This window comes from Schistocerca nitens, chromosome 1, assembly GCF_023898315.1.
Source record: "Schistocerca nitens isolate TAMUIC-IGC-003100 chromosome 1, iqSchNite1.1, whole genome shotgun sequence".
Classification (NCBI taxonomy): Eukaryota; Metazoa; Arthropoda; class Insecta; order Orthoptera; family Acrididae; genus Schistocerca; species Schistocerca nitens.
In genome coordinates, this window is record NC_064614.1 from 886,346,529 (window position 1) to 886,418,617 (window position 72,089).

Sequence of the window (72,089 nt, forward strand, 5' to 3'; positions counted from 1 at the left end):
CGTGAAAAGATCTCGGGGCAACGAAAGATGCCTTTGTTTCAATGACTGTCACCCCAATTCGCGTATGATATCCGTGACACCTTCTCCCCTATTCCGCGATAATACAAAACGAGCTGCCCTTCTTTAAATTTTTTCGATGTCCTCCGACAGTCCTATCTTGTAAGGATGCCATACCGCGCAGCAATACTGCAGCACAGGCGCAGAGCGTAGTGCAGTCAGTTTCTTCAGTAGATTTGTTTTGAATCTACAAAAAATTAGTCTTGGGTTCGTCTTGCCCACAACTTTAACTATGTATTTGTTCCAATTTAAGTTGTTCATAAGTGTAATACTTAGGGATTTATGTCAATTAACAGCCTTTAAATTTGGGTGACTTATCGTGTAACCAAAATTTAAAGGATTCCTTCTAGCATTCAAGGGGATGATCTCACACTTTTCGTTATTTAGAGTTAATTGCCAGCCTTTGCACCATACACATATGTGTCTAGATCAATTTGCAGTTCATTTTGATCTTTTTATGACTTTACTACACAGTAAACAACAATATCATCAGCAAGCAGTTTAAGATAACTGCTCATATAGTTTCCTAAATCTCCTTTACAAAGATCAAATGGCCTATAACACTTTCTTGTGAGACGTCAGATATCACCTCTGTTTTACTCGATGACTTTTCGTCAATTTCTACGAACTGACAGACAGGGAATCACAAATCCACTCGCACATTTGAGACGGTACTCCATAGGCACCCACTCTGATTAGAAGTCGATTGTGAGGAACGGTGTAAAAAGCCTTCTGGAAATCCAGAAATACGAAATCAATTCGGGGTCCCCTGTCGATAGGACTCATTATATCTTGTGAATAAAGAGCTAGTTCTGTTTCGAAAGAACAACATTTTCTGATTCCGTGCCCACTACATGTCAATAGATTGTTTTCTTCAAAGTAACTGACAATGTCGGATACAGGATGTATTCCAAAATCCTACTACACATTCCATTCACGTCAACGATACGGGTGTGCAATTCAGAGGATTATTCCTATTTTCTTTCTTGTGTGTTGGTATGACCTGTGCAACTTTCCACTCTTTGGGTACGGGTCCATCGTGGAGCGAGCGGTTGTATATGATTGGAGCTATTATACAAATGTCTTCATACTGTTAAACTGCTCCGTTGATTCATGTTTTGTCTGGGTGCGTAGTTGTATCAGCTCGAGAATTTCATTTTGATTATCGCGGAGAAGTCATCTGTAACGATCCCTTTGTAACCACGATTTTATTCTGTCATATCTTCTGCTGGAGCCTTTAAAAATGTCATAAAGTTTGAAGTTTCATCGTTATTGGATCCTCTTGTCCGAAGACCCTGTCTCGCCAGTGCCTTTAATCTGCTGAATATTTTCCATAGCGCGCTTCGATTATCCTCCATTTATTTCAACTGAAATGACGATACAGACTGAATGGCGTTATCAGTTTCAACGTTTTTTTTAATGCTGTGCTGCAACTAATGTGAAAAGAAATTGTTGCTTAACCGCTCTGCTCCATGTTTCCAGTTTCAGAATCCATCAGCCCAAGCTGTTTTGGTTTTATGGCCTGCCAGTCAAATGTGGTTATTAAACTTCGCTCACACACGTTAGTACAAATGTGAAAAACTCATTTATTACCTTTGCTTCGCCCAAAGAAGCTGAAGAATTCACTGCAGCTGACACAAAAAATCAAGGTACAATGTTACGTTCCTAAAAATAACGGAAAAAGGTCGAGATAAATTCACTTGGTAATAAGATAATCAGAGTATCAAAGAAAAGGAAAATGTTTAATGATATTCTTATGCTAAAAGTCCATAGTAAAATCGAGTAGCCAGGGTCAAGAGAGTCACTATCTGACGAAAAATGATTTCACTAACTATAAAACTGGCACGCGATATGTGAGATATTAAGTGCTTAATAATCTAAAAAATTGCTTTTACTGATCGTCTATGATAAGCGCTCAGAATAAGTATCCTATTTCCGCTAAATTAAAAATATACAAAAACAAAGCAGAGCTTTTCTCTGCACCGCTTCTCTTCGTTTCCTTTTTAGGATACTTGTCTCGAACATATACTTTCATAAATGCACGTGTTCGCACATTGACACATTGAGAGAACGTTAGCGGAGCAACTGCCCCAATCAGAACGGCTGCTATACCTCCCGATGATTAATAGAGATCCCCATGCCTTGAGTAAGCTGTTCTATTTGGGACCATAGCGTTTCCAATCGGGCGGCAGCAACTACACCAGTATTTTAGGTTACCATCAAACCTGTACGATGATTCTGCCCCACTTTGGAATAGTTGGAATGTGGTTTGGGAGAGCAGCGCTCCCAAAAGCAAAAGAGAACTCGCACTAAAATATAAGTACATGGTTGTAACTTCAGTTAGCACAGATGCTCAGTCAAAGTTCTGTCAGTGTACACTGCATTCCCACTAATTTAGAGTGCATGTTTTAACCACTCAGAATTCTGTCTGTGGGTCAAAGTAATCTCTATACTCAGACTAACCACCGGACCGGAGCTGAAACGAACATGAATGGTAAATTAAGCTTTATTAAGCTACTTCGCTACACCGATGAGACGTAGTCATGTTGTCAGCTGTTACTGTTTCGAAATCTAAAATATTTACTTCGTCTTCTTTGGTGAAAGAATTTCGGAAAACCGTGTCTAGTACCTCTTGTTTAGTAGCACTTTTATCGGTAATATTACCATTGCTGTTCCGCAATGTAGGTATTCATTGCGTCTTAGAGCATCTGTATACACACCAGTAAAATATCATTGGAATTTTAGATGGGTTTCGAGACAGTTTCGTTACGGAAATTATTAAAAACATCTCGCAATAAAGTTAGTGCTAAATTTTGAGTTTCTGGAAAACATAGCCAAATTTCGCGATTTTTAAATTAGACACGCTTTTTTGGTTGTTTCTGCAATAATGATCTAACCCGTATCCTTTACCATGGTGTGTCAGTTCAGCTTCTTATTAATTTATGCGCTATTTATCTCTCAGTTACCGTCGAGGCTATTTCTTACTCGCCATTACCGGGCTATGCTTACATAGTCAGTGTGGAATGAGCAGGCATTGTCTCTTAGGGCGGCGTCAACCGAATTTTTATCTTCTTTTTAAAACAGCTATATTTTGCGTTCATTTTTGGTCAGTCATATGTTACACTACTCAGTCTTGCTAAAATAACCTTGTGGTCACTAATCCCCGTATACACCGTGATACTCTCTATTTGGTCAGGACTATATGTCACTAAGTTCATACTAACTCACAGGAACCATCTACTACAGTTTTATTACAAGAGCAACTACTAATAATAGCAAGAAACACGCCGCTACCAACTGTGTTTATCCTTTCTGACCTTTGTTAAAATTTCGGCCGAAGTTGTCCCCGTATTTAGCCACCTTCCAGTCCCGATAAAGATTTGAACTTCAGTGCATTCTATTAGCGCTTGGACGTCTGGTTCCTTCACAGCACAGTTATGATAATGCATAACTAATACTTATTGCTCCTAGGTCTACCATCGTCCTATGTTTGTTCCATAATCTTAGAGACTGAAGCCCTTTTTGTAGTTTTCCAAGATCGTTTCTCCCGAAAACCGCCGAGTCCATTCCACACAGTCACGAGTATTCGTGTAGCCGCCGCCTATGTGTAACGGACCCTTCACCTAATAAGCGGAACGCAAAACCCCACCATCCTACGGCCTATGTCGAGGTGTCTGCCGCCTACACCGCCGCAGAACTGTCTAAGCCTCTCATTCAGACCCTTCATTTGGCCTTGTACCAATGGTTCGCTATCGTTCCTGTCGACTACGCTAAAGATGATGAGTTCTGCCTTCATCTCGAAACCAAGAGTGGTTGTCTTTACCACACTATGGTCACCAAAAACCAGAGAGAAACTCTTCCAATCCAGAGCGACGCACACCATTAGTATCGACATGAGCCACCATCTCCAAATGGCTGCACCCTTCACTCTTCACGTAAAGCAGAAGCAGCCGATCCACATCTGGAATGTCTCCTCCCGGTATGCATATTGGACTTCTTCCCCTCCTTGGCTGCCATGTCTCTAAAGCGCCTCACATTGGAGCTACCAACTACCAGTAATGCCTGAATCTTGCACCTCGAGAGGCTTCCTCTGAAATAGGACCAGTGACTACATGTACCTTTGTCAGCCACAGACAGCAACTTAAACCTGTCAAATGAACCAGGGAGGCCTTCCATTGCCCCAGCCTGCCTGCCACACCTTGAAACGAGTGTGAGGAGAAAACTTCAGTACAGGGAGTAGGCAGCGCGGTTGAAGTAGTGGACGGATTGGGGGATGCATCGACATGTTGGATGTCCCTTGGATCCCTCGTGTGGCCTCCACACTGGTGCCTATTTCTCTAGGGGGCGGCCTAAAGCTGTATCACCGAACCCAGCAACGCCTGGAGTTGTGAGCGAAGGATCAGCAACGCAGCTCGCATCCGAATACAGCATCCATAGTCCTTTCGCGTTCTAAAGGTAGCGGAATTCTACACTAAACAGTTATAAAAATGTGGACTGCACCTCGTAAATACACAAACACGCAATCAACTTAGAATATAAACTACAAAACTCTCCGTTACATCAAAATAAATCGCTTGTAGTTACGATTCGTAAAACAATTCAGAAACGATGGCTGTGCTCTCCTGCACTCATACGGGCCTGGAAACTGGCTTGCGTGGTTGCACTTAAATGCAAATAAAATCCACATTGAAGCATGTAGTTCACTATTCGCCAGTTTTACTCTTGTTGCATGCCGCCTACATTCTGTTGCGTTTTTAATGACCAACAGTGTAACATCTTCCAGAATTAGGTTAAACAGCGAGGGGGATACCCTGTTCGTTTGTCGAACACCTGTACGTATCGCAAAAAGCTCGAAGAATCGATCTATGAATGTTGTTTTAAAACTGTGCTACATAGAGTTTCTCGTCACGCTATACATACCAGAGAGACACCCAAAAAGAAGCGAAAAAATTTACAAATCTGGAAAACGTGTTTGCGGAGAATAAAACGACTTAATCCACGAGAATAACGTAATCATTCTGGCAGAGGAGATGTTATGTTACTAAGGGAGTCATGGCGCAACCTTGTCCTGGGCAGGGGGGGGGGGGGGGGGGGTGTCCACCAGGGGCCGAACGGCACAATAAACCTGAAAGAGTGGATCGGTGTGGGATGGCGGAGGGGTGAAGTGGACTGCGGTAGTCGTCGTGGGGTTGTGGACCACTGCGGCTGCGGCGGGGACGGAGCCTCTCCGTCGTTTCTGGAACCCTGGTTAACATACAATACAATCCACAAAGCGAATTTTCGATTACTGTGTTGATCAGTTGATAACAGTTTAACACACTCCTTTGAACTCTTTCACTACAGAGTAAAAATTGAGTCAGGATCTTTGACAAGTAGGTGAAATATATAACGTTTAGATGGAGATTCTTTACTGATTTTGCGTCGAAACACTGAACACGTTCAAATTGAAACGACGAAAGCTTTAATGAAATAAGAAACGGGGTATGAAATTTTCTGCATCAGAATGTAGTATTTTCAAAATACACGCATCAAAACAGTTTTGCATCACCTCGGTTCCGAGAGTTCCTCATCCTGTACAGAAAACTGGAATAGAGATCAACATAAACATCATTTCCACCCTTTTTACTGCTATGATAACCACACATTGCATGTTGTACCACCATACAGCGAGACCTTCAGAGGTGGTGGTCGACATTGCTCTACACACCAGTACCTCTAATACCCAGTAGCACGTCCTCTTGCATTGATGCATGCCTGTATTCGTCGTGGCATACCTTCCCCAAGCTCTTCGAGGCACTGTTGGTCAAGATTATCCCACTCCTCAACGGCGATTCGGCGTAGTGGCGTGGTGGTTAGTGGGTCATTTCGACCATAAATAGCCGTTTTCAATCTATACCATGCATGTTCGCTAGGGTTCATGTCTGGCGAACATGCTGGCCACTCTAGTCGAGTGATGTTATCCTGAAGGAAGTCATTCACAAGATGTGCGCGATGGGGTCGTGAATTGTCCTCCATGAAGACGAATGTCTCGCTAATATGCTGCCGATATGGTTGCACTATCGGTCGGAGGATGGCATTCACGTATCGTATAGCCGTTACGGCATACGTCGGCCCCACATAATGCCAACCCAAGACAGCAGGGAACCTGCACCCTGTTCAACTCGATGGACACTGTGTCTAAGGAGTTCAGCCTGACCGGGCTGTCTCCAAACACGTCTCCGACAATTGTCTGGTTGAAGGCATATGCGACACTCATCGGTGAAGAGAACGTGACCAATCCTGAGCGATCCATTCGGCATGTTGTTGGAACCATGTGTACCGTGATGCATGGTGTCGTGGTTGCAAAGATGAACCTCGCCATGGACGTCGGGAGTGAAGTTGCGCATCATGCAGCCTATTGCGCACAGTTTGAGTCGTAACACGATGTCCTGTTGCTGCACGAAAAGCATTATTCAACATGGTGGCGTTGCTGTCGGGGTTCCTCCGAGCCATAATCCGTAAGTAGCGGTCATCCGCTACAGTAGTAACCCTGGGGCGGCCTAAGCGAAGAATGTCATCGACAGTTCCTGTCTCTCTGTATCTCCTCCATGTCTGATAAACATCGCTTTGGTTCACTCAGAGACGCCGCACGACTGCTACGGTTGCAGGTTCGAATCCTGCCTCGTGCATGGATGTGTGTGATGTCCTTAGGTTAGTTAGGTTTATGTAGTTCTAAGTTCTAGGGGACTGATGACCACAGATGTTAAGTCCCATAGTGCTCAGAACCATTTGAACCAATCACTCCGAGACGCCCGGACACTTCCCTTGTTGAGGGCCCTTCCTGTCACAAAGTAGCAATGCGGACGTGATGGAACCGCGGTACTGACCGTCTAGGCATGGTTGAACTACAGACAACGCGAGCCGTGTAACTCCTTCCTGGTGGAATGACTGAAACTGATCGGCTGTCGGACCCCCTCCGTCTAATAGGCGCTGCTCATGCATGGTTGTTTATAGCTTTGGGCGGGTTTTGTGACATAGCTGAATAGTCAAAGGGACTGTGTCTGTGATACAATATCCACAGTCAGCATCTATCCTTCAGGAGTTCTGGGAACCTGGGTAATTCAAAACTTTTTTTGATGTGTGTAGTAGCACTAAACCCTCGTGGGACGAGATTATGGATAGGACGAGATCAGAATAGAAACAGTTTTCTCATTCTGGAAGAGCAAGGTAGTAATTCCCGTGCAACCATTCCCTAAACAGATTAAGATCATTGACAGGACCACTCTCACACAGCTTTTTTCCGTCAATATTTTGATTGGCTTGATACAGCCTCTACGAACTGCTTACTTGTATCAATCTCTTCAACTCACAGTAGCACTTCCACTCTACATTCTTAATCATGTGTTAGATGTATTCCACGGTATATCTTCCCCTACAGGCTTTACCCTCTACGCTGAAGTTACACCATGATGTCTTAACTCATGTCCTGAAATCGTGTCTCGTCTTCTTGTTAGCGTTGCGTACGAAAGGTCTGCGTTCGAAAAGTCTTCTGATTCGTTATCAGGCCATCAAATTTTCGGTATGCTTCGGCAACTTCACAACAAATGTTTCTGTTCCCTTCTTTTCCGGTTTTCTCATTGTTCATTATTCACTAATGCGTATGCTGTACTCCAAACTTACGAGCACATTCTCAAAACTTTCTTCCTCAAATTAAGGCCAATGTTTGATACTAGTATACTTTGCCCTCCTTGTCTGTGCTAGTCTGCTTTTTATGTCTTCCTTGCTTCTTCAATCGTTTCTTGTTTCTTTCAAAGTAGCAACGTTGGTACTTTCGTCTTTCTTCAGTCCATGCTCAACTCATAATAAGCGCTCATTTGACCTTCCATACCACTCAGTATGTCATGTAACTCTTCCCCACTTTCACTGATGGCAGCAGCAGCATCAGAAGATTTTATCATTGATATCCTTTCGCCCTGAATTTGAATCCCACTCCTAAACCTACATTTTATATATGCCATTTCATCTTCGACGTACAGATTGAACAGCAAAGGTGAAAGAATGCATCCCTGTCTTAGTACCTTTTTACTGCGAGCACTTCGTTCTTAATCATCCGTTTTTGTTGTTCACGTTTGGTTCTTGTACTTATTGTATACAACCCATTTCCCCTATAGCTTATTCCTATTTTTTCTCTGAATTTCAAACAAGTTGCACCGTTTTACATTGTCAATCGCATTTTCTAAGTTCATAAACCCAATAAACGTTTCTTCATTTTTTGAAGTCTTGATTCCACTATTGAGTGCAACGCCAGAACTGTATTTCCAGTGTCTTTACCTTTCAGAAAGCCAAACTGATGTTTACCTAACAGCACCTTGATTCTCTTTTCCACTCTTCTGTAAATTAATCTCGTTAGTAACTTGGATGAGACTTTAAGCTGATTGTACGATAGTCCACGCACTTACCTGCTGTTGCTCGTTTTGAGACTGTGCAGTGACAAACTGACGAGAGTCTGACACCATTAGTCTCATTGATTTTGCACATCAATCTCAGTAACTGTTTCTTTGCCGCTTCTCTCAATGATTACAGAAATTCCGACGGAATGTTATCTGTCCTTTCTGCCTTATTTAATCGCATGTCGCCATATAATTCCACTTCTATTTCTTTTTCTATAACACCCTGGAGAATTCCCCCCCCCCTCCCCCCGCCCCTCATGGACGCCTGAAATGTACTCTTTCCACCAATCAGCTCTCCTCTATGCGTTGAGCATTCGGATCCCCACTACATCTTTTGATGTGTACGCCCTTGCTTTTAAGAAGGCGGTTTCTACTTTTCTATATGTTGAATCATTGCTTCCGACGACCGCTTCTTTTTCGATTTATTCACATTTCTTTCTACATCCATGACGCCTTGGCTTCTCAGCAGTTCCCATTTACTTCATTTCCTTTAAGATGTTTCTACTTCCTTCATCGGTTAGTTTCTTCGCAATTACATCCTTGTGCCTTGTTGTATCCAAGCTGTTTCTTTGTCTCTAATAGCTGCCTGGTCGACGAGGCTTTAAAACCTAAATTTCTTCCTTTTTGTAGGATGTTAAACGAATATTTTCAGGTATAAATATCATGTTTTACTAATTTGCAACACAATGCCCGAATAACATCAGCTGCCGGCCGGTGTGGCCGTGCGGTTAAAGGCGCTTCAGTCTGGAACCGCGTGACCGCTACGGTCGCAGGTTCGAATCCTGCCTCGGGCATGGATGTGTGTGATGTCCTTAGGTTAGTTAGGTTTAATTCTAAGTTCTAGGCGACTGATGACCTCAGAAGTTAAGTCGCATAGTGCTCAGAGCCAATAACATCAGCTGGCCACACAGATGGTGTAAGAAGGTAACAGAGAAACGACAAAACTGTGTTTTTGATCCACGAAGTGTATTGAAACCTTATATTGTCAGGTAATAATACAGCTTCTAACTACTGAAATGTATCAGATTATTCATTTTGACAAACCACTAGTATCCAACAGCCAGTTGTAAAACTTCATAGCTGGGAACAGTGTAATGAAACTACCTCACAGACAACAGTTATGTGCCAAAACGGTAGACGAACCGGGAATTTCCTCTTTCGCAATCTTACTGTTACCGAAACGTGTGTTAGTAAAAGGCTTTTCGGACAGTAACTTCGAAACGCAGACGTCCAGTTTGGAAATATGGCCAGCTGAAATGATTTTTATTTGGGAGGTTCAAATTTGTCTTTAGTGAGGCAAAGGCCAAAAAAATGACAAAAAAGAACGCTTAATAAATTACTGAATTTCTGTCTATGAGCTATTACAGTTTCTCTTGCAGATAAAATACAGGATGTCCCAAAAAATATATACACTTTCTGAAAATGTATACACTATTTGTGGGTAATTATTCAGAAGGCAGTGAAAAACATAACACTTTCTTTTGTTCCAGGATTGTAAACATGGTGTTATTGTAGGCTCAACGGAAATGCGTGCTAAAGTGTTACTGGAAAACAGAGAGTGTGAGTGAGGTATGATAATGTTGGAGGGCTTAATTTGGAACACCATTATCATCAGGGGTAACAATTAAAAGAATCTGAGATAAGTTTGATATCAGAGTAACAGTACAAGATTTGAAGAAGGGACATTGCCGAAGAAAGATGTTCGGCAGACAGTGAAAGGGTCGATGCAGTAATCCAGACATTCACACAATCTCGAATAAATCTGCAAGGCAGTGCTCTCGTGAGATTGGGACTTGCACATGCAGTGCTCATAGAATTCAGTGGGCTTAGACATTGAAGTCTTTCATTCCAAAATTTTTCCATGCTCTTAGTGAGGATGATCCCAATAGATGAAGTGAATTTTGTGTGTGGTTCCTTAACAGATGCGAAGAAGAGCAACATTTCCACGATCTAATTCTTTGGTCAGATGAAGTGACCTTAAACTTAATGGAACAATAGCTACCATAATTGTGTGTACTGGGCCAGTCAGAACCCATACACAACAGAGGAAAGACATGATAATCTACCAGGAGTATGAGTCTAGTGTGGTCTGTCTTCTGGAAGGTTAATTGGGCTGTAATACTTTGAAAACACTGTCACAGGTGACTCTTACTTAGAAATGTTACATATGATAACTCCTGGTCTTAACGACTTTTTGAAAATGAAGGTTATTGCTTTCAGCAGGGTGGTGCACCACATCACTTTCACATTGATGTGACGGTATTTGGCAGTTGTACAAAAAAAATGGCTCTGAGCACTATGGGACTTAACATCTTAGGTCATCAGTCCCCTAGAACTTAGAACTACTTAAACCTAACTAACCTAAGAACATCACACACATCCATGCCCGAGGCAGGATTCGAACCTGCGACCGTAACAGTCCCACAGGCAGTTGTACATTCCCTACAAGGTGGATAGGACAAAGAGGGGGTGTGGAGTTTCCATCTTCATCCCCTGATTTAACTCCTCTAGACTTGTGTCTGTGGGGTATTCCGACGAACACAGTTTACACTGCAAGACCATAAACACTGGATGATCTTAGAGAGCAAGTTGAGGAGGCCTGTGATGCTATTCCATTGGGAACAATACAGTTGGCATCTTCATCCCCCGATTTAACTCCTCTAGACTTGTGTCTGTGGGGTATTCCGACGAACACAGTTTACACTGCAAGACCATAAACACTGGATGATCTTAGAGAGCAAGTTGAGGCGCCTGTGATGCTATTCCATTGGGAACAATACAGTTGGCATCTTCATCCCCCGATTTAACTCCTCTAGACTTGTGTCTGTGGGGTATTCCGACGAACACAGTTTACACTGCAAGACCATAAACACTGGATGATCTTAGAGAGCAAGTTGAGGAGGCCTGTGATGCTATTCCATTGGGAACAATACAGTTGGCATCTTCATCCCCTGATTTAACTCCTCTAGAATTGTGTCTGTGGGGTATTCCGACGAACACAGTTTACACTGCAAGACCATAAACACTGGATGATCTTAGAGAGCAAGTTGAGGAGGCCTGTGATGCTATTCCATTGGGAACAATACAATTGGCATCTTCATCCCCCGATTTAACTCCTCTAGACTTGTGTCTGTGGGGTATTCCGACGAACACAGTTTACACTGCAAGACCATAAACACTGGATGATCTTAGAGAGCAAGTTGAGGAGGCCTGTGATGCTATTCCATTGGGAACAATACAGTTGGCATCTTCATCCCCCGATTTAACTCCTCTAGACTTGTGTCTGTGGTGTATTCTGACGAACACAGTTTACACTGCAAGACCATAAACACTGGATGATCTTAGAGAGCAAGTTGAGGAGGCCTGTGATGCTATTCCATTGGGAACAATACAGTTGGCATCTTCATCCCCTGATTTAACTCCTCTAGACTTGTGTCTGTGGGGTATTCCGACGAACACAGTTTACACTGCAAGACCATAAACACTGGATGATCTTAGAGAGCAAGTTGAGGAGGCCCGTGATGCTATTCCATTGGGAACAATATAGTTGGCATCTTCATCCCCCGATTTAACTCCTCTAGACTTGTGTCTGTGGGGTATTCCGACGAACACAGTTTACACTGCAAGACCATAAACACTGGATGATCTTAGAGAGCAAGTTGAGGAGGCCTGTGATGCTATTCCATTGGGAACAATACAGTTGGCATCTTCATCCCCCGATTTAACTCCTCTAGACTTGTGTCTGTGGGGTATTCCGACGAACACAGTTTACACTGCAAGACCATAAACACTGGATGATCTTAGAGAGCAAGTTGAGGCGCCTGTGATGCTATTCCATTGGGAACAATACAGTTAGCATCTTCATCCCCCGATTTAACTCCTCTAGACTTGTGTCTGTGGGGTATTCCGACGAACACAGTTTACACTGCAAGACCATAAACACTGGATGATCTTAGAGAGCAAGTTGAGGAGGCCTGTGATGCTATTCCATTGGGAACAATATAGTTGGCATCTTCATCCCCTGATTTAACTCCTCTAGAATTGTGTCTGTGGGGTATTCCGACGAACACAGTTTACACTGCAAGACCATAAACACTGGATGATCTTAGAGAGCAAGTTGAGGAGGCCTGTGATGCTATTCCATTGGGAACAATACAATTGGCATCTTCATCCCCCGATTTAACTCCTCTAGACTTGTGTCTGTGGGGTATTCCGACGAACACAGTTTACACTGCAAGACCATAAACACTGGATGATCTTAGAGAGCAAGTTGAGGAGGCCTGTGATGCTATTCCATTGGGAACAATACAGTTGGCATCTTCATCCCCCGATTTAACTCCTCTAGACTTGTGTCTGTGGGGTATTCTGACGAACACAGTTTACACTGCAAGACCATAAACACTGGATGATCTTAGAGAGCAAGTTGAGGAGGCCTGTGATGCTATTCCATTGGGAACAATATAGTTGGCATCTTCATCCCCTGATTTAACTCCTCTAGACTTGTGTCTGTGGGGTATTCCGACGAACACAGTTTACACTGCAAGACCATAAACACTGGATGATCTTAGAGAGCAAGTTGAGGAGGCCCGTGATGCTATTCCATTGGGAACAATATAGTTGGCATCTTCATCCCCCGATTTAACTCCTCTAGACTTGTGTCTGTGGGGTATTCCGACGAACACAGTTTACACTGCAAGACCATAAACACTGGATGATCTTAGAGAGCAAGTTGAGGAGGCCTGTGATGCTATTCCATTGGGAACAATACAGTTGGCATCTTCATCCCCCGATTTAACTCCTCTAGACTTGTGTCTGTGGGGTATTCTGACGAACACAGTTTACACTGCAAGACCATAAACACTGGATGATCTTAGAGAGCAAGTTGAGGAGGCCTGTGATGCTATTCCATTGGGAACAATATAGTTGGCATCTTCATCCCCCGCTTTAACTCCTCTAGACTTGTGTCTGCGGGGTATTCCGACGAACACAGTTTACACTGCAAGACCATAAACACTGGATGATCTTAGAGAGCAAGTTGAGGAGGCCTGTGATGCTATTCCATTGGGAACAATATAGTTGGCATGTCACTCTGTTCTGTCATTGTCGATGGTGTATTTCGGCTGAAGGAGGCCATTTGCGCGTTAGAAAGCCTCAATATTTGGTCGCTGATATTTCTCTCCTGCGAGTTTCAACGTGCTTGATTTATTTCCACTGACGTTATATGATCGGCACCGTGTGATCCTTTTTTGTGCGACGTCGTCTGGGAATCATCGATAGCTCTACTACCCAGGGGACGATGTGCCAACAGGGCGAGAGCGTGCATATTCTGAACAGGACGTGGCAGCGGTGTGACGACTGTAAGCGCTTAGCAGTGTTCCTACCGATACGTTAATGAGCTTGTAACCCGCGCAGCTCTTCCGTAAATAGAGATAAACAAATATGTGCGCTTTGTATTCGTGTCATACATATTTTATGCAACGTGAATGTAGAAAAAATTCGTTGATCTACATTTTTAATTGCCAATCCAGTACACAAAAACGAACTTTTCGTTCATCCTCTGGTCCCACGTGGTATTGCTATTTTGCCATCTGCTTTTTCAGCATAAAAATTTACAGAAACTTGCAGTCAGATATGTCTTTATCTTTTTCACCTTATTTATTTTTGACGGTATTAGTTTGCTGCTGGATTGTCCTACAGCTGCCTCCACAATCCACCGCCCACTGCCGACAGGCTGCACCTCAAGTTATGTAAAGGGTGTAGTTTTATGCTCATAAACCAAATTCTCTGCTAGTGCAAATAGTGAATGTAGTACTATATAATTGAAACCTACAGATAAATAAGTGTAAACTCACTCTCCAGGTGGGCTTCTTATACTTGCTGCAACGAATATTTTACCGACAGACGTCACCTGACGTCATGTAAAGGATGTATTCGTACCCTTTTAAAACGAATACTGTGATGCCAACAGTGCAAATAATGGATTCAGTACTAAAATCAACGAAATCTCCAGCTAAATAAGTATAAATTCATTCTCATGATATGTCTGCTACAGTGAATACTAAACCGAGAGCATTGAATCTTGCGTTGCATATACTACAAAATAAGTACTTAACACCATCCAACATCCCTTAAACATACATTCAGCTAGGAAGTTGCACACACTGTTGTTGAGTAGAAGACTTCACCAATAACGTAATGATGTTAGGACAAGCAACGACATTACAACCAATATTGAACGAACATTCTAGGATTGATAGACGTTTTTCGTGTGAGGTACAAGTGTATGATAGGAGGACTGAGATGTAATCCTGTTATAAACGAGCAAATATTAAAAAAAACACACAATAGCAACGACTCTGTTACGCTACAAGTGCATCAATAGTACCACATATCTGTTGAAAAAAAATAAAAACCGTCGGCTTCCACCACAACAGTGCTTGAGTTTTCACCTCTATGTGTGGATACAGACTAAGCTACTTAGAACCAGTATCACCTCCCCTCCTACCTCCCTTTCTCCATCCCGCTCCTATCTCTGTAGGTGATAGGAGCGGGATGGAGAAAGGGAGGTAGGAGGGGAGGTGATACTGGTTCTAAGTAGCTTAGTCTGTATCCACACATAGAGGTGAAAACTCAAGCACTGTTGTGGTGGAAGCCATCGGTTTTTTTTTTTTTTTTCAACAGATGTGTGGTACTATTGATGCACTTGTAGCGTAACGTGTGGATACAGACTAAGCTACTTAGATCCAGTATCACCTCCCCTCCTATCTCCCTTTCTCCATCCCGCTCCTATCTCTGTAGGTAGGGATGTTGGTTTCCCAGCCGGCTGCTATGGCCGAGCGGTTCTAGGCACTTCAGTCCGGAACGGCGCTGCTGCTACGGTCGCAGTTTCGAATCCTGCCTTAGGCATTGACGTGTGTGATGTCCTTGCGAGGTGCCGGGGTGGAGAAGAGTTTGTACCTCTTTAATTCAGACGAATTTTGCATGAGAACGAGACATGCACTCGACCCTCTCCTTATCTACCAGCTAATTAATTACGCGCGCAACGGTAACGGAAGGAAATGATGGTGGACCCTGCTAGTTGGTACAATAAGGAGTCCACACTCACAATAATTTAATAAAAATCGTAATCTACTCAAAAAAGAACTTTATCATAATAAACAACAACAAATGGGATTCTGCCCATATCTACCAAATGATATGTGGATTAAATATTATGAGATTTATTGTATATCAGAGCATAAATGCTCAAGATTGTCGACACACACATTAGATTAAAGGATAGGGTATAGTGAAATATTATGAGAATAAGGGTTGGTTCGAAAACAAGGGGCTCCTACACTCTCTGTGATACAATAGATTGACGATAATGACTGGAGGTCCTAATGAATCAAATATTAATCTCCCGACTATATAGCAGTATCACAATTAGTAATGAGAGCTCAAATGGGATCACATGGAGTCACAAGCAAGGTGGACTTGTAGGACAGCGAGAGCGCATGCTGCTGAGGGATTCAGTATACAATTGAGAAGGTCCTACAATGTCGGAGCCGCAAGATACTGTACCTGTACTGAAATCTGCAGCACGTCGTCGGTAGGCAGCGTCCTGATGATGTAGGCGCCGACTTCTGCCGTGCAGCAACTCTGTGTCAACCCCTGGCCGCTAAGGCTGTCTGAGAATTCTAAGTTCTTCCGAAAATGAGCGACCAAGTCGCAAGACCGTCTGACTCTGACGAAGATCAGATTCCCAATCCCCCTCTGTGATGCGATGCAAGCAGCGAAGCCAGCATTGCTCTACTCCCTACTCTCCTCGAAAACTGCGAATCAGCATTCAGTTCTGATTCCAAAATTCCCCCACACTGTCTCATAACATCATTCGCGCCAATAGCGACCGTTCCCTCCAATTTCGAGCAGGACTTTATGACGTTAACTAGCCTCAGTTTAAGTTGACCAATCATGCCTCTGCTATTCAGCTGAGTTCACTGAACTTTCCGTTTGACCGGCTACGAAAACAACCTGCCTAGACCACCGGCCATCCGGTGCCTGACAGTCGCACTCAGCAGGGCACAGTTCACAAGTTTTCTCCGAATGAAGAGGACAATGTAGTCAGTCGGTGCCAGGAATCTTCGTTCCGGACGCGCCGAAATGGTAAACACATAAACTGCGGCAACACTCAGACGTCTCGCAGGTCGTTTCGCCCTCCATACAATAGGCGAAACTACACCGACGTCAGTCGTTCCGCCAGGCGCTTAAACCTATTGTACGAACCCCACAGAATTCAGGGAAGTGCAGCCCCCAACCGGAAATGCTGTGTGCCATGTCCTCCGATTCTAGCCTCGCACAGGCCACCCATGCAACTAACCGAACATATATAGGAATAAGGTGAAGAGTATTCTTGAGCTCTCAGTACAAATACTCTGATTACAATAACCCTATTCGGTCTGTTACTACCGTGCAACGACATAGAACATTGATAAAATTGATGAAAATGAGAGGCGACATGCAAAAGAGGGCATGGAACCTCTCATCCTTAGGTTAGTTAGGTTTAAGTACTTCTAAGTCTAGGGGACTGATGACCTCAGATATTAAGTCCCATAGTGCTTCATGCTTCATCTAACCTGTTGGTGATGTTACACAAAGAGCTCCATCCACTTCAAGTGCTCTGCTTTGGTCGGTGTTGGGTTGCAGTCTGCTGCTGGACTCTCCTGGTAGGTAATGAGTCTGCTTTCCCAGACCTGTTCTAGCCTCTCACTAATGGAACAAAAAAAGATCCATCTGCTGGCTATGCTCTGCTTTGGTTGGTGTTGGGTTGAAATGATGTACTGTGCCAGATGTGCAGAAATCAAACGTTTTTCTAAGAAATGCCAAATGCGGCAACAACAGCGAAATACTTGACTGTTCGTCACGGATGGGGCAAAGACCACTCTCTGTACAAGAACGGCCAACAGCATGCTACGGCCCTCAGCTACATCTCGGAGTGGTAAGAAGCGGCTCCAGGGACTGCACTCGCCTCAGGAGCGGGTGCCACAATGAGCTACCATTGAGGTCGCTGCGGGTGGTCACTCTTCAGTACGCTGGCGGCAGCCACACTACTGCCTCCAGCCGTTTCCTCCCAGAGCCTGCACGCTCTCCTAAACAGAGAGCACTCAAAATTAGTGTCCGTGGAAGCTCTGTAAATAAATAGTCATGGATGTAGGTATTATATACATCCTCAGATGAACAAGTATCAATATACAACAGCAGCTTTCGCATGATCGAAAAAAAAGTCATTTTTACACGTAAATGCTACAATTTGCATCAGATCCTGCCTTGTTTTTTCCCAACATCAAAGTGAGTAAAATTACGAACTCGGTCTGCGATTCTGTTGTCGATGGCAGATAAGTGAACTGCCGAGTTTGGAGCTCTACAACAATCATTTTTGTTGTATTTTCCTGAGTTCTACTTATTTTCCATCAATTTTCGCAATTTTAGAAGGTTTTCCGTAATTTCAACGCACTACACCCAAATACGTAAGTTCCAAGCGACTGCACTCGAGGACTTGTAACGTCAACAGAACATCACATTTCGTCAGTCTCGTGATGCTGTCAGTCAATGACATTTCAGCATGCTTCTCAACTTCTGTATCATCGCTGACCCACCCCTTCTATTACTTTGCGAGTGCTGTATACATGCGGACATATCGTGATCCCTTTGACAGTGTCTCCATCACATGACACAATACAGGAGTCACAAAGTATTCTAGCATTCGTAGGTTAAAATCGGAGATTGAAAGATCTCACCAATCCCTTTGATGATTATCACCCCAACAAGCGAATCATCTCCATAGGAGCACTATGTTCTCTATTTTGAATCGAGTTTCCCTTGTTGAATCTAATGGCTAAGGATCCTCAAAAGAAAAAAAGAAAAAAAAACTAGATGGTCTCTCTATGCATCTTGCAACTTTGTCTCTAACCAATCCACCCTGCAACATTGTCTCTAATCTAATTTGTAACTGACCGAAAGTATGAGGGCATTATATCCGCTAAATTCGAAATCTCCGGAGGAACAGAATGAGCTGAGTTCCACGTAATCGATACACTTAGATATTTTGCTTTCAGAAAGAGCATAATACATGCTCCAAACTTGCAAAACCAATTGACGCTAGGTATTTAGACTAGCAATCTCATTCCAATAACGTAACTGCCATTCTGCAAAGACTGTCCCATACGAAACATAAATACGTCACCCATCCCAGTACACACGATCTCTCTAGGTGGATACATACCAAGGAGCTTAGCACTTCTTATTGGTTTATAGTAGATACGAGCCTGATAAATTTGAGAATGTTGGGGTGATACAACAGACGGTTGAGAAGAGCTAGAAGAATTGTATGGTTTATGCATGATGGAGCTCCAGATGGAAGAAGTTTAAAACATTTTACATAAATCACATGTGCTATTAATTCTAGTGTTCAGAATACATGCTACGAAGGTACTGAAAAGAGAAAAATGACTGTAGAACAGAAACACAGACTCCTAATGCTACACAGTTTTGCACTTAAAGATGCTATGATATTAAAGCATTGTGGATTCTGGTATATTAGCTGTGGAATGCATCACTGTTAATAATCCAATGATGGAAGTATATTTCTAACATCTGACACAAATTTACCCTGCACATACTCTATTCCACTCACTATGATGACAAACTTTAAGATGATCAAACCACTACCTTCTACACAAAGAAAAGAAAAACATAGATTCTTTGTGATAATGTACTGTATAGGTTTCTGGAGGTGTATAGCCCACGCGCTTCATCTCCGATTACACTTCAGATATTATGCTATGCTCGTGTTATAAAGATCGTCAGCAGTGGAAAATGCATGAACAACTGCATCTTATGAGGAAATAGACAAATGCATGGCAGCGGTGTTTGAATTTCTGAAAACCGCAAATTCCTGTCACTGACTTAGAATCACTGCAGTTATGAAACTGCAGACTCGATTTATGTCCAAGATGTGGCAGGGAAATGGAGTATTTCACATGGAGTGAGGGACAGTGGGCATGGGATACACCTGAGAACCCAGCACATGAAACAGCGTAAATGCGTTGTGTTTACAACATAATAAAGTTAGCTTTCAAACACCAAACTACGACCCATGTACATGTGTTCTATAGACAGACTACAGATGTCCTCGCTGTTTTGCGGACATGTATCAGAGTTAGATGGTATAAACCGAAAGAGCATACCATACCTGGTCAGCAATAAGATCATATACTTATAAAAAATAGAGGCAGCAATAGTAGCAGGAATAAGCTCCATACACAGGTCAGCTCCTTGTTGCACCCCCGCACACGATGGAGTGAATCAAGTCAAACATGTAGAACTATTTCCAGACTTCGAGTTTCTGTCGACTGCACCACTGCATGAATCTACAAACGTGCTCTCTGATGAAGTAGGACACCAAACTGTTTCCAGACTTCGAGTTTCCACTATATCCTTCACATGCAGCATTCTTCGAGTCGGATACAGCTGTAAAACGAGGGTTACTAAACTTTCTAATTCGATTACTTTCATTCACGTCCCTTCAGAAAGGCATGCATGTAGATCATTGGAACGAGGGAAATTTTCAGGATTATTAGTAAGATGGCGAATATTAATGAAATCAAGACACACCTGATTATGTTAGCAATATGAGCATATTCACATCGAAAAACGTGAAAGAATTACGATAATTTGGGGCAATGACGTATAAACTGAAGGAGTATATGACAAAATGAGGGAAAATCTTTGTACATGGAAACGCGAGTGTGATAACAACACGAATACCAGACAAAGTCGGCGTGGAAGCTGTGGGGCCAGGGAAGCAGTAACTTTACTGGACAGCGCCAAGACAGCTGAAATAGACTGTTTAACGTGGACGACCATCAAATGTGAAGTACTAAATCTATACATGTCGGATCGAAAGCCCAGGTGTGACATCAAAGCTATCGACACCTTATAGATTTTTATAAAGCGTCTGGATATGTGACTATAATAAACTTTACATCCTCCTTAGCTAAACAAAATTGCATTACCAGCTAGGGGACTGAAATATGCAACTGTAGAACGGATCGCTTGTTTGACTCTGTGCAAGACATTTAAATGATTTAACTGTAACAAACAGTATTTACAATGAGCTTCTCTGTATTCTCTACCAATCAGAACTATAATATAGCATGTTGTATCAGGTCCTGCAAGGTTTTTAACAACATTCTGCAGTATGACTTCTGAGGGAATAGGAGTACATGCAATTTGACTTGTCTTGGATGCTTTTCTAGAAAAAGATAGCCACCTGCCTCTAAATTGACATGGATCTGCGTCAAAGAATGGTAGAAAGTAGATGGTGTAGTTGGTTGAGAGGGGTTGTAACGAGGCAGACTGATGATGCATTCTAGAGAGAGGGAGATGTTGTAGTAGGTCATTTATCGCACATTTAATCACAATTTCCATTATGGTTTAAACAGTATATCTCGCAAATGTGTATCTTCACAATCCACACACTGCCACAGTCGTTTTCTGCAATTATCATGCACTCTTTCAAGTATGTCTTCTGGTATTCTTGCAATTTCAGACTCAATATTATTCTGCACGTCTTCCAGGGTGTTGGGACGGTTGAAATACACCTTCGACTTCAAGTAACCCCCCAAAAAGAAATCGCATAGGGCTAATTCCGGTGATCGTGCGGGCCAGTTGAGATCCCCATCCGAGAGATAAGCCTTCCAGGAAACGTTTTCCTCAAAAAACAAATGTTAATGCCCACTGTGTGTGCAGCGGCACCGCCTTGTTGAAACCAGGTATGCTGTAATTATATTGCCTCAAGAGCCAGCAGGGAAACTCTTGCAGCATAGTTAAGTAACGATCCGAGTTCACAGTTAAATGATGACGATTTTCCTGGGAAAAGTAAGGGCCAAGTGTGCCTACTCGTGATATGGCGCACCGTAAAGTGACGCGGTCTGAGCGCAGGAATCTCTGTTGAATTTTCCTGGTGTTCGTGTCGCTCCAGTGCCGCACGTTCTGTTTGTTTACAAACCCAATGAGGTGAAAATGTCCTCATCAGAAAAGAATATATTTATGTCAGGGGGTATGCTTTAAAGCATGTCTTCAAAAGATGTTCTTCGTGATCCCGTACTGATAACTGCTGGACCATGCACATTTTATATGGTTGAAAATTCAGTTCATTATGAAGAATCTAGTGGAGAGAACGTCTTGAAATGCCAAGAGCAAGTGCGTGTTTCCGAGCTGAGCGTTTCGGTAATTGCAGTACTGCTGCTCTAAGGCGTTCGACATTGTGCGGTGTAACTCTTTTATCAGTTCCTCTTCGTGCAGATGACACATCCCCTGAAATTCTGAATGCATTTACCCAATTTAAAGTTGATTGTCGTACAGGAACACGTCCGCGTGGGGCTAACGCAAATCGCAAACGAAAAGCACGCAGCACTTCAATGATCGAGTGGGAATTCGATAAATACACCTCAACACAAAATGAGCGATCGTCTCGTGTCCACTGCATTATCGCAACTGAGCAACAACTGAATACAAATCTCCCGTCAGTCACTAGAAACCACGCCCACTCTCCCTCCCATTCGACCAACAGCGCCGCCACAAAGTGAATTCTAAAAAAGCAATTTACAGCGCTCCACCCTGTACTGTGTGTTCTGGGTGTGACTTAAATCACTACCTGCCTGCAATTGTTATCAGCAAACCTCCCCGTGCTACAGCCCGCAGAGGACTTCCAACCTACTTATGATGAATCATATCCACCACTCTAATGGAAAACCTATTTCGACTGCCTCCTCTATATGAAAGAAGATGCATGCAAAGTTCACCATTTCCGTGCCAAATCTTGAACATAAACCGAGTCTTCAATTTTGTAACTGCAGTGATTCTAAGTCAGAGGTTTTTGAGGTACTGCAATCCCTATGTATACATTTGGTTGACACTTGACTTGTGCTAAAGAGACTGTTCCCTGTCCATGGAGCTAGTGCAGTGCAGCGTGTAACTTCACACGTCAAACACTGCTGCTATGCATTTGTCTATTTCAGTTGTTTCAGGCATTATTCCTTGCCGATGACCATCTTATAGGACTGATGCAAGCGCAGGACATGAGCAGTGGGTCCTAACACCTCTGGAAACCTATGAAGTGCATATATCACAAAGAATCCATGTTTTTTCTTTTTTTGTGTAGAAGTTAGTAGTTTTATCATAAAGATTGTAACAATAGTGAGTGCATAGAGAACGTACAGGGTGAATATATGTCAGGTGTTGGAAATATATTTCCAGCATTCCAGTATTAACAGTGAAGCATTCAACAGCTATTATATCAGAATCCACACAGCTTTAACATCATAGCATTTTTAAGTGCAGAATGGTATAGCCTTGGGAGCGTGTGTTTCAATAGCACAAGTGATTTATGTAAAACTTTTCAGACTCTTTCTGTCTGAAGCTCCATCAGGGATAAACCATACGTTTCTTCTTCTTCTCAACTGTCTCTTATATCACCGCAATAATCTCAAATGTATCAGGCTCGTATCTACTATAAACCAATAAGGAGTGCTAACGTCCTCAGCATGCGTCCATCTGGAGAGGTCATATGTAATTGCACGGGTGACGTGAGTAATATCGGTATGGAACAATCGTCGCGGAACGACAGTTACACTATTGGAATGAGAAAGCCGAAGTGCATCACTAGCGCCAGTCGGTTGCGTAAGTGTGGAACAGCGTTATGCTCTTTCTGGAAGCAAAATATCTAAGTGCGTTGGTTACATGGAACTCAGCACATTCTGTTCCTTCACGAGATGTCGATTGTAGTGGATGTAGCACCATTCTGCTCCTGTTCAGTCCCAAATCGTATCGGAAACAAATGTTGCAGTGAGGATTGACTGAAGAAAAAAGAAACAGTTACAAGATGCGTAGCGGGACCATCCAGTGTTTTTCTGAGAATCCTTAACCGATCCGTTCAACACAGAGGCAACTTGTTTCAAAACAGAGGGCAGATTCGTCTGCTGGGAAGGTAATCATCGAAGATGTTGGTGAGATCTTTCATTTCCAACTTTATCCTATGAATGCGAGAATACTTTGTAACTTCCATCCACATAGGGAGAGATGGCCAATCGTCATAAAATCTTATTGAATTTATAAAGTGTTTGGGCTAAGGAACGTAGTTTTTGTACCTCCTCTCTACTGCTGGCTATTTCCCACACTTCAGAAGTATTTGTTTCATATGATGTAGGCATTGTAAAGGGGTTAACGATATGTCCACATGTATACGCGGTGTATCATAATTACTGGCGTAAACGCATACAGTTGAAAGTACATGATACTAGAAGCAAAGAAGTCTCAGTAAACATCGGGTCGAAAATGCATACCTTAAGAGTTACGAGCAACTTTTCATCTTCGATATTGTGAAACAAATCTCGTCTACTGTAAGTTCTTTGCTTTCCATATTTTGGGAACTGCTAGTGTTGACCAAAAGAAGAAAAAAAGTCCAGTAAACATGTGTTCTAAAATTCATTCCTTTAGAGCTATGAGCATTTGTTCATCTTTGCTACTTTGGAACACAGCTCTTCTAATGATCAAGTGCTCGTAACTTTTAAGGTTTGCTGGGCATTTTTTCTTATTGTGGTCCATACTACCACTTCCCAAAATATGGAAAGCAAAGAACTTGTAGCAGAAGAGATTTGTCTCACAGTATGAAAAATTGCTCGTAGCTCTTAAGACATGCAATTTCGACCCCATGTTTACTGAATGTTTTGCTTCTAGTATCGTGTACTTTTAACTGTATGAGTTTACGCCGTTAATTGTGATACACCCTGTATAACAGCTGCAAAGTAATGGGGGGGCTGGGTTAGCCATGATACTGAAGTTCAGAACCATGCTGAGATGTTATTGGCTGGCAGCATCACCAGATTGATGTAACAAGATGTTTTGTTGACGTGACAAGTCGTGGAGAGCACTGTTTTGGAACTCGAGTAATTGGGTTAAGGGCGTTGAAATTACGGAAAACCTGGTAAAAATTGCGAATATTGATGGAAAATAAGCAAAATTGAGGAAAATACGACCAAAATGTTTGTTGTAGAGCTCCAAACTCGGCCGTTTGTTCATCTGTCATCGACAACAGTATCGTAGTCAGAGTCCGTAGTTTTACTCAGTTGGATGTTACGAAATTACGAGGGATGAGGGGATGCAAATTGTAGCTTGCAGTTGGATATTAAAATGATTGTGTTTTTTACCGACATGTATAGAGATAGCGTGAGAACCTCTGCTATACACTGATACTGGTGCGTCTAAAATGTTTGTAATACCCACAAACATGAATCAAGACTTCCAGACACACTAATTTTGAGTGTTCGGAGGCTAGGGGAGTGCCTGGCGATGGGAGGCTGCTGCAAGTGGCCAGCAGCAGTGGCGTGGTCGGCGCCAGCTTATTGAATACCAACCGTCCGCAGCGACCCCAACGGCCGTTGATCACAGTGCCCACCCCTCCGGCGAGTGCAGTCTAAAAAAAAAATGTGTGTGAAATCTTAAGGGACTTAACTGCTAAGGTCATCAGACCCTAAGCTTACACGCTACTTAACCTAAATTAACCTAAGGACAAACACACACACCCATGCCCGAGGGAGGACTCGGGACCAGCCGCGCAGCCCATGACTGCAGCACCCGAGACCGCTCGGCTAATCCGGCGCGGCGAGTGCAGTCTCGAGCTCTCTCTTCGCACTGTGAGATACAGCCGAGGACCGCACCATGCTGTTGCCCATTCTTCTCCCAGAGAGTTGTCTTTTCCCCATCTGTCGTGAACAGTCAAGTACTTCGCTATTGTTCCAGGGTTCAGGATTTCGTAGAAATACGTTTGATTTCTGCAGACCTTAAACAAAGTATCATTGTCAACTCTGACCAGAGCAGACCATCTGTCGTGAACAGTCAAGTACTTCGCTATTGTTCCAGGGTTCAGGATTTCGTAGAAATACGTTTGATTTCTGCAGACCTTAAACAAAGTATCATTGTCAACTCTGACCAGAGCAGACCATAGGCAACAGATGGATTTTTTTGTGTACCATCAGCGAGAGAACAGGCCTGGGAAAGCAGGACAGTCACCTATGGCAACATCCCACTGCAGACTGGAAACAGTATACCATTGTCAACCCAAAACTGACCGAAGCTGGGCGTGTGCAGTCGATGGACCTGCTTGTTTACTATCAGATAAGAAAAGGAATGGAAAACCAGTATCCCTACCCATAAGGGGAGCTGATGGAGTGGTGGGGAAGTGGGAGGGGAGGAAATGCAGCTTTTGAGTTTCTGAGTCTGTATCAACACATCGAGGTGAAGATGCATGCATTGTTCTGATTGACTGCTGTTCTTTGCGATAGTTGTGTGGTGTTGTTACAGTGTTTCCTCACCCTGTAGAACCAAAGAGCCAACGTCAGGATACACTCGTCCCATTACAAAGTCGTTGCTGAGCTGTGTTGGCGCGTTTAAGGGGAGGTTTATTATCTTTGGCCCGAAAAAGCATGTTCTTTGAGAGTTTTTTTCTCGGGATATGTTAGATATCAATGTCAAATTTGGGCAAAATGTTTATTGATATTTCCTCTACAAACTGGAATTTTTTTGACCGGAAATGTCGAAGAGCAAAGGCGGAAGTGCCGTCGGAACGAAACAAATTTTCGATGTAGACCTCCACGTGCGGTATGTCACAGGTCAGCCGGCTCGTCTAAAATCAAAACTGAGTTGACGGTAGCGAGGTATATAAGATTCTTTAGGAGCTGTACCTCGCTTATTTGGACCATAGGAAACAAAATGGCGGCCATTTGAAGAAAAATAGGTTTTCTTTCATTGATTTTTCGACTTCTTCGGTCAAGTAAAAACATTTATAGTTGATGGATCGGAATAAAAGTGGTACAACTCCTAGACAATTTAGTTAGCTTTGTCGGAAACATCGGTTCGGTAGATTTGAAGTTACCATACCACGCGATAAAAAAAATGTCATTTCGAGAAAAACGCGTTTGAAATTTTGGCTACATATAAATGCAGTATTATGCAACTTCGTTCAATCTGCTATTCCGGGTCCATAAACTAGTCCTCCCTCTTCCTCATTCTGCTCGATCTGGACCATACTGCGCTGCTCCAGAGCCGCTCGTACAGCCGGTGACAAGCAGTTTTCGGCCCCTTGAATCAGGTGGTCGTCCGAATGCTCCGAATGCTTGGTGAACTACGTCGAATAGAGTCCCAGGGTGACGTCCATCGTTGTCATGGTCTTCAGAATTTCTGAATACCCTTTGTTGAAGCTACTCGCTGCCAGGAAAGTCTCCACAGTCTTCACACCAGTATGCAAATGCTTGGAGGCTAACTTCCAAACACACTCGTTCATACTTTCATTTGAATTTTGCGTGTGGTACAATAACTCGTCCTCCGAAAGAAAAACACTGGTTTGTGAAAAAAGCCGATTTGAGGCAGGTGCATTTTTTTGTTCAACCGCGAATAACAAACATTTCCGTTCCGTATTCGGAAAAACCGTTTCAGGGGTGGATTCTAAGTATTTTTATGGATTCAAAAATGCAATTTAAAAAAACTCGATTTTTTAACCAAAAGATAGTAAACCTCCCCTCAATGATTTTACACCTTTGCCTACTGACATCATCCGTCTCTGTCTAGTCGTCGAGTGTTACTTCCCTTCCCTGTTAGTTGAGTCTTTGGTTGTGGTTCCTTGGGCAGCTTCTTGACCACATCGGAAGATGTGTTGATTGGCAATACTTGCACCTAATGTCGACGCACCCGATTGGATAATTAAGTTCCATTACTTTTTTGATTGAGTGATAGCCCTCAAGATTGCCTGTTACCTTTTTAATAATTCTTACTGCAAAACTCTTGTTGTTAGACGTAAGATTTGGTTGGGGCTTGAGGCCATGCTTAACCTGAGCTTCTTTTCTTGGTCTGAGCAGCTTCATATGTTCCATTATTATTACGCATGCGTTATATGTTTACTTGTTTCTCTCGGCCTTCCGAGCTGTTCGTAGCGTTTGAAGGCACTGCTCCAGGGTGTTACTTGTTATCCGACGGTCCACCAGGCGAAGCCTGTCCACGTCTGCTGCGTACGTATGCGCCGGCGGTCCATCTCGCCGTAGGCTCTGAGACGTTACGGTCTCCTGGCTTCCTACGGCGTCCCTATGAGGTGAAAAATGGCTCTGACAAGGGAACCTCCCCATCGCACACCCCTCAGATTTAGTTATAAGTTGGCACAATGGAAAGGCCTTGATAAACTGAACACAGATCAATTGAGAAAACAGGAAGAAGTTGTGTAGAACTGTGAAAAAATAAGCAAAATATACAAACTGAGTAGTCCATGGGCCACATAAGCAACATCATGGAAAAAGTGTGCCAAGAAGCGCCGTGGTTCCGTGGTAGCGTGAGCAGCTGCTGCACGAGAGATCCTTGGTTCAAGTCTTCCCTCGGCTGAAAATTTTACTTTCTTTATTTTTGCATAGTTATTATCTGTCCGTTCATTCATTGACATCTCTGTTCACTGTAATAAGTTTAGTGTCTGTGTTTTGCGACCGCACTGCAAAACCGTGCGATTAGTAGACGAAAGGACGTGCCTCTCCAATGGGAACAGAAAACATTTGATCGTAAGGTCATAGGTCAACCGATTCCTCCACAGGAAAACACATCTGATATATTCTATACGACACTGGTGACGGCATGTGCGTCACATGACAGGAATATGTTGTCGACTCACCTAACTTGTACACTTGGCGAATGGGTAAAAAGATTCTTCTACCTTGCCCGATTTAGGTTTTCTTGTGGATGTGATAATCACTCCCAAAAAACCGATGAAAACAAGAGTTTGTCACATAAACTGAAAATAAAAAATTAAAATTTACACTCTATGGAAGATTTGAAGCTAGGACCTTTCGTTCCGCAGCTGCTCACGTTACCACGAGACCACGGCGCTTCTGCGTTCGTATTGTCCTTATTGTTGCTTATCTTCCCTTGAACTACTCAGTTTGTATATTTTGCTTATTTTTTCACAGTTCTACACAACTTCTACCTGTTTTCTCAATTGATCTATGTTCAGTTTTTCAAGGCCTATCCACTGTGCCAACTTATAACTAAATCTGAGGGGGGTGTGATGGGGAGGTTCCCTTGTGAGTACTATGGGACTTAACTGCTGAGGTCGTCAGTCCCCTAGAACTTAGAACTACTTAAACCTAACTAACCTAAGGACATCACACCCATCCATACCCGAGGCAGGATTCGAACCTGCGACCGTAGCGGTCGCGCGGCTCCAGATTGTAGCGCCTATGAGGTGAGTTCCTATCCTGAAGCGGTGGGGCATAACCTACCCAGTGGTGTCCGTTATTCTAAACCATCTTGTTCACAGCTGGTCTGCTATATCTGTCCCTTCCGTGGTTTCCCTGTCTGAAGTTTGGTTTTTACTGTAATAGTTTTAATATTCATGTAATGCTCAAATGTTAAATGATATTTTATTATTCTTCCACGTCAGTATCTTGAATATGCCCAAGAGCCTTTCCTGATTGGACAAATATGTTTTCAGAATTATGTTCAAATGGCTCTGAGCACTATGGGACTCAACTGCTGAGGTCATTAGTCCCCTAGAACTTAGAACTAGTTAAACCTAACTAACCTAAGGACATCACAAACATCCATGCCCGAGGCAGGATTCGAACCTGCGACCGTAGCGGTCTTGCGGTTCCAGACTGCAGCGCCTTTAACCGCACGGCCACTTCGGCCGGCCAGAATTATGTGATTCACTTTGGCCAGTGTTATAAGGAATTTATTTATTTATATTGAACCTATTTGTATGCTGTTTAACTGTAAATCTGAATCGAAGGGTTTCCATTTTTAATTTATGTTTGAATAGTACTCTATATTTATGGTAGTAATATGGAATAATAGAATTCAGAAGAAATATGTTTTTCCCAGGTGGCCTCTTCTGATTGATCAAATACCTTTATAGTATTATGTGATTCAGCTTCAGGCAGTCTTATAAATTTTTTTCTATTTACTTATTTTGAACCTATTTGCGTGTTGTGTATCTGTAAATCTGAATTGAAAGGTTTCCATTTTTAATGTAAGTTTGAAAAATGCTCTATATTTATGGTAATAAGATGGAATAATAGAACTCAGATATATGTTTTTCGCCAGGCAGCTGAATTATAAGATTTATCTGTGCAATAAAATATTGTTGGACTACACTTCGTGCAGCAAATGATTTTTTGCGTTTATTCAATCATCTTCTTTTAAATAAATGATCTAACATTACAGGAGTTAAGTTAAACCTTAGGCATACAAGCAGTGTGTTACTCCATAAGGGGCAAGCGACCTGTTTAAATTCCTCCATCGTCTAGCCCTTCGCCATCTGTACAGCAGGAAACACATCCATCCACGCTACACACACACACAAACGCACAACACACACACACACACACACACACACACACACACACACACACACACATATATACAAACACACCCGTTATTTGGGGCAGTGGAACGTCTCAAACCTCCGCCAGACTGCCTTTGGACACTTTACTTGAAGAAGTAGAATAAACATGAGTGATGACAGATTATAACTGCATCCAGTGATGGAGGCAAGCAAGTGCAAGGAATGCTCTCCACCTGTTGGGGGTAGAGCAGGATGATTGTCAGAGATTGAGATGATTAGTATAAAAATCCAACTTTCAGTCGATGGCGGCACGTCCACAATATTTGAAGCACGTGGTTGTTGCCCATTCAGTAGTTCATCCATGACAATGAGGTTTTTCGCCGGGGCGGGGGTGGGGGGGGCAGTCTTTTCGAGACTTTCTGCAGACTGGAAGCAGTACATCGCTGCCAGCAGATGGATGTCCTTGTGTACCATCAGTGACAGTTTAGAATAGGACTGGAAAACCAGTATCCCTATCTATTGGTAGGGGAGAAGGGGAGAGGGGAAGAGTGGAGGTAGGAGGGGAGATAAGACTCGTTCTAAGCTGCTTAGTCTGTATCCAAACATTTGCGGTGAACATTGCCACCACTCTCTCCAGACAAACTTTTTGTGATAGTTGTGTTATTATAACAATTTTTCTCAATTCCCCGGTAGCTTTTGCATTATCATCTGTTGCATATGATAGGTGGTTTTTTCATGACTATATAGACTTGTAATTAGAGCAGTGAAGCATCTTCTGTCCATTCTGGTAGCATGTATTGGCCTTCCTACACATCAGTAAGTTTGCTCCCATATCCCTTCTTACCATGTACCTCTGTATAAGTTCCTCAGCAGCTATACAGCTGTAGGTCGTTAGGAGGCGACTCTTCCTACAATTCAGTGATAGTTTTCTGTCCTATCCTTTCATACCATGCATCTGTGTCCAAGTTCCTCAGTAACTGTTTCACTTGAAGATCGGCAAGAGGCAACTCTTTCTACGCTTTAGTGATAGTTTGTTGCTCTGTCCTTTAATGCCATGTATCTGTATCAAAAATCCTCAACTGCTATACACTTTTAGATTAGTTGGACAGAAATTTTCCCACAGCATCTGGCATGACAGTTTCTCACCAATTTCAAGTGGTGTTGTGGACTAGGACACATAGCAAGGTGAACAATACACACATCTAATCAATAAAAGTGGGGGGGGGGCAGTGGGAAGTGGGGAGGGGGTGGGTGAGGATTAGTTGATGGACAATTTTGAGGACCCTATGGCTGTGGTATTGTGGTCTAAAGCAGTTGTCTTCAACCTTACAGCATGATGGAATGAAGTGTGAGCAGGGTACAGTGTAAAGTATGGGCTGGGTGCAACAAAGTGTGGAGGCAGCTGTAGGACGCTAGCAACAGGATAAAATCCCCAAAAGTAAATAAAGGTAGTGCCTTACATCCTTTCTCTCCAGTAGCTCAGCACAGTGCAAGGCTTTTTCCAGCCAATTCACAATTGTGGGGTGTGGAAGGGGAGTGGGGGAGATGAAAGTGGAGTTGGGGACAGGAAGTGGGAGAGGGGGCGGTGGGGGTGATGATGTCACCAGTAACCCCCCCCCCCCCTCACGTAGAAGAGTGGGGGGGGGCGCTACCTAGAGAGTGCTGCCTTCTTTAATAAGTTAAAAGTGGCATAGAATGAACTTTGCCCAACTACCCTCACACATTATTGGCTCCTGACAGTTTCTGAGGAGCCTCATTGTGGGTGTGCATTTAATCAGCTGGTGGACTCCGGATTTATGGGCTTTCAGATATGACAGTGGTTCAGTGTTGGACTGCAAGGGACTGCAGGGGCAGGCATAATCGTCGTCAAGGTGTCTGGTCGCCCAAGTCTGACCACCAAAAGGGAGGATTGCCATGTTGTGGACCGAATATGTCATAACCCCTTCACATTGTGTGTGCGATCAGAGTACAAGTATGGACTGCCTACAACATTCTGTGTCGACCCTCAACCATTGACTGGAGAGCCGGCCGCGGTGGTCTAGCGGTTCTGGCGCTGCAGTCCGGAACCGCGGGACTGCTACGGTCGCAGGTTCGAAACCTGTCTCGGGCATGGGTGTGTGTGATGTCCTTAGGTTAGTTAGGTTTAAGTAGTTCTAAGTTCTAGGGGACTTATGACCTAAGATGTTGAGTCCCATAGTGCTCAGAGCCATTTGAACCATTTTGAACCATTGACTGGAGACCAGCAAAAGCTAGACTACCATTCATTTCATAGGCTGCTATTAACACAACAACACAAGCGGTTGTATTTGGAGTGATGCCATGACCAGGAAGCATGGACTACGTGGGAGTATTGTCGCATTGCGTCCACTGATGAATCGTAGTTCGGATAACCGTCGTCAGCGAGTATGGAGATGACGTACACTCCCATTCTTCCAATGTTTTAGAGAGGCGTGGCGGTGTTGCTGCTGTTGTCATGGTGTGGGAAGCCATCGAATATGACTTCAGGTCGTTTCTGGTAGTAACTGAGGGAACTGCCGGCACATTGGCGCGTCACAGCCGTTCTACGTCCTCATGTGTTACCTCTCACTTGACAACATCCTGGTGTCATTTCTCACAGAACAATTATAGTTCAGTCATTCACCGGTCTCTATGAACTGCTCGGGTAATGTTGTGTCGTTCCCATGGGCAGACAAATCCCCAGATCTGTCCTCAGTAGTGTAACGTCGTATTGGTAAGTAGGCTCATACTACCAAAGTGCTTTGTGAATCTGACTCAATTTAGCAATCACTGAATCACTAAAATAACGTCGTACACCTTCTCAACCCGTGAAGTTTCGTTTCCTCCTCCTCTTCTGGGTGCTTCATTTTTGCACTGGATAGCCTGTGGGGACATTTATTAGCACATTGTAGCATAGAAGGCCAAGGCTCTGCGATATCAAGTTACCATTCACCAACTTCTTTCGCCATGAACAGATGGAGGTCAGGTCCCTGTGGGAAAAGGAAGGAGAAACACCAAACATAAATAAAAGAAAGTATTACAGATGTTTTCAATCCCACACATGTATCTCTTATATTGATCTCATAACATGTCAGTACAACGCAGAGCTACCAAAACATTCGGATCAGATTAAATCACTGCAGCTTCACTGCTCATTTGCATCGCTCAAAAATAAGAAATTCAGACATTTATGATTCTAATAATTCACACATTGCTTGCATTAATTTAATCCCCTCTTGTTAGAAGTTCCAGAAATACAAAGTACACTTCTAATCAGAATTGAGATCCAGCTCTGACCAATCTGCATGACTTGTGAGTCATAAATTTTTGGGCACAAATCTTTCGGTATTCGGTGAAATCTATGGTGCAACGTGTAGTCGCTGTTATCGGATCAAAAGGTGTCTTACATGATGCTAGGTTTCGCTAATTTGCTCTTAAGAGTATTTGAAACAGCTGCAATGTTGTTTCATCTACGCTAGCTTTATGTTGATACAGAGAAATACAGAAAAACAGAGTTATAACCATGTGAAACACTGTTAATTCTATAGAATCAACTTTTTGTTTCACATTGACCTTAACGTATTACTGACATAAAGTGTATCGTTACTGCAATTACGTTTCACAGCGTTCGATATATTGCAGAGTCGACTGTTTTTCCAGAATGAGATTTTCACTCTGCAGCGGAGTGTGCGCTGATATGAAACTTCCTGGCAGATTAAAACTGTGTGCCCGACCGAGACTCGAACTCGGGACCTTTGCCTTTCGCGGGCAAGTGCTCTACCACTGAGCTACCGAAGCACGACTCACGACCGGTACTCACAGCTTCACTTCTGCCAGTACCTCGTCTCCTACCTTCCAAACTTTACAGAAGCTCTCCTGCGAACCTTGCAGAACTAGCACTCCTGAAAGAAAGGATATTGCGGAGACATGACTTAGCCACAGCCTGGGGGATGTTTCCAGAATGAGATTTTCACTCTGCAGCGGAGTGTGCGCTGATATGAAACTTCCTGGCAGATTAAAACTGTGTGCCCGACCGAGACTCGAACTCGGGACCTTTGCCTTTCGCGGGCAAGTGCTCTACCACTGAGCTACCGAAGCACGACTCACGACCGGTACTCACAGCTTCACTTCTGCCAGTACCTCGTCTCCTACCTTCCAAACTTTACAGAAGCTCTCCTGCGAACCTTGCAGAACTGTTTTTAATTTGAACCTCGATAAATCGTATTTCTCTGTAGACAAACTAGGTGTCCGGTACGTTGAAAAGATCTCGATGATTCGAAGGAATCCGATGTTTTTAGGAACAGTCGATAAATCGAAGCGATTACCGTGACAAATCTTCAGCAAACTCTATAAATCAAGCTCAGCGTCTGTGAAACACTCGGTAATTCGAGCTGTTGTGCCCACTGTTTAAGTAATCGTCTATTCATTCAACTTTTCGCAACCCTTCTTTCTTTACTCATTCTGAATGGAGTGAAATGTGATAATTACGGCGTCCTAATGCAGCCACGTAGGAAAACGGGAAGGGCTACACCAGTGGGAATTTTACACACTTTATTCACTGGTATAACACAAATTTATTTTACACAGTTTCAATAACATATCAGCCAATCAAGCGCTTTTTTTAATTAATTATAAGGCCAAGTAATGAGTCGAATTGAAAATTCAAAGCCAGTGTAAGTAATGTACAGAACATTTTAAGCTAACCTTAACCCAAGATGACAATTTTCTTTAACGCGAGACACGACCTATATAAGACATAGGATATAATACGGGTAAAGTTGTAATGAAGACAGACTTAATTCTAAACCAAACTACCACAACAGATCAGAATGCCCTAAATTAAACATGATTTAAACTTAACAAATAAAAAATGAAAACCATTATTAAAACAATGAAAAACAGTTCGACATCAATATCTAGCCAGACACCAGGAACACATCAATTGAAGATCCAACACATTTCCCAACAACACAAAAATAACTAAGTTACAACACATTAAGGTATATGTTGGGATCCCAAACACATCAAAATATGCCTAAGGTGAAGGCCTCAAGCTAAACAGATACAATTTAAAATTATTCCAAGTATAAGCTTAACTTGAACAGGAACATTAACTTGTGCGGCTGCGGCTGGAGGAACCAGTGCGAAAGACGGACAGCGGTGACAGCTGCCAAGCGAATGAACTCCAAATGATGTAAACATCCGGCTAAAGAAGCCGACGAGCCATGAAAAAGTGGGGCCAGATTCTGGATAGCACGTACCATCAACTGAGTATAAAAGATTATTAATGACAGTCCCCTGCAGCACAAATAATTTTAACTAAAAGTCCTAAACACAGTTGTGCATCAAATAAAAAACTTAGGGTAGAATTAATCAATCTTGGCTTTTACCAAAAACCACGACAACCAAAAGATATAAGAACGAGCTAAAAATATTTTTAAAAAATAAGTCCGTAGCTGTTCGGAAAGAACAAATGCGTCCTGGGACAGACTAAAATTTATCTTAGACACTTAAATAGAACAGACGCACGATACAATTTCTTACACAGCGTAGGTCTTTAGCATTAGCTTCAAGAAAACCAGAACAACAAAAACTAATTGTAAACAGACCAGTCAAATAGCAAAATCGACACCATTTGTCACGAACAATTAAACATCCCTGGTAAGTGGTAATACTAAACCTCTCACTGCGCCACCAATTGAAAACTACGTGACCTATCATTTACTTTAAAAATCAGAAGAATTAATGGGAGTTGGGCAAGAACCGGTAACACATACACTAATGCACACCACCAACTTTCCAAATAAGCTTTCTACTGGAACACGGCCCTTTACACTGGCTAAAGGTTCACAGGTACCACAGATACGTAAGGTTAACACATAAAACAAATTATAATATCAAGCAATGAATCAGTCTAAAATGTCTACCTTATCTTGTAATCTCATTTCCTTTTGAATACTATGCAGACACGGGCTTCTACACCCAACAAATTAGAAGAAAGACACCAAAATGACAGCAAACACTGCCCTGGCAGTTCGGTGCCCTTCGATAAATCACAGCACAAGCAGCGTCGTTTCTCAAGACCTTACACGGGGAAGAGACTCCACGGAAAGCTCGTTACAGTCCTGTTCCTCGCTCACTGTGTATCATATCGGCCACAATGGCGGAGCCGCCACACCAGAGGGCGCTGCGCTCCAACAGCAACATGTTAGCCAAAGATCGTAGGAATGGTGAAACTGATACACTGCGAGAAAGCCGCCACAGCTCATGGCGTTTGCATAATTAGGATTTGTGTATGACATGTCGTTCATCATTATTACGAATTGCTCATAAATTTCATTTGACATGTTTCTGCTATAATCGCTCGCGACTGTACACGATGGGAGTTGCGCAAAAGGTTGGATTCATTGACCTACGTACGTACAATAAATCCTGTGCAATCTACTTCCACGTCAAGCTCACCACCAGCAGATCGTAACTCATTAACTTTTCAAATATAATTAGAATTAAATAGCAACAAAGTGGTCTCTCAGCCCTGTCAACATTCAGCAGGACTGTATTCTTCTCAGTTCTGTAATCTGCTTTTTTTTTAACTTAGCACGTGTGGATTTGGCTACTAGTTTGGTTCGGTTGAAGTGACGATTACGTTCCGATTCATGAAGTAACGAATATACAAGTGCCGCCGTTCGTTGCGTCTCTAGTGGCGAAAATGACTATATTCCTCAGATAGGTTAGTTTGTAATCATGTCACCCACAGACTTCAAGATTTTTGTCGAAGAGACAAAACTGTAAACCTTTTGCTAAAATTGAAATCTTTTTATGTTCGCTACATGTCCTTTTCGGGTTTTAAGCCACTTTGAAGTGGCCATACATGTGTGTGTGTGTGTAGTAGTAGTAGTAGTAGTAGTAGTTCGACATATGTATACACCAACACTGACACCAGCATACAAGCAATGTCAAGAACATGCGTACACGAATATCTCTTTTAGTCACATAAAAGTCCGGCCCCGGTAGCTGAGTGGTCAGCGTGACGGAATGTCAATCCTAAGGTCCCGGGTTCAATTCCCGGCTGGGTCGGAGATTTTCTCCGCTCAGGCACTGGGTGTTGTGTTGTCCTAATCATCATCATTTCATCCACATCGTCGCGCAGGTCGCCGAAGTGGCGTCAAATCGAAAGACCTGCACCAGGCGAATGGTCTACCCGATGGGAGGCCCTAGCCACACGACATTTCATGTCACATAAAAGCCGAAACATACATCTGGTGAAAGTCAATACTTTTTCTTTTATTTTGACAAAAGTGTATTAGACCGAAGGAATCGTCAACAAAATATTAGCAGTTGTGAAGAATGAAAGAGGGAAATTAGGTTTTGACGACCCGTTCCATCAACGACAAGGTCATTAGAGACGGAGCACACACTCATGTTGGGGAAGGATGGAGAATGAAATGAGGCGTGTTGTTTCAAAGGAAGCAACCCGGCATTTGCCACAAGTGATTCTGGGAAATGACGGAACACCAAAATATGCATGGACAGATGGGATTTTGCACCTCTGTAGACATGTTTTATTATGGGATCACCTCATTCGGCAGGTGTGTGGGTATCCCAGCCAAAAGAAAATGACATAACAGAAACGTTTGGCAGAGGGTGGGCGGAGTGCAGCCACAACGTTGCAATTAATATTATACAAAGTTAAGTTACGGTCTTTTTAATCGTAAGTGGACATACTGGTTGATGAGGGAGTCATCCGCGTTCCTAATTTGTACAGCTTACCCTTTCTTTTCATTTTTCTATCGCTTTTTTAATTGTCTCAAACTAACTGTTTTCGTTCATTGTGCCCCATCTTCACTTCATTTCTCGTATTTGCAGAGTAATCAGTATATACGGAACGGTATCTGTTCCGCTGCTATAACAGTGAAGCAGTAACCGCAAGAAGTGTTCTGGAGTTGGCCGACAGAGCTACAGCAAAAGTTCCGAATATATTGACGCTGTTGAGCAATGTTAAATTTCACACAGAGATTTTAGCGTGCACGTGTGTACAGCTCGTTTTACACGATCAATTTTCTTACCTGACTACTCGAGCCACTTGAGCCTACTGCAGCTCCCCTGACGTTTTATTTCTGTACTGACTCTCGTCTGTATCGAGTGGTAATTTTCCTTTACACGCCAACACCATAATTGAGCGTGTTGTGAGAGCCATCTGCTGTGCAGTTCGGCATCTGAACAGTGAAAGTGATGATATGAGGGATACTGTTTTTACGAAAAAAGCAAACTATAGCAACAAAATGAAGACTAAGCAATGATAACAGAGTTTGTTAATGACCAAAGCACAATTCATAGTGGAACTTCTTGACAAATGTCGTGTGCTAAATTCTGTATACTTCTGAGAACTGAAAGAAAGTACATACTTGCAAACACATCCAACAATTTCTAGAACGCAGTAGATGGCGCTCTTTTGCTTTATCCCTTGCATCTTGTTTTCTTGCTATGTGCTAAGTAACATGAGAAATTATTTTTTCTTCAAATATTTCTAATTTTTTCAGTGTTGAAATAATTTTTACCAAAACTCGTTTATCTGTTTACTTTCCTATTATGTACAGTGTAGGCTCTTTGAAACATAAATACCTTTTTGCTTTCAGAACATTAAAAGGAAAAAAATACGTGGAGGTTGTGTAGTTTTTCATTGTCTCACGAAAACAAGGCAAACAACACACACGGAAGCACAAAATCACTTCGCACAGTAGGAATGAGCTGCCCCAGAGTAGATTATTGTATTGTATTGTATGTATGGTATGTTAACCGGGGACCTAGAAACGACGCAGAGGCTCCGTCCCCTCCGCAGCCCCAGTGGTCCACAATCTCACGACGACTACCGCAGTCCACTTCACCCCTCCGCCGCCCCACACCGAACCCAGGGTTATTGTGCCGTTCGACCCCGGTGGACCGCCCCCCCCCCCCCCAAAGGGAACGTCTCATATCAGACGAGTGTAACCCCTATGTTTGCGTGGTAGAATAATGGTGGTGTACGCGTACGTGGAGAAATTGTTTGAGCAGCAATCGCCGACATAGTGTAACTGAGGCGGAATAAGGGGAACCAGCCCGCATTCGCCGAGGCAGATGGAAAACCGCCTAAAAACCATCAACAGACTAGCCGGTTCATCGGGCCTCCAGCTCGTGGTCGTGCGGTAGCGTTCTCGCTTCCTGCGTCCGGGTTTCCGGGTTCGATTCCCGGCGGGGTCAAGGATTTTCACTGCCTCGTGATGACTGGGTGTTGTGTGATGTCCTTAGGTTAGTTAGGTTTAAGTAGTTCTAAGTTCTAGGGGACTGATGACCACAGATGTTAGGTCCCATAGTGCTCAGAGCCATTTGAACTATTTGAACCGGACCTCGACGGAGACCAGGCGCTTCTTCCCACCCGGAAAGCCGTGCGTTAGACCTCACGGCCAACCGGGCGGGCACCAGAGTATGTTAATTTCCAACGATTAGCGGATACCGCCGTATCCTGCTGTTCCTGCGCATGCGCAGTGTGCAGCATATTCTGAAATTTAGAACTCTTACAGTCGGCACGATCTGTAGATGATTGTCGTCAGAGACACAGCCGCGTCGTTACTGGTTGCTGATTTACACGGTGGCACGAAACGTGCGCGCACTTCGAGCAGTCGATTTTGACCAGAAAGTCTCCCGTGTAAAACGGGCTTAAGAGAGAGAGAGAGAGAGAGAGAGAGAGAGAGAGAGAGAGATACGCGCCCCGGGCGGTACATGTTGCATCGCTTAAGCCTAGGTCGTGTCCCTGGGATCGGCGGACAGGGTAATATCATTTGCAGGGGCGATTGTAATCCTATTACCGCGGGCAGCCTGGTGCAGGTGGGTGGTTGTGGGTTGCGTGTTGCGGGGCGAGCGCTCGCAGCAACAGCTGCACACGGCGCGGCGCATGAACCGGAAAAAAACGAGAAGCATCCAGCCCCGACCAGACTGTCTGCCTTTGTTAGCATAAGCCCACGTAATGAAATGCAGGTTTTGTCTTAAGCCCAAAAGCCCTTCTATTACACAGAGATACCGAAGCTGAAGCTTTCCCGAAAAATCTAGCGTCGGCTGAATCGAAGTTACAAGTAACATTGCGCAGTGCGACTCGATGGTGTCAGGCAGAAAGAGTAATACGATCGATTGGCGTGTCAGTAGTCGGCAGTCCTACCCAAATATGGCGAAGCAATATCGAAATAATACATACTGTCATCTGGTTCTGAATTACATCGGGGAGTACGTGTACTCCATCCCCTCCCTTCCCATCCTAACACTATCCTCACTATTTAAATCGCTTGACGCTAAGGTGACAAAAAGTCATGGAACAGCGTAAGCGCTTGTACAGATGGCGGAGATATCGCTTACAGGTATAAAAGTGCAATGCATTGGCGGAACTGTCATTTATACTTAGGGATAACTGAAATAAAATAAAATCAGCTAAAGTTACAAATACTATCTATTGCTGAAAATTAAACGAATCAATCTGGATTTCGCATAATCAACATAGATAAATTTCCGGTACTAAACCAAATACTAACAACAAAAAAATAAATAAAACTGTTACGTCTGCCACAGACGGCCCCTTCCAGGCAGACTACACTCAAGACACCCCTGTGTACCATATAGCATACACAAGCACTTGCAGGCGCAACCAAGAGGAAAACAATTCTTCAAAATAAACAGAACTTGCTAGAGACTAATGCGAACCTTTTTCTGCAGAGGTCACCTCACAGACACAGGGAAAGTTGGAGTACTCCGCCGACCTCCGCCGGCTTTATAAGGCCAGCGCAGCAGCAGTACAGCCAGTTCCTCGCCGAGCTAGGACCAGTTCCGAAACACCTCACCGACGCTCTTAATGAATAGCCGCCTACATGTTATTTGTTTTACGAACATAGTCTAACCATAAAAAAGGTCACAGGTAAATCCTCTCGATGTTCTTTCAGCACTAGTGCAGATTTCGTGGGTCCATAAATTACAAACGCGTGGGCTGGCCGCACGGTCTCAGGGCGCCTAGTCACGGTTCCCGTGGAACCCCGTCGGAGGTTCGAGTCCTCCCTCGGGCATCGATGTGTGTGTTGTCCTTAGCGTATGTCAGTTTAAATTGGATTAATTAGAGTGTAAGCCTAGGGACCGATGACCTCAGCAGTTTGGTCCCATAGGAACTTACCACAAATTTCCAAAATTTCCATAAATTACATTTGTAGCGTTTTATCCGGTCTTCAGTGGGAGGAAGTTCATACTTTTCTTCACAAATTGGGCAAGAATATTCATTCTCCGTCGTAGCTACTTCACTAACCTTTTTCTTCATATCCTTCTCTTGGACCTTCATCTTAATGTCATCACCTTATGGTTGAAGGTTCTTCACACATCTTCTACCTTTAGTGGCACTTACAGTCTTTTCACTTTAATTTATTTGCTCCTAACTGTTTTTTTTCTTTTTTCTTTTTCTTCTAAACTATCTTTCTTTGGCGAAATGGCTATTACAGCTGAATGCCGTTTTCAGACATTTTCTTAACGTTTCTGATGTGGCAGTTGCGAACATTAGGCCTAACAACATCTTCATGTTTAGTTGATTTGACCACAGCTGCTACATGGGTTGCTGGCCTCTGCTGCACAATTAATGTCACTGCTCTTTGCAAATTTGATGTCAATGCTACCTGTGCATCAGGTGTCACTGACCTCACATCTACGAAATATTCACAAATGTAGTGGTAGTTATTGGTCAAACAGGAGCAGCCAGGAAACAGTTTGCTGGTTTCTCTATATTGCTGATGAGATTGAAGGCTTTGGTGAAAAGTTCGACAGCTTGATACTTTGAAATTCGTCGGCCTACAATTAAAGCCATTTACAAGTCGCGTTCTCTATTGTATGAAGCCTTCTGTAATCCAAAATATATTTGGTCCAGTGGTTGCTTACGATGTGATGTATGCAGTGGAAAGGATAAGAAAATTTTTCTATTGTGGCGATAAAGCAGATAGTAGGCAAGACTAATGCGTCCCCCTTGATTGTTTAAAGTATGTATAATTGCTTCTGGAACACTTGGCTTATCATAGAACTGGGACTGATGAAGCCAATCTACGAATAGGTTCTCGCTGATCCGACCCGAACCGCTAACTGTTGCTATCATATCAACATTGCCTACTCTCAGCAACTGAGCGTTCATTCGCTTCCTCTTAAAAATAAAAAAACGGAGGAACATACTTCCCTGAATCACTAAGTGCGCAAACAACTGTTGTAGTGATTATTTCACCACTTGTTGCCATGCCCAATTCTTTCTGGTTCCTTTGGTGCTCAAATCCTTGAATTTCTTTGGACGTTAGAAATTATTGTCTTGTCAACATTTTAAATACGATTAACATCAAAGTGGAATTTTTCGTGCAACGCTTACAAGTTGGTGAAGAAAATTTTCACTCTCGTTTGTAAATTTATTGATGGAAATTTGACTCAGGTTTCCGTAGCGAAACAATTAGGACACTTTTATTTTTTAAAGCCGAAGAACCAGTCTTTTTCGCCGTTTAGGATGTTTTGTCACAATTAAGATTCAAGTTATTTACTTCCGCAAATTTGAAAGCTATTTTTGAGACCACTTCTACTGTTAACCCATAAAAAAGTTTTAAGATACGTTCTTCTAGTTACTTTTCTTGTCGTCGGAAAGTATAGTCTTACTTTTTTTGCTGAGACGCAAGTGTATAGTACTTCTTGGAAGTGGGTAAGCATCAGCTGCTTGCTGATGAACGTGTTTGGTTCTTGTCATCCTTAATGGCTCTCTCTAAGTCGTCTAACTTGTATTTCTTGGCATCTGAAAAAGATGTGATTAAATGTGTAGAGGTAATTGCGGACGTTAGGGATTACCCCACTTAACAGATCCGGCATTGCCCAACAGTTAAGGTAACGCAAAACGATCTTCTTATTTGAGATTAGGATCACGTGATGCACGCAGCGAGTACATAAAAATGTTGTTTAATTAGACCCTAATTGTCAAAAACGATTCCCCATTTCTATGTTACACCTAAAATATTACTCACCTATTCAGGTCAGCTCATATGTTACACCACTGGCCATTAAAATTGCTACACCACGAAGATGACGTGCAACAGACGCGAATTTTTACCGACAGGAAGAAGATGCTGTGATATGCAAATGATTAACTTTTCAGAGCATTCACACAATATTGGCGCCGGTGGCGACACCTACAACGTACTGACATGAGGAAAGTTTCCAACCGATTTCTTTTACACAAACAGCAGTTGACCGGCGTTGCTTGGTGAAACGTTGTTGTGATGCCTCGTTTATGGAGGATAAATGCATACCATCACGTTTCCTACTTTGATAAAGGTCGGATTGTAGCCTATCACGATTGCGGTTTATCTTATCGCGACATTGCTGCTCGCGTTGGTCGAGATCCAATGACTGTTAGCAGAATATGGAATCGGTGGGTTCAGGAGGGTAATACGGAACGCCGGGCTGGATCCCAATGGCCTCGTATCACTAGCTGTCGAGATGACAGGCATCTTATCCGCATGGCTGTAACGGATCATGCAGCCACGTCTCTATCCCTGAGTCAACAGATGGGGACGTTTGCAAGACAACAACCATCTGCACGAACAGTTCTACGACGTTTGCAGCAGCATGGACTATCAGCTCGGAGAACATGGCTGCGGTTACCCTTGACGCTGCATCACAGACAGGAGCGCCTGCGATACTGTACTCAACGACGAACCTGGGTGCACGAATGGCAAAATGTCTTTTTTGCGGATGAATCCAGGTTCTGTGTACACCATCATGATGGTCGCATCCGTGTTTGGCGACATTGCGGTGAACGCACATTGGAAGCGTGTATTCGTCATCGCCAGTATGGCGTATCACCCGGCGTGATGGTATAGGGTGCCACTGGTTACACGTCTCGGTCCCTCTTTTTCACATTGACGGCACTTTGCACAATGGACGTTACATTTAAGATGTGTTACGACCCGTGGCTCTACCCTTCATTCGATCCCTGCGAAACCCTACATTTCAGCAGGATAATGCACGTCCGCATGTGGCAGGTCCTGTACGGGCTTTTTTGGATACATAAAATGTTCGACTGCTACCCTGGCCAGCACATTTTCACCAATTGAAAAGGTCTGGTCAATGGTGGCCGAGCAACTGGCTTGTCACAATACGCCAGTCACTACTCTTGATGAACTGTGGTATCTCTCGTGTTGAAGTTGCATTGGCAGCTGTACCTGTACACGCCATCCAAGCTCTGTTTGACTCAATGCCCAGGCATATCGAGGCCGTTATTACGGCCAGAGGTGGTTGTTATGGGTACTGACTTCTCAGGATCTATGCACCCAAATTGCGTAAAAATGCAATCACATGTCAGGTCTAGTATAATACACTCCTGGAAATTGAAATAAGAACACCGTGAATTCATTGTCCCAGGAAGGGGAAACTTTATTGACACATTCCTGGGGTCAGATACATCACATGATCACACTGACAGAACCACAGGCACATAGACACAGGCAACAGAGCATGCACAATGTCGGCACTAGTACAGTGTATATCCACCTTTCGCAGCAATGCAGGCTGCTATTCTCCCATGGAGACGATCGTAGAGATGCTGGATGTAGTCCTGTGGAACGGCTTGCCATGCCATTTCCACCTGGCGCCTCAGTTGGACCAGCGTTCGTGCTGGACGTGCAGACCGCGTGTGACGACGCTTCATCCAGTCCCAAACATGCTCAATGGGGGACAGATCCGGAGATCTTGCTGGCCAGGGTAGTTGACTTACACCTTCTAGAGCACGTTTGGTGGCACGGGATACATGCGGACGTGCATTGTCCTGTTGGAACAGCAAGTTCCCTTGCCGGTCTAGGAATGGTAGAACGATGGGTTCGATGACGGTTTGGATGTACCGTGCACTATTCAGTGTCCCCTCAACGATCACCAGTGGTGTACGGCCAGTGTAGGAGATCGCTCCCCACACCATGATGCCGGGTGTTGGCCCTGTGTGCCTCGGTCGTATGCAGTCCTGATTGTGGCGCTCACCTGCACGGCGCCAAACACGCATACGACCATCATTGGCACCAAGGCAGAAGCGACTCTCATCGCTGAAGACGACACGTCTCCATTCGTCCCTCCATTCACGCCTGTCGCGACACCACTGGAGGCGGGCTGCACGATGTTGGAGCGTGAGCGGAAGACGGCCTAACGGTGTGCGGGACCGTAGCCCAGCTTCATGGAGACGGTTGCGAATGGTCCTCGCCGATACCCCAGGAGCAACAGTGTCCCTAATTTGCTGGGAAGTGGCGGTGCGGTCCCCTACGGCACTGCGTAGGATCCTACGGTCTTGGCGTGCATCCGTGCGTCGCTGCGGTCCGGTCCCAGGTCGACGGGCACGTGCACCTTCCGCCGACCACTGGCGACAACATCGATGTACTGTGGAGACCTCACGCCCCACGTGTTGAGCAATTCGGCGGTACGTCCACCCGGCCTCCCGCATGCCCACTATACGCCCTCGCTCAAAGTCCGTCAACTGCACATACGGTTCACGTCCACGCTGTCGCGGCATGCTACCAGTGTTAAAGACTGCGATGGAGCCCCGTATGCCACGGCAAACTGGCTGACACTGACGGCGGCGGTGCACAAATGCTGCGCAGCTAGCGCCATTCGACGGCCAACACCGTGGTTCCTGGTGTGTCCGCTGTGCCGTGCGTGTGATCATTGCTTGTACAGCCCTCTCGCAGTGTCCGGAGCAAGTATGGTGGGTCTGACACACCGGTGTCAATGTGTTCTTTTTTCCATTTCCAGGAGTGTATATTCGTCCAATGAATACCCGTTTATCATCTGCATTTCTTCTTGGTGTAGCAATTTTAATGACCAGTAGTGCATGAAAAAGTGTTGAGAAATAAGAATTAATCATTTCTTGGACCGAGAGCGCGACGTCAGTTCACAAGTGTCTTTTCGGCACTGCGTTCAGGATATCTCCCATCCTTTTCTAACATAGCCAAATATACATGTCCGCCATTACTCAACGGCCATTAATCCCCCATTCTCCCCCAGTTGGAGCTAGAAGCATGGTACATTCCATTTCGGAAACCTCGGGAATTCAGTATTCCGAGATCCACAGTTCAAGAGTGTGACGAGAATACCAGATTTCAGGTTTCAGCGCTCACCGATGACAACGCAGTGGCTGACGGTTTATACTTAACGATAGTTCGTGTAAAGTTGTCAGTGTTAACAAACAAGCAATAGTGGGTGGAATAACAGCAGATATCATGTGGGTCCTACGATGGACATAGCCGTTAGGACAATGCGTCGAAATTAAACGTTAATAGGCTATGGCAACAGATATCCCATGCAAGTGCCTTTGCTAACAGCACGACGTCGCCTGTGGCGCCCTTCCTGGGCTCGTGACCGTTTCAGTTGGACCCTAGACGATTGAAAACCGTGACCTGGACAGATGTGTTGCAATTACAGTTCATTAGGGATGATGCGAGGATTCGTGTGTATTGCAGCCCGCACAAAGCCATGGACCCAAGCTGTCAACAAGGCATTGTGCAAGGTGGTGGTGGCTCAATTAGGTTGTGGACTTTCCCATGGAAAGGATTGGGTCCTCTGGTCCAACTAAACTGATTAGTGACTGGAAATGGTTATGTTCGGCTACTTGCACACCATTTTCAGCTAGTCATGGAGTTTTTATGGATGATCATGCGCGACGTGCCTGGATGATGTTGATGATTGGTTTTTTGGGGCACTCAACTGCCTGGTCATCAGCGCCTATACAAAGGTCCAATTTTGACACAGTCCAGTTTTTTTACAATCCAGTCTAGCCACTGTCACGAAACCATGTGACTGTGTCACAACCGTTATTGGTTTGAAGAACATTCTGGACAAATGGAGCGAATGATTTGGCCACCCAGACTGCCCGACAAGAATCCCATCGAACATTTATGAGACATAATCGAGAAGTCAGTTCGTGCACAAAATCCTACACTGGCAACGCTTTCGCTATTATGGACGGCTATAGGGGCTGCAAGACTCAATAATTCTGCAGGGGACTTCCAACGACTTTGGACTCCATGTCGGGTTGCTGCACTACGCCGGGCAAAATGAGGTGCGACACGATATTAGGAAGTATAACATGACTTTTGTCACCTCATTGTACGTCCCTTGGAAGTATCGCTGCACCATTTCTTCACGCGATTGGTTGTTTCTGAGTTTGTTAATTTTGTCTGCACCGGAAATCGGCTGGCGGTATGTTGCATTGAATTTCAACACACACATACGCACGCAAACTTGCGCGCGCGCTCACACTGCACAACAAATTGCTCCCTTTCGTGTTACTACCACCTTTAATCTTGATCACGATCTCAATTCGGTGAGGAAGTGCGGAATACCCAACTGAAACCACTGATTAGATTCCATAGAGCTACTAGACTACTAGGTGGCTCATAACTGCGTTTCATCCGCACTTTCGAATAGTCCCAGACACTTTCAGTTGCATTAAAATCAAGTGACTTAGGTGGCCAGTCTAGCTGTGGTGAGGTGCCTGTAATTTCGTCAGAACATGAACGTGTACGTCAAAGCCTGATAAAACGACTGTTGATGTAAACTTCACTGTTCTAGTTTGTAGTAACCAGAATGAGTGGTCTCAACTCAAAATAGGAAAAAATAAAATAAAATAACACGCAATACGACCACCTCTGCGAGCTGAAGTACGACCTCCAACACTGTGACGCCTCATTGGGTCGTCAGGACACTCGATGCCTTGTAGAAGTTTCATTCAGCTGCTGTCCAGTTTCGTTTGGCGCACTTACGACGTGCAATATTACGTGTCGCTGAGAGAAACGGCCTTTTGAGACGTTCTTTTTTTCCATCAGTAACGCCTCCGTTATTTAACTTCATCTCAGAGTAGTACTTGCACGTCCTTAATTATTTTTTGGATATATTCTGTGTTCCCCTATTGGTTTAGTAAATGAATTAATCTATGAGAATTACGTAAGAAAACTTGCAGAGGATACGCTGTGTTACTAAGGGAGACATGGGGCCATCTTGTCCTCGACAGTAATCGAAAGGAGTGTCATATTTACATATAAAGAGACTACTGGTGACAAATACACCCACAAAGCGAACTGAAATTTGCATTACTCCGTTGATAAGAGCTTAAAAAATCTGTTTAGAACTCCTTCATTGTAGAGTAAAAACTGAGCTAGGAAGTTTGACAAGTAGAGGAAATGCAAAAGCTTAGATGGAGACCCTTTACTAGTGGTGCTTTGAAATACCAAAAACATTCAAACCGGACGGATGAAAGCTCTAGTGAAACAAGAAATAGGTAATAAATTTTCTGAGCAGGAACGCAGTATTTCCAGAATGGTAGCACTAAACCCTTGTGAAACGATATCAGGGATTAAAACATGAATGATACATCCCCAGCACACTAATACTAGAAATAAAAGTCCTAAGAAGTAATCAAGATAGGTGGCTCGGGGGTTGACTGTTTTTCCATTCTGGAAGAGCAGCGTTCAGATTCTCCTGGGATCATTCCTTAGAAAGATTAAGGTCAATGACAGGACCATTCTTACAGAGGCTCTTTTTCTCACCAGTATACTGACTGGCTCGACGCAGCCCATCACGAATTCCTTACTTGTACCAATTTCTTCATCTCAGAGTAGCACTTTCACCTTACGTCTTTAATTATTTACTTGCTGTATTGCACTCTTTGTGTTCCGCTTCTGGTTTACCCAATAGAGCGCCTTCTTCTTTCATGGAAATTGTTTTCTGATGTCTTAGCTCGTGTTTTATAATCATTGTCCTCTTCTTGTGTTTTCCATTTGTTCCTTCTTTCACTGATCCTGCTGAGAACCCCTTCATTCCTTATCTAATCAGTCCGTCCGTCCGTACGTCTAATTGTCAGCATCCTTCTAAAGCATCACACCTCGAACGACTTGATTCTCGTCTCTTGGTTATGCTCTTGAGAGGCCTGCAAATAACAAGCACAGAACAGAGATTCAAATGCAGATGATATTGCTTTTGGGAAAATTGATGTAGTAAATATTGATATGAGAACTGTGTACATTTTCAAGTAACATAGTTGTTGCTTTGCTTACTCACTTGTTTTTTATGATGTAACAGGCAGATTTTTGTCATTTGTCTTAATGAGTTTTAGTCAGTTAATTGGATTGTCCAGAAGTGACTAAACAAAATTATCTTAAATTGGATCGCATTCTCACATTCAAGGATCATTGCCAGGTGACTAGGCTAAAAGTACCTGCTCGGAACAACATCATGATATGTGAAATACACCACTGGCCATTAAAATTGCTACACCAAGAAGAAATGCAGGTGATGAACGGGTATTCATTGGACGAATATATTATACTAGAACTGACATGTGATTACATTTTCACGCAATTTGGGTGCATACATCCTGAGAAATCAGTACACTCAACAACCACCTCTGGCCGTAATAACGGCCTTGATACGCCTGGGCATTGAGTCAAACAGAGCTTGGATGGCGTGTACAGGTACATCTGCCCATGCAGTTTCAACACGATACCACAATTCATCAAGAGTAGTGCCTGGCGTATTGTGACGAGCCAGTTGCTCGGCCATCATTGACCAGACGTTTTCAATTGGTGAGAGATCTGGAGAATGTGCTGGCCAGGGCAGCAGTCGAACATTTTCTGTATCCAGAAAGGTCCGTACAGGACCTGCAACATGCGGATGTTCATTATCCTGCTGGAATCTAGGGTTTAGCAGAGATCGAATGAAGAGTAGAGCCACGGGTCGTGACACATCTGAAATGTAACGTCCACTGTTGAAAGTGCCGTCAATGTGAACAAGAGGTGACCGAGACGTGTAACCAATGGCAACCCATACCATCACACCAGGTGATACGCCAGTATGGCGATGACGAATACACGCTCCAATGTGCGTTCACCGCAATGTCGCCAAACACGGATGCGACCATCATGATGGTGTACACAGAACCATGATTCATTCGAAAAAATGACGTTTCGCCCTTCGTGTTCCCAGGTTTGTCGTTGAGTACAGCATCGCAGGCGCTCCTGTCTGTGATGCAGCGTCAAGGGTAACCGCAGCCATGGTCTCCGAGCTGATAGTCCATGCTGCTGCAAACGTTGTCGAACAGCTCGTCCAGATGGTTGTTGTCTTGCAAACGTCCTCGTCTGTTGACTCAGGGATCGAGACGTGGTTGTACGATCCGTTACAGCCATGCTGATAAGATGCCTGTCATCTCGACAGCTAGTGATACGAGGCCGATCGGACCCAGCACGGCGTTCCGTATTACCCTCCTGAACCCACAGATTCCATATTCTGCTAACAGTCATTGGATCTCGACTAACGCGAGCAGCAATGTCGCGATACGATAAACCGCAATCGCGATAGGATACAATCCGACCTTTATAAAAGTGGGAAAGTTACGGTACGCATTTCTTCTCCTTACACGAGGCAACACAACAACGTTTCACCAGGCATCGCTGGTCAACTGCTGTTTGTGTATGAGAAATCGGTTGGAAACTTTCCTCATGTCAGTACGTTATAGGTGTCGCCACCGGCGCCAACCTTGTGTGAATGCTCTGAAAAGCTAATCATTTGCATATGATAGCATCTTCTTCCTGCCGGTTAAATTTCACGTCTGTAGCACGTCAGCTTCGTGGTGTAGCAATTTTAGTGACCACCTGGGGATCACAGCCTAATGTGCTCCGTAGTTTCGCCCTGGCACTATGCTTGTTTGCAGCAGAATATACAGCACCAGTTTGGCGCAGCTCCACACTTGCTAAACAGGTGGATACAGCATTGAATCAGACTGCACGCATCGTGACTGGCTGCTTACGACCAACTCCTGTCACCAAAATCAATCAAATTATGGGTATAGCGGCACCTGACATTTGCAGAAGGACAGGCGTAGGAACTGAGAAAAAAAAGAAAGAAAAAAAACACACGAAACCCATCTCAGGCAACCCCTGTTCGTACATGAGCTTCATGTGCACATGAGCAATTTCGTCAGCACCAGAACAGAATTATGGCAAGATTCATTAACTGAAAGGAATAGGAAGAACGTCAAAGAGGAACCTGTCGCGGGGTTTCATCTGCCATATGCGACATGGGAGGCTCTCTCCGACTGAGGACAGGGGTGTCAAGGTGCAGGTCGAACCTCGGGAAATGGGGCTACACGACTGATGAGGAATTACGTGAGTGTGGCGACTTACAGAACACACATCGTCTCCTAGCTTGCAGAAACCTGTCCGATCCTTTCACCACCGAACATCTTTATGCATAAAACGATAAGGCCATCAAAATCTCAGAATTCTGCAGCTTGTGGTCTGTGTAATAGTAAACAATATGTGTCTTGTTGTGTTGTATTATTACTTTTAGTGTCTTGTATTACTGTACTGTACTGTACTTCTATTTACCATATTGCATTTTAATTATTTTGTTTACCTAAGTCCTGGACACGTAAAATAAACAAAAATAAATAAATCTGTTCATATTGCTTGCATTCAGAGCTATAGTTGCCCCACTCCTTTACCATTCCCGCAATGTATTACAAGGCAAAGTAATTTCTTTAATAAGCTGCGATTTTTGTAAAGATGGTTGTTAAGGAATCAGAGTTCCACAACAGTTTTTGAATTTTAGCATCTTTCAGTCATATAATAAGTCGAGTTTCTACCCACAGTCTCATCACAAAAATTTTGTTTTGTAACTGTATGTCGCCTCATTCCACTTGGAGGAACGTAACTGCTGAGAACTGAAGCGTGATGTGCTTAGCGTAGCTGCTTTTCCTTGCACTGCACTGGGAAACGTTTCCTTTCTTCAGCTGATTTGCTGCTGCGCTGTATTTTAATATTCACCGCTTACGAGCAGTATCGATTTTCCGTTGCCACAAGGTAAGTTATGAAAATTTATTTGGAGCAGTTTAATATTACAATCAGGACACAATAAGGTCACTTACATTTAAACTCTGCGGTTCAACATTTTTGTCATTTTCAGCTTAGGTAAGGTTCAGTTCAGATCTCATTTCTTATGCACACGTTCTCACTCTTACAGAGTAGTGTTACATTCGACTGTGCATCGGTTAGTGTTTATAATATTATTTAGTCAGTCTGTGCACGTAAATTTACACGGAACTTTTATGGAAACATTTTGGACATTTTTTATTTCAGATTCGGTTTTGAAATGTTATGCAGATATTTATTCTGTTAATTTTGCGTGTTGGAACTGGAAGCCAAGTATTGTGACGTCACACACTGTAGCACTGTTTGTTGCACTGCACAATACAGAATTTCACAGGAAAGCTTATTTAACTTAGCGTTTCACTTTTTCCAATTATTTTTTGTAATAGTTAATTGCAATACAGTTGTAAAGTTTCAGATTTCCACTTTTTTTATCAGACAGCGTTTGCATACGCACACAACATGCATTGTTCGACACAGACATACACGAAAGTTAAGAATAGAAAACCAGGTTAGTTTACAACAACAACGTACTGGAACAACAAGGAACTTGGCAGTTACACCAAACAATGTTGTGCTCCTGATGCATATTTTCATAAATTTCTTCCTCAGATGAAGGCCGATGTCTGATACCAGACGACTTCACTTCTCCAGGACTGCACTCTTTGCCCGTGCTAATCCACTTTTTATTTCTTCCTTGCTCCGTCCGTCATGTGTTATTTTGCTTCCAATGCAGCAGAATTCCTTAACATTGTCCTCTTCGCTGTCCCAATTTTTAAGTTAGGTTTATCGCTTATCTCATTTCTGCTAATTCTGTTTTTTTCGTCCTCCTTCGGTTTACACTCAATTCACATTTTGTACTGAGTAGACTGTCCTTTCCATTCAACAAATCCTCCAATTCTTTCTCGCTTTCTCCGATGGAGGACTGTAGACATCGAGTAAGGGTCACTGATATTCTTTCACGCTGATTTTAATACCACTCCTCTACCTTCTTCTTACTTTCGTGAAGGGTTCTTCCATACTTAGACTGAACGTAGCAACGGACTGTGTCCCTGTGTTATACCTTTTCTAATGCGAACACATCTTTCTTGTTCGTAGAGACCGGCATGAGTTGTGTATGTACACTCTTGATCGTGAGGCATCAAGTGCCATCTCCTGAACTGATCGAGGAAACACGCCTTTGCCTGTGGCCTTGAATATATACTGGGTTACTGCTAAGCCGGAAGACTTTGCTATTGCATACGACGACTTGACATTGGATCCTTAAACGCTTAGGGCAAACTGTCTTGCTGTGTTTTGATCTCTTGTGGACTGTGACTCTACACCGGCAGTTTATGGACTGTTTCACTCGTACTGCGGCTTTGTTGAATAAATCAATATATTTGTCATTCACCCTTCTGTGAACATTACGAGCCTCCTTATGCGGCCTACACGGCTACATTCGTTAAGGAGATAATGGTTCAGACTGTGAGAATTCAGATACCGATACCACTTCGACATATCGAATCTTACCAACCTCTGCTGGGCCCTACATCAAAGGTGGCGCGAACATGCCGAGATGGCTACAGAATATAATGAGTTTTTGGGGCCTACACAAGAGGCTCTGGTGGCTTGAGGATTCCGCTCGTGGAGTAAACAAACAGGATCGGGGCGCGGAAAAAATAGCGCGATGAGCGACGTATTTGTTCTAGGTTTAGTATCGTGAAATATGGAACAGTACAGGGTTATTTACGACGACCGAACTGAATCGTAAAGGAAAGTGGTAGTCTCAGTTCAAAACGTACATAGTTTGCGTGTTCAAGTAGTGTGAGTGGACGATAGATTGATGAAGGGAATGAACCCGCTGTTAATCATGAACTGTTTAATTCCAAGATCCCTCTTTACTGTAGTATTTCACTGAGCTATGAAATTTGAAGAGCGGCAGTGCCAAACTGAAAGGAACAGTGCTACATAGTGTCACCTATGGAAGCTATTACAGTGATATGTGTACCCTGACACTGTCCGACGCCAAATCAATGCGCAAGAAACAGCAGGTCAAAAGTTTTAGCTGAGCGAAGGCATTGTTTATAAAATCGCGAAATGACCGGGCAACTTATAAGAGGTAGTGACGTGGCACTTCCATCTTCTTCCTGTCTGCAACGATCTTTAATCAGGCTAAAAGGAAGTCAATGTTCCAGAACTCGCGGTCCTCAGTAGGGGGAGTTGCCTAAATTGTACGGTTTTTGAGATTTTATTTATTATACCCTATACAGCAATTTACAAAATTATTTAAATAGTGCTACCCCAAAGTGCAGTATGTTGCTCTTGGTACCTTATTCAAAGACTGGAAAGTCTAAGAACATAAACACGCTACATTTAATTTTCCAAACATTTGCAAGTGACGCAGACTAGGAATCTGTTTTCCTAATATGTACTAGTGGGTGCACAAATTGACCAACCCTATAAACTACGTCACTTATCTTAAGATACGTGATAGTCTAAGTTTAAGAAAATGTTTGCTGTTTTAGTTCTTACATCACTGTTTGCAGGCATCGCAATATAATCTTTCCCGTCCTTTCTTCGCCCCACACACATCTCACAAGTCAGTATTTTGCATTTTACGCAGGTGATCTTTTCTTCCGTTCGGTCTTCCTCATACAACTGTCTCTCCCATTCCGTGTTTTATGAATGAGTTTCTATGATGGCTACCCCGCAGAGTCTCCCAAGGACTACCTTTTGATAGGTCTGACTGTGGTACTAGAATTTTTATCCTTCGTTTCGGTAGCTTGTTTTTCGATCATCTTTTCACATTTAAGAAAATGATGTTAAAATTCGTTTCCAACATTTTTGGAAAGCCCTTTACTGCAGCAAAATAATTTTGTATACCACTTTGGATTTTTGTTTTTATTTTCAGCATACGCGGCTCAGGCATTTTGTATGAGTTCACATTCATTTAATCCATAATCCTCACTTAGATATAAGTCGCTATTACAGGTAATACAATTTACCTTTGCTACACTTTCAATAACACCCTAGATTGTCGTACTGTAATGCAAAACAAATCGTTTCTGAATATTATATTGCTCTAATAAAACTAAACGCATGTTTGAAGTGTACAATATGAACATGTTTCCCAACCTCATCGAGCGAGGTGGCGCAGTGGTTAGCACACTGGACTCGCATGCGGGAGGACGACGGTTCAATTCCGCGTCCGGCCATCCTGATTTAGGTTTTCTGTGATTTCCCTAAATCACTCCAGGCAAATGCTGGGATGATTCCTTTGAAAGGACACGGCCGACTTCCTTCCCTGTCCTTCCCTACTACGATGAGACCGATGACCTTGTTGATTGGTCTCTTCCCCCAACACATACCAACCCAACCCACCCGAAACTGTACCAGTACAATACTGGAAACCTATAGCCGTGCATTACCGGCAACGTTGCAATAGTCTCGTTGTCAGTTTCCTACAAAGGAGCCACAACGAACACACATTCGTGAATGTCATAAAAATAAGATTATTTCACGTGCATTCATCCACAAATACGAAGCGTGTTTTTTTAAGTAAATACCGTTTTGAAATTTAAAAAAAAGACGTGCTAAGATATCTCAATAATTTCATTTTTACATGAAAGCCTGTACCTTAACGACTTTTCTACATAATTTCCGTCAATATTGAGGCACTTGTCATAACGTTGTACCAGTTTTTGAGTACCCTCCTCATAGAAGTCTGCCGCCTGACTTGTTAACCATTGCATCACCACTGTTTTGACTTCGTCATCGTCTTGAAGACGCTGACCGCACAGGTGTTTCTTCAAGTGCAGGAACAGATGATAATCATTGGGCGCAAGATCGGGGCTGCACGGAGGATGATCTATAGTTTCCCATCGAAAAGATATGATGAGATCTTTGGTCTGATTCGCCACATGGGGACGTGCATTGTCTTGCAGCAAAACGATGCCCTTGCTCAACTTCCATGGACTGTTGCTTTGATTCTGGTGAAACGTAGGCCACCCATGTTTCATCGCCCGTAGCATTTTGCCTCAAGAAATCATAAAGGTCGCTGTGGTACCGCTCAAGGAAAGTCAATGCACTGTCTAAACGTTTGGTTTTTGCACATCCGTCAACATTTTCGGTACCCAACGTGCGTACAATTTTCGGTAATTCAAGTGGTCGGTCACAATGCCATACAAAACACTACGAGAAACATTAGGAAAGTCATCCCGCAAGGAGGAAAACGTAAAGCGTCTGTTTTCTCTTACCGTATTGTCCACTTCCTGCACCAAACTTTCATTAACGACCGAAGGACACCCACTCCGTTGTTCTTCATGCAAATTTGTGTGGCAATCTTTAAATGCTCTCACTCACTTTCTTACCATTCCATCACTCATAATGTTTCCTCCGTAAACTACACGATCTCACGATGAATATCGATCGCGTTTAGGCGTTTAGCACTAAGAAATCTTACAACAGCCCGTACTTCACAGTCGGCGCGACTCACGATTATCGGAGGCATCTTACTCAGTACACAATGTAAACAAGGAAAAACCAGACTGTAATGGCGTAAATGCGTAGATTAAGGTACAGGCTTTCATCTAAAAATAAAATTATTGACATATCTTAGCACGTCTTTTTTTAAATTTCAAAACGGTACTTACTTGAAAAACACGCGTCGTAAAACATTACGTCGCTACTTATCTTGTAATAGTAATTGTCTTCGTCACGTACACAAAAAGTTAGATGCGAACTATAACAAAAGCAATGCTGTCTTCAGACGATCTGTTCCTCAACACACGGAGTTCATAGCTGTCAATATGGCTCGAAGAACCACATAGTTCAGTCTGGCCTCATTAAATATTGGTTAGTACGAGAAGTTCGAATTTTATAGCAGTGGTACAAACTAGTAGCCGGCACAACCTAGGAGAATCTCCGCACCTGCTCTGCGGGTAAAGGCTGTCCAATGCAGTTCTCTCTCAGCGGTGGGACACACCTACCAGAAGCAGCACTCCCAGCCCGCCAGCATAACGCACCTACCTCGCAGTCTTTTTATGTACTTTGTTGTACGTCCCCACGTGAGTCTCAGGCCGTATGGTGATGGACTGTGTTGTCGGCATCAGTGCCATTGTTACAGTCTGACAGCTTAAATGCGGAGCGCATGTTCAGTGTTAATGCTCCGGTATTCGACACGCTGTGGAAGCTGATTAAATCTGGAATTTATTCGGAGCTGTGGTTGGTTGGTTTACCGCTTTAGCGGCGGTCCTGCCGCTATCTCGGACAGCGAATTATTCGGCGATACTACGTGCGGGGCGAAGCCGTGGCTTCCTCCTCCCAAATACCCCCCTTCCTCCCCCCGCCCCCACCCTCCCAAGCCTGGTGGCTGGTGTAATGAGAGCGCCGCCTTTGTTTCCGGCTTATTACTGTGCGCCGAGCCCGGCGTGTGTCGCTTGTTGGGGAGCCGGCGCTGTTCATTCCGGTGGCCTTAACTCCGGCTACGAAGCTAAATGTTACACTCCGCGTACACGACAGAATACTGCACGGTCCGCACGTAGCCTCAACACTTACGGAATTAGGGGACTACAGTGTGTACAGAACTGCGAGTTGGTTATTTGGGCAAGTGGAGTGCAGAGCACATAATTAAGTCTACGTCCTGGCATTATCCGTGTTCCATCGTATTTCACATACGTGCACGTGAACGGTCAGTGGCAGGAACGTTTCTATGGAAATCGAGAGTAATGTGCTCAATATACAGGGCAATTCAGTATGCATAGAGTGATTACAAAGGGATTGTAACTACACTGTGGAGTCACGTTAATGTGACCACCTGTCAGAAGCCCGAATAACCACCGTTTGGGCCGGCCGAAGTGGCCGTGCGGTTAAAGGCGCTGCAGTCTGGAACCGCAAGACCGCTACGGTCGCAGGTTCAAATCCTGCCTCGGGCATGGATGTTTGTGATGTCCTTAGGTTAGTTAGGTTTAACTCGTTCTAAGTTCTAGGGGACTAATGACCTCAGCAGTTGAGTCCCATAGTGCTCAGAGCCAACCACCGTTTGCAGCGTGGACCGTTGCGAGGCGTGCAGGAAGAGAGTCAATAAACGTTTTGGAAAATGCCAGCAGGGATTTGGATCCACGTCGACTCTAGTGCCGTTGCTAGCTACGTTAGGTTTCGTGGTTAAGGATTCATGGTGCGATGGTCCCATAAATTTTCGATTGATTTTAAATCCGGGTAGTTTGGTTGCCACAGGATAATGGTAAACTCATCCCGGTGCTTTTCGAACCAGACACGTACACTGCGAGCTGTGTGACACGTTCATTGGCCTGCAACTAGATGCCGTCGTTCCTGGGAAACACAAAGTGGTTCTAGGAGTGGAGACGGTCCACAAGTATAGATACATACTTGTGTTGATCCAATGCGCCTTTCGCTATGACGAGATCACCCAGGGAATCAGACCATTAGGCTCCCTACTCCGGCCTGGACTCTTCTGACGATTGTTGAACGGTGCCTGCTTTCAGACGTCTCGGAGCATAAAACGTGACTCATCTGAAAATGCACTTGTCACCACTCAGTAGATGTCAAGTTGCGGCTTTGGCGTCCAAATTCCAGACTTCGTGGCCGGTCAACAGCAGTCAGCATGGCTACAAGAACCAGGCGGCTGCTGCGCTGACCCATACGCAACAGTTGCCGAGGAGACACTGTTGGCAGCCCTGGTGTTCATCTCGCCGTCAGTTGCTCGACAGTTCTACGTCTAGTTGCCCGATCTCCGCAACCATCGTTCACCCCTGTCTTCTATGGCTGTGTGCACCATAGCCACCTCTTCGCCGGTTTTGGATAGCCCCATTTGGTCATGCACGGCGGTATCCGAACAGTTTATAAACTATTCGGAAATACTTTCACCCCTGGTTCGAAAGACATTGATCATGCCCTTTTGGGCGTCAGATAAATCGCTCCGTTTCCACATTACGACAACGTTTGCATCGTTCCTCACGTCCCAATGACACGCTTTATACACCCTCCACAGCTAGTGCTGCCACTTGTCGTCTGTGAGAGATTATTGCAGGTTGATGTCGAACATAACGAAACCGCCAGGGTAGCCTGGACTTGGTAAGTTTGCCGGCCCGGGTCGAATCCTTCTGGAGGACTAATGACGAAGTGCTGGTGTTCTGGCAAGCTTGGATGTGGTTATTAGGCGGTTGTGAAACTTCCTGGCAGATTAAAATGTGTGCCCGACCGAGACTCGAACTCGGGACCTTTGCCTTTCGCGGGCAAGTGCTCTACCAACTGAGCTACCGAAGCACGACTCACGCCCGGTACTCACAGCTTTACTTCTGCCAGTACCTCGTCTCCTACCTTCCAAACTTTACAGAAGCTCTCCTGCGAACCTTGCAGAACTAGCACTCCTGAAAGAAAGGATATTGCGGAGACATGGCTTAGCCACAGCCTGGGGGATGTTTCCAGAATGAGATTTTCACTCTGCAGCGGAGTGTGCGCTGATATGAAACTTCCTGGCAGATTAAAACTGTGTGCCCGACCGAGACTCGAACTCGGGACCTTTGCCTTTCGCGGGTAGCGGGCTAGCCATAGCGCCATCGGGTTTCCCCCTTCAAGCTAGACGAGCTTCGTTCTTTGTAGTTTTTGCGTTTGACGCTTATTTCGTGAGATATTTGGCCCGCTCACGATCAATGGACCACCCTGTATCGTATGAAAGTATTGTTGTAGATCGATTGTAAGTAAACGCAGGAAGGCTCGGACAAAGCATATCCACTTAGTGCAATGATCACCATCTGTGTTTAAATTTGTATAAATGAAATATAACGCAAATAACAAAGGAAAAAAATCCTATAGAATCAAATTACAAGATTAATGTTGAACACGTTATATCGTTTAAATACTCTTCCTGACAAAAAAAGAAAAAAGCAAGTGAAGTTGTAAGTAGGCTGTTTAGGTTTTCTTATTGGTAACGCCACGTAGCGCTCTGTATGAAAATCACTGGCTGTGCTGTGTGCAGTCTGTGGCTAGTTTGCATTGTTGTCTGCCATTGTAGTGTTGGGCAGCGGCAGCTGGATGTGAACAGCGCGTAGCGTTGCGCAGTTGGAGGTGAGCCGCCAGCAGTGGTGGATGTGGGGAGAGAAATGGCGGAGTTTTGAAATTTGTAAGACTGGATGTCATGAACTGCTACATATATTATGACTATTAAGGTAAATACATTGTTTGTTCTCTATTAAAATCTTTCATTTGCTAACTATGCCTATCAGTAGTTAGTGCCTTCCGTAGTTTGAATCTTTTATTTAGCTGGCAGTAATGGCGCTCGCTGTATTGCAGTAGTTCGAGTAACGAAGATTTTTGTGAGGTAAGTGATTTGTGAAAGGTATAGGTTAATGTTAGCCAGGTCCATTCTTTTGTAGGGATTTTTGAAAGTCAGATTGCGTTGCGCTAAAAATACTGTGTGTCAGTTTAAGCACAGTCTTTTATAATTGTTCAAAGGGGACGTTTCAAAGTGATCAAAAAGATAAGAGGAAAAGAAATGAAATTTCACAGGTTGAGAGGGTACATAATGTTACTGAAGTGGTTACAAAACCTAGTCGAACTTATCAATAAGTTGGTTCTAAGACTCTACATACCAGTATGACGTTGAACCATGTCTGGTCTCGACGCATTTGCTAACTCGGTTGGAAAGATTGTCATTGATACTCTCTTGAGGCAAGCTGGTCTACAGTAGTTAAAACAGGTGCTTCATATCCTAGATACAGAAATTGAAACAACAATCTGGTCCCACAAATGTTCTCTCAGGAACAGATCTGGGGTTCTTTCTAACCACGGGAATACTTCAGATCATACAGACACGTTGCATGTGTGAACTAGTATTGTCCTGTTGGAAAATGGCACCATCAATGTGTCGACTGAGAGGTGCCACACGAGAAGGCAAAATGTCCGTGATTCATGTCATGAGATTTCCCTCAATCACTACCAGTCGTAGGGTCGACTCATACATGATGGCTCCCCACACCATGACGTCAGTAACAACACAGTGCTTCTCAGAATCATAGGAGGAATGAGGTCTGTCCTCGCGTCATCTCACATTAGCGGACATTGGTCATCTGGAGTAGTGCAGAGACGCGATTAATCGTTGGACACAATGTAACGGTATTCAAAAGGAGTCGGTGTTTCCTAGTCACAGCCCAGTTCCAAACGCGGCATTTGTGTTGTGTTTACGGCAGGCTACGCTCGTAACATTAATTTCCTACTCCGGCTGCTGTAAGTCTCCGGCCAACGGTTCGGGATGACACGAATGTTGCGAATGTTGAAGGTAAGCCATTTCTTGTTCTCGGATGGCGGGCACAGAAGTGAAGGAATTACAGAGATCTTTGTGCACATTACGGCGATCAGACAGCGGTCAGACATGATCGGCAGGAAGCTTGACGATGAATATGCCTGCTCTCATGTTTCCATGCAGACCAACATCAGGCCACTGTCACACGTGAAAGTCCCACAAATCTGAATATTTGTTTTACCACCCGCCCAAACGGAGTGGCCCTTTTCAAACTATGTCAGGTGCTGATAACACTGTCCCATCCCGAGCTCGCTCTACATCCGTATGATTCACAATGGTCACTCAACATGTGATTCTGTTCGCTACCGTTGTATACCCGATTAGGCTTGGTAATAACACAAATTCACTCTTGTGGCTGTACTACGTGTCACAGACAATAGCGCCTACAATAATTTACATGTGTATCTGTACGAAGTTACACTGACACCCGACCATAGCTTCTGGGTGATTCGCTTTTTCTTTGTCAGGCAGTGTATGTTTTTTACATAGGGTTATGGACGTTCGCACACTTTAAATCAACATTTTCCAAACCATAGGACAGAACGTACTCAACAGGGAGGTGCTGTGTTCTGCTCTTGGACACCTGGATCTACTGTTCTGACACTCATCGATTCATTTTTGTGAGGCCGTGTGAAAGACTATGTCTATGTGTCTCCTTTGCTGAAGACAGTTCCAGGAACCAAATGCGCATTTCTAATCCGCTCACGTAGATGACTCCACATATGCTTCAGGAAGTGTGTATTGGAACGGTTTATCATTAGATGTTGAACTTATGATCAATAGAAGTCATACAGAATGCTTACCAAGTACGTAAAAATCATTTAGAAATTTTTTTTACATTTTCCGTAATTCTTATAAATGTTCCGCTATGCATTAAATTGACCGTCTGACCAAGGAAAGTCATACAGAATGCTTATCAAGTTCACAAAAGATGGTGTTGAACTTCCTTCCACATTTCCGTAATTCTTGAAACTTTCTGATAGATTAAAGCTGTGTACCGGACCCAGATTAGAACTCAGGACCTTCGCCTTTCGCGGGCATGTGCTCTACTGACGCTTCTTTGGGTGGTCTCATTTTATTCGTTCTATTTTTTTCGGGGCGGACGTCCCACGACGCTCGTTCAAGTTCGTCGTTCATCTTTTACCTCAGTTTACAGAGTATGGCTAACCCTCTGACCGAATACGCTGAGCTACCGTGCCGACGGCTGAACTGCGCGAGCACACGAGTTGTGGTGTCACCGCCAGACACCACACTTGCTAGGTGGTAGCTTTAAATCGGCCGCGGTCCATTAGTACATGTCGGACTCGCGTGTCGCCACTGGCAGTGATCGCAGACCGAGCGCCACCACACGGCAGGTCTCGAGAGACTTACTAGCACTCGCCCCAGTTGTACGGACGACATTGCTAGCGACTACACGTACGAAGCCTTTCTCTCAATTGCCGAGAGACAGTTAGAATAGCCTTCAGCTAAGTCCATGGCTACGACCTAGCAAGGCGCATTAACCATATCTGGAGAGAGTCTCACTTGTATTATCAAGAGAAATGTACCACAATGAATTAAAGTTAAGTATACGAGAAGCTCCGTTCTTTTCTTTGTAGCTTTCATCACGTATCCTGTTTCAGACTTAACGCCAGTCGGCGTGTGTGTACGCGTGCCTTTCGGTTACCCGTCACTGTGGACTGGTTGCCTTGTCAGTCCACTACACGAGTCACGACGCATCCTCAAGCTTTCAAATGGTTCAAATGGCTCTGAGCACTATGGGACTCAACTGCTGAGGTCATTAGTCCCCTAGAACTTAGAACTAGTTAAACCTAACTAACCTAAGGACATCACAAACATCCATGCCCGAGGCAGGATTCGAACCTGCGACCGTAGCGGTCTTGCGGTTCCAGACTGCAGCGCCTTTAACCGCACGGCCACTTCGGCCGGCTTCCTCAAGCTTTAATTCCGTCAGTACCTCGTCTCCTACCGTCTAGACTTCACAGAAACACTCCTGCAAACCTTGCAGAACTAGTACTCCTGGAAGAAAGGATACTGCGGAGACATGACTCAGCCACAGCGTGGGGGATGTTACCAGAATGAAATTTTCACCCTGCAGTGGAGTGTGCGCTGATTTGAAACTTCCTGGCAGATTAAAACTGCGCCCGACTGAGACTCGAACTCGGGAAGTTCAGAAGGTAGGAGACGAGGTACGAGCGGCATTACAGCTGTGAGGACGCGTCGTGAGTCGTGCTTGGGTAGCTCAGTCGGTAGAACACTTGCCCACGAAAGGCAAGGGTCCCTCATTCGAGTCCGCCACACAGTTTTAATCTGCCAGGAAGTTTCGTATCAGCGCACACTCCACTGCAGAGTGAAAATTTCATTCCGTTATTCCCCTCAGTGTATCGCTATACATTACATACGTGGCCGAGTCACGTTAACGTAACAACCACTCATGTTCGACATCTCTCTCTCTCTCTCTTTCCAAGCATTGATCTCGACTTGCGAAGTCTCCTGGTATGGTTAAACGTATTTGGCGCGTTAATTTTGAAGGGGTGGTCGGATTCCCTTCCTGTCGCCATCCCGTACCCCCCCCCCCCCTCCCTGGGACGGAATGTGTGTACCCAAACTATCTGCGTCTAGTGTAATCCATGGAATAGTGCGAACGTGTTGCAAATGTCTGCGAGCCGTGTAACTGGGGCGAAACGTGGGGACCGGCCCAGTATTCACCTAGTGGGGTGTGGAAAACCGCCTAATAGGTCAAACGGATATCAACTGCGTTTTTTAAAATACGAACCCCCATTTTTATTACACATTCGTGTAGTACGTAAAGACATATGAATGTTTTAGTTGGACCACTTTTTTCACTTTGTGATAGATGGCGCTGTAATAGTCACAAACATATGGCTCACAATTTTAGACGAACAGTTGGTAACAGGTAGGTTTTTTAAATTCAAATACAGAACGTAGGTACGTATTAACATTTTATTTCGGTTCTTCCGATGTGATACATGTACCTATGTGAACTTATCATTTCTGAGAACGCACGCTGCTACAGCGTAATTACCTGTAAACACCACATTAATGCAATAAATGCTCAAAATGATGTCCGTCAACCTTAATGCATTTGGAAATATGTGTAACGACATTGCTCTCAACAGCGTGTAGTTCGCCATCCGTAATGTTCGCACATGCATTGACAATGTGCTGACGCATGTTGTCAGGCGTTGTCGGTGGATCACGATACCAAATATCCTTCAACTTTCCCCACAGAAAGAAATCCGGGGACGTCAGATCCGGTGAACGTGCGGGCCATAGTATGGTGCTTCGACGACCAATCCACCTGTCATGAAATATGCTATTCAATACCGCTTCAACAGCACGCAAGTTATGTGCTGGACATCCATCATGTTGGAAGTACATCGCCATTCTGTCATACAGTGAAACATCTTGTAGTAACATCGGTAGAAGTTTACGTAGGAAATCAGCATACATTGCACCATTTAAATTGCCATCGCTAAAATGGGGGCCAATTATTCTTCCTGCCATAATGCCGCACCATACATTAACCCGCTAAGGTCGCTGATGTTCCACTTGTCGCTGCCATCGTGGATTTTCCGTTGCCCAATAGTGCATATTATGCCGGTTTACGTTACCGCTGTTGGTGAATGACGCTCCGTCGCTAAATAGAACGCGTGCAAAAAATCTGTCATCGTCCCGTAATTTCTCTTATGTCCAGTGGCAGAACTGTACACGACGTTCAAAGTGGTCGCCATGCAATTCCTGGTGCATAGAAATATGGTAAGGGTGCAATCGATGTTGATGTAGTATTCTCAACACCGACGTTTTTGAGAGTCCCGATTTTCGCGCAATTTGTCTGCTACTGATGTGCGGATTAGTCTCGACAGCAGCTAAAACACCTACCCGGGCATCATCATTTGTTGCAGGTCGTGGTTGACGTTTCACATGTGGCTGAATACTTCCTGTTTCCTTAAATAACGTAACTATCTGGCGAACGGTCAGACACTTGGATGATGTCGTCCAGGATACCGAGCAGCATACATAGCACAAGCCCGTTGGGCATTTTGATCACAATAGCCACACATCAAAACGATATTTACCTTTTCCGCAATTGGTAAACGGTCCATTTTAACACGGGTAATGTATCACGAAGCAAATAACGTCCGCACTGGCGGAATGTTACGTGATACCAAATACTTATATCCGTTTGACCTATGGCAGCGCCATCTAGCGGGCCAACCATAGCGCCATCTGGTTTCCCTCTTCAAGCTAGACGAGTTTCGTTCTTTGTAGTTTTTTTCCTTTCATGCTTATTTCGTGAGATATCTGACCCAGTCACTATCAGTGGACCAACCTGTATATCCAAAAACCAGGAAAGAAAATAGACTGGAAGACTAAGGACGAAGGGGTCGCATTAATAGGATGTAAGTTATGCAGTCTTTCGCCTGTGACCTTCAATCTCAAAATCGAAGAAACAATGACGGAAGTAAAAGAAAGATTCAAGAATGGAACTAACATCCAGAGTGAAAGGATGTTAATGATAATATTCGCCGTTGACAGTGCTATAATTAATGAAGGCTAAGAAAAATTACAGGATCTGTTGAATAAAATCAACAGTCTAATGAGTACAGAATACGAACTGAGTGCAAATCAAAGGAAGACGGAATTAATGAAATGATGCAGAAACGAGAAAAGCGAGAAAAGTAACATTAGAATTGGGGTCACAAAGAAAAACCATGTTAACCCAGCGAGAATGTGGTATGGTCAATTTGATCCTGCTCATTCTGTTTTGTTGGCAGTTCTTTGTTGCGCAGATGCCCATTGTCGAAGTTCTCAGTAGCTGTAATCATTGAACTACCCTCCCTAATGCGTGCATGCACTTAGTCGGCTGCCGCCCGTGAAAGGAGATAAACGAGTGCACACGGTAAGAGGCTATTTTTGACCCTCCCACAACTAGGAAGTAGTATTTCTTTGCCATTTTTCAATTTATATTTTTTTCGTGACTATTTCCGGTTTTTTGGTGTTTTTAGTAAAAATGGACAAAAAAGAAAGGATGCTGAGGTATACGTCACTGGCTGGAGGAATTCCCAGACAGTGATGACGACATTACGACAGATGGTAGTGAAAATGAAGATTGTGCAAGTGAGCGCAGTGCCAGTAGTGGCACTGAGCAAGATGCAAGTGAGCTACAACATGCTGCCCACAATGCTGTGTTACCAGAACTAGTCGCGCGATGGGAAAATCATGTACTCAATTCATTTTATTTTTGTAAAGATGGATTCAAGTGGTGCAAAAATCCACCTCAACAACAAGTTCGGACTCGTTGTGAAAATATCATCAGGCAAGTACCTGGAGGGAGTTTAGTGGCAAGATTAGCAAAGACAGAGCTTGAGTGCTGGAGTCTGTTTTGCAATGAAAATACGCTTAGTATTATCTTGTGATACACAAACTTGCAAATTGCAGAAATGAAATCACTGTTCTATGAAGGAAATGGCCATGTGTGAGCTGACGGCTTAAATAGGCTTGTTGTGCATTGCTGGATTTTATCGATCTGGAAGGCACAACACCGTTGACCTTCTGGGCTTCAAACGGAACAGGCGCTGAAATATTTCGGCTGACAATGCCATGGCGTTTTATTCAAAGCTGTCTTCGTTTTGACGATAAATCCACACACTAAGAGAGAAGCCCCTCGGGCATGGTTGTGTGTGTTGTCCTGAGCATAAGTTAGTTTAAGTTATTTTAAGCCGTGTTTAAGTCTAGGGACCGGTGACCTCAACAGTTTGGTCCCTTAGGACTCATTGTTTGAAGAAAGAAAACTGCTGGACAACTTAGCACCAATACGTTAGATATTTGAAATATTCGCAGAGAACTGCAAGACAGTCTATGCACTAGAAGAATATACAACCATATATGAAATGTTGCTTGCATTCAGAGGCACATGCAAATTTAGACAATACAGTCCATCAAAACCGGCCAAGTATGGCTAAAAATATTCGCCTTGGTCAACGCAAATAATTTCTATATCTTCAACCTCGAAATATATGCTGGCAAGCAGACAGAGGTACTGTTTTCTTTGAGTAATAAACCATTTGATGTGATGAATCGACTGGTGTAACCCATTTCAAAAACAAGCCGTAATGTGACTTTTCATAATTGGTTTACGAGCTATGAACTAGGGTCACATCTGCTGAAAGAACACAAGTTAACTTCTGTGGCAAGAACAAAAGGCACATCCATCCTGAATTTTGCAAAACTCGTGATAGAGAAATCTACTCATCCATGTTCGGTTCCAAAAGGATATTACATTTGCTTCTCATATACCAAAGAAATACAAAGTTGTCTTGCTCATGTCTAGTCTTCACCAAAATGCTGAAATAGATGAATAGGCAGGAGATAAAGAAAAACCAGAGATAAACATGTTTTATAATTGTACGGAAGGTGGAACTGATGTTGCAGAAGGGCTGACTTATGATGTAAGCCGCAACTCAAAAACATGGCCTCAGACTGTCTCCTTCTCAATAGTGAATATGGCCAGTATAAATGCTGCTATTGTTCAGCGATCAAATAACAATAAAAACGAAAAGCGTCGTAATTTCGTAAAAACACTAGGCCGTATGCTCTTCAGTGAACACTTGAATGACCGACGAGAAATATCGCAACTGCCAAGCACTTTGCGTAGGAGAGTCAGAGAATTTAGTGGAGAATGTTCACTAGAATCGACCGCCGGGGTCCTAAGTGTACGAAAAATATGTCAACATCTCATGTTTGTGAAGGTTTTCATAAGTACGTTTGTCAAGAACACCTTGTAATAAAGCATCTGTACACTTAATGGTGTTTATTTCTATGAAAGTCCTTTAATTAATTAATAATTCATAAATTTAATTCCCAACTTTTATTAAAAAGTGCCAAAAACACTTAAAAAATATAAATAAAAAACAGGGTCAGTATGAGCCTCCACACCCTTGATGTGTCCTTTTTGCATCACATCCTCTCTGGGTAAAGAAATTCTGCTACTTTGGCAGCAAAATAAGCCATGATGGACGGAGCAAGGCGGAGATAAGTACCGGACTAGCACTGGCAAAAAGGGCATTCCTGGTCAAGAGAAGTACCTGTCATAGACATTAATTTGAGGAAGAAATTTCTGGCAATCGATGATTGGAGCACAGCATTGTATGGTAGTCAAAAATGGACTGTGGGAAACCGGAACACAAGAGAATCGAATGATCAGAGATGCAGCGCCACAAAAGGACGTTGAAAATTAAGCAAACTGAATAGGAATGAGGAGGATCTCCGCAGAATCGTCGAAGAAAGGAATGTGTGCGAAACACCACCAATACAAAGGGACCTGCTGACAGGTTATATGTGAAGACATCAGAGAATATCTTCCAATGGAGCAGTGCGGTGTAGAAACTGTAGGGGAAGACAGAGACTGGAATAAATACAACAAATAGTGGGGATATAACGTACTGCTCTGAGATGGGGGGGTTGAATCAGGAAAGGAATTTGTGACTGGCCGACCAATCTGATCAGAACACTGATGACTCAACAAAAATGGTATAAAGTTCGTATGGTCGTACTTCGACCCATTCGAAGCCGAGGTGGATCGTTAGTTTGTTTATAACTTCATCCTGTGAGATCATGCTCATCGTACGCGATTATCGTGTTGTCTAGTAACTATACCACACTATGCGACGCACCTTAACGTACGGATCTTGAATGAAAATAAATAACGTAATCAACAAGTAATATTGAAACTCAACATATATTTTCAGCCTTCTGTTAATTTTGCGTTGATCACACAACCTTGTAACATGTATCGTAGGAAACTTTGTAGAACTGATCTACTTTCTATAATATTTAAAGCCATACTCTACGACTGTTTTCTATAAAATTTCAAAACACGTTATTTTGTTCTATGTTACTCGTTTTGGTGTCTTTGAACGGTTTGTACAATAAAAGAAAGTAGCCAGCATAAGCGACGTCTCTGTCATGTAACTGCTAATTCAGAAATAATTACGAGGAAAAACTGAAAGATTTAAAATTTTGCAACTTTAGGAAAAGGACTCCAGCCGGGAGTGATGTGACATCACAGTAGGACTTCTCAGCAAGCATACTGCTGGAAGACAACAGCTTTAGACAGTTCCCTGGTCTTCATATTCCCTGTTTCTTAAGCTAACCGGCGCCCGTTTTGTGAATACTCCGCCTTAGTCTTAAGCAACGCCTGAAGCGCTTGTGGGATAATTTGCAGTTCCTGTGTGAGCTGTCAGCAGCTATCACTAAGAGTTACGTGCTAAGGTGGTGTGTTGTGGGGAGCTAAGTGAACATCCTCTTCAATTTATAATGCGGATTAATATGCTCTGTAATTGACTACGGAAGTTTTCTGCTTGAAAATGGTACGCAATATGTACTACAAAACTAAATGTACTACAATTTCGTGCTATTAGGCAGTGACTAGGAGCAATGAAGTCGTCACCAACTAATGTCCTTGTAGAAAAAAAACCAGAGAAATGCCTCTTGACACCCGTAGAGAACTACTTCTTCAAATGTTTCTGTTTCAAAGATGCGTAGTAATTAATGCTCCCGACATAGTCAAAGCTAAGCGTTTGGCAGAAAGGGGAGACTGGCGAAGAGACAAAAGAACGCCACTGTTAGTAAAAGTTTTCCGATGTCTCAGCTCAACGTTTCCTTTGACACGGGAGTACCGAATGTTACCAGTGCTCAGTAACAAATATGAAATCAGTGTTCAGTAACAAATATGAAATAAAGTCTGCTAACATGCTGTTTCGTACCTACCAGACAGTATGTGTCAAGACTTTAGAGCTAATAACAATGTAAAACTTGCAAATCTTCTGGAAAGCAAATGACCAGCTTTATTCTACGAGGGCAGTTCAATAAGTAATGCAACACATTTTTTTTCTGAAACAGGGGTTGTTTTATTCAGCATTGAAATACACCAGGTTATTCCCCAATCTTTTAGCTACACAACACTATTTTTCGACGTAATCTCCATTCAATGCTACGGCCTTACGCCACCTTGAAATGAGGGCCTGTATGCCTGCACGGTACCACTCCACTGATCGATGTCGGAGCCAACGTCGTACTGCATCAATATCTTCTTCATCATCCGCGTAGTGCCTCCCACGGATTGCGTCCTTCATTGGGCCAAACATATGGAAATCCGACGGTGCGAGATCGGGGCTGTAGGGTGCATGAGGAAGAACAGTCCACTGAAGTTTTGTGAGCTCCTCTCGGGTGCGAAGACTTTTGTGAGGTCTTGCGTTGTCGTGAAGAAGGAGAAGTTCGTTCTGATTTTTGTGCCTACGAACACGCTGAAGTCGTTTCTTCAATTTCTGAAGAGTAGCACAATACACTTCAGAGTTGATCGTTTGACCATGGGGAAGGACATCGAACAGAATAATCCCTTCAGCGTCCCAGAAGACTGTAACCATGACTTTACCGGCTGAGGGTATGGCTTTAAACTTTTTCTTGGTAGGGGAGTGGGTGTGGCGCCACTCCATTGATTGCCGTTTTGTTTCAGGTTCGAAGTGATGAACCCATGTTTCATCGCCTGTAACAATCTTTGACAAGAAATTGTCACCCTCAGCCACATGATGAGCAAGCAATTCCGCACAGATGGTTCTCCTTTGCTCTTTATGGTGTTCGGTTAGACAACGAGGGACCCAGCGGGAACAAACCTTTGAATATCCCAACTGGTGAACAATTGTGACAGCACTACCAACAGAGATGTCAAGTTGAGCACTGAGTTGTTTGATGGTGATCCGTCGATCATCTCGAACGAGTGTGTTCGCACGCTCCGCCATTGCAGGAGTCACAGCTGTGCACGGCCGGCCCGCACGCGGGAAATCAGTCTTGCTTGACCTTGCGGCGATGATGACACACGCTTTGCCCAACGACTCACCGTGCTTTTGTCCACTGCCAGATCACCGTAGACATTCTGCAAGCGCCTATGAATATCTGAGATGCCCTGGTTTACCGCCAAAAGAAACTCGATCACTGCCCGTTGTTTGCAACGCACATCCGTTACAGACGCTATTTTAACAGCTCCGTACAGGGCTGTCACCTGTCGGAAGTCAATGAAACTATACGAGACGAAGCGGGAATGTTTGAAAATATTCCACAAGAAATTTCCGGTTTTTTCAACCAAAATTGGCCGAGAAAAAAAATGTGTTGCATTACTTATTGAACTGCCCTCGTATATTTATAAAGTTGGCTGGATGGACTTGGCTGCATGCACTATTGTCCTAGGCTGCAGATAATTAAACATTTTTATTGCCAGTTTTGAGAAGTGTTTACAATGCAGAAGTAACAGCTGTAAATAATCAGTTAAGTCTGGAACTGGATAAATGAACGAAATACAAATTCTGACTAACTAGAAGTGCTGTGGAGCAACCAGAATATCGAAAGCGGAAAGCTGACAGCAGCTGTACTTATGATGTGGTAGAATTAATAACAAAAGTCAACAAAGAAAATAAATCCATTCTTCCAATGTGGGTAAAGGGACACTCAGCTATTTAGCACAATGAAGTAGTAGATGGTGTTGCTAAGAAGTGGACCCGCTATTTACACAGATTTCAAAAAAACAAAAAGTCTTGCGATCAGTGGGAAATACAGTGGAGAATAAAGCATGAGAATAACGGTTTTTCGTTTGCTTCATTCCAGCACACGATACCTACAAAACCGGGGTATAGGCAGAAAATCTACCAAGGAGGTATGTAATATCAATTATTACAGTAAGGTTGGTACTCGCATGTGTCCCTGCACAGCTCCACAGGATTGGAGTAGTACATTCTCCCACATGTAGCGAACATGCAGAAGGGAACGAAAATCTTGATCACATCATATTGGGATGTTGCAGCTACATTCCGCATTAAAATAAACAGTGTGAAAAA